The sequence below is a fragment of the Mustela nigripes genome, chromosome 5 (genome assembly GCF_022355385.1).
Source record: "Mustela nigripes isolate SB6536 chromosome 5, MUSNIG.SB6536, whole genome shotgun sequence".
NCBI classification, from domain to species: Eukaryota; Metazoa; Chordata; class Mammalia; order Carnivora; family Mustelidae; genus Mustela; species Mustela nigripes.
This window is the reverse complement of record NC_081561.1, coordinates 57,731,260-57,792,207: the sequence shown is the minus strand read 5'-3', so window position 1 is coordinate 57,792,207 and position 60,948 is coordinate 57,731,260. Positions and strand designations below refer to the sequence as shown.

The 60,948-nt window shown below is 41.8% G+C and overlaps 1 protein-coding gene across 3 annotated transcripts; it reads right to left on the bottom strand.

The window, feature by feature from the left end:
- Positions 1-1,569: 1,569 nt before the first annotated feature.
- Positions 1,570-44,581, bottom strand: LOC132017999 (chloride intracellular channel protein 5-like). 3 transcript variants are annotated; one of them, XR_009404436.1, is made up of 2 exons: positions 21,678-21,739; positions 1,570-1,784 (listed from the first exon to the last, which is right to left on the bottom strand). XR_009404436.1 is itself a non-coding variant. In XM_059400337.1 (2 exons), exons 1-2 carry the CDS (start codon positions 44,495-44,497, stop codon positions 1,737-1,739), a joined length of 561 nt encoding a protein of 186 aa, XP_059256320.1. In that variant the 5' UTR covers positions 44,498-44,581; the 3' UTR covers positions 1,570-1,736. The 3 variants fall into 3 exon arrangements, 1 of the variants encoding a protein (XP_059256320.1); XR_009404435.1 differs by lacking the exon at positions 21,678-21,739 and adding an exon at positions 9,253-9,431; XM_059400337.1 differs by lacking the exon at positions 21,678-21,739 and adding an exon at positions 43,985-44,581.
- Positions 44,582-60,948: the final 16,367 nt, after the last annotated feature.

Below are 60,948 nucleotides of genomic sequence, written 5' to 3'. Positions count from 1 at the left end.
TTACCCTCCAGAAAGACCAGAGCTGGGAAATAATCCTGACTCTGGTGCTTCTGGCTGAGACATATAACACATTGTCTAAGTATATAAGGGTGGTGGCAGCCCATGCTTTGGACATTCTGCATCACATCTTCAAAACCCACCCCTGTTTCCTGCTTTCACTAGACAGCACCCCGCGAGCTTGACACAAGCTAATATCCCACGCCAAGGAATGCACTCTCAAGTTTCTGTCTCAGTCCTTCTCAAAGCAAAAGCAGCCCCAAGATGATGGAGGACAGAACAGGCATTCAGGGCTCAACCTGACTTGTGGGCATTAAAGGAGAGAGTGGCTACTAAATTTGGGGGACCTGGATCACAACCTCTGTGTGGTATTGAGCAAACTACTAACTTCTTAATGTGAACTATTGTCTTCAACATCCAATGATATAATGGGAAATTACTTGATTCAAAATAGGTGCTCAACACATTGAACGTTTTTCCCCATGTCATCTTATTCCATCCCAAATAACCCTGTAAAGTAATTAAGGTAGATGATATGACCATCATCTCGTGGTGGGGGGAAAGTGCAGATCTAGAAAGTTTAAGTGACAAATCTTGAGTTTCTAACAGTATCAATGGCAAAAGCAGGCCCGGAACTCAGGTGTCTTGGCTCCAAATAGCCACTTCCTTTTCCCTATTTTATATTGTGCCGTGACCTTTGCCTCAAAAGACAGCAGGAATTTTCAAGTCTTTGACTAATATTAGAAGAAGAAGAAAGAGCTAATGAAGCAGAAAATGTTTCCCTTCACGCAAAAGGCACTCGGACTAAGGACAAGTATAGCTGTGTTTTTCAGAATGTATTGTTTACATAAATGTGTTATTTAATGGCTGCCCAACAATCGTCCCATGCTTCAGTTTGTTTTCAGTGACCTTACTGCCTCAGTTCCCCTGTCAATGCCTCCAAGTCCTTTGGATTTGTTTGCCTCTGGATATTGAGTCTCTTCAAATTGTGTTTGAAAGCTCTCGTACAGACTTGTACATGACACACCCACCCTACCCTCTCGCTTTGGCCTTCTGGACAGAAGTCACTGGTCATTCTGCATATGCAGTCAAGTTACTCTGAGAGTGGTTTGTTTGACTGGGGCACCAGCAGACCCGGTGGCCATGTCAGAGCCAGAGTCCGTGTGCAATAAAGCTTCCCCACTCATGGCCTCGCCCTTGTCCTCCTTGTGTGTTCCAATGCTCAAGTCCTTCCTACCTTGCCAGGGAGTCTCTTCTGACGCTTTTGGCCACCAGTGATGTATTCCTTCTGAAACTCCAGGTCACTTTTATTGTTTCATTTGGCACTTATCTATCTTTTGGCAATTTATTTATTTTTATCTTTGTTGTTTCATCTTAAGCTGTGTTCTATTATTAGCTTTCCTTTCCGTTTGTAAATCTTGTCTCCCCAACCGCACTGCCATGTCTTTGAGGTTAGGGACAATGTCTTATACTTTTTTTCATTTGTTTTCAGAGCACACGCAGTGCTAGAATCACGCTCAGGAAGTATTTGTTGGATAAATAAATGGGTGCTGAACAAATTCAGTGGCTTTGCAGAATATCAAGTATTTTATTAGTGGATTCCCAAGAGTCCAGGGTTTATAAAACTTATGTGTTTGGAGGTATAACAGTTGTGATAGCTTGTTTTGGAAATAACGTGGAAAGTCTTAGTCTTGGGAATGCTTGTCTTCCAAATTCTCTGCCATCTCCTTACTCCAAAATTACACATAAGACAATAATTGAGGTCTCCATAGTATATTCTGTAAAAGCTGAAAAAAAAAACTGATTTTAAGATTCATCCAGAACAAGCAGGGGAAAAAAATGTCAAAAAAATAAAAAAGAATTATTTTCCATCCTTAGTTTAATGACTCTTATTTAACCTCAGCTCTTAACATGCATAAAATTTTTTTATTGAAATATAATTGACATATAATATTATGTAGCTTTCAGGTATATTGTATAATGATGCTATATTGGTATATCTTGCAAAGTTCTTAATATTTTTTTCAGGTGCTACATTTTATCTCTTTTGCTTCCTTCATGAATAGTCAAGGAATTTCCTCCATATAAGAAGGTCATGACCACCATTCTGGTTGGCAACTATTAATTACTTCCTCCTCTACCCACAACAGTGTTAAGGAGTTCTTTTGCAAATGGATATCAAAAACTTGATTTGGTTCAAAGATCAAAAACACAATCTTTTGGTCACAGTTTATCCACTGAATGACATAGTCGGCAAGCTTAAAAGAACAAATTACTTCAGTTGAGTTATTGGGCAAAAAGCTGTGAGTGTGGACATGCAGACTGTATTCAGTAAGAAATAGACCAAAGCACGAATCAGCGAATGGATCATCTCTGGACATCAGAGGAAGTCCTTGCTTTGCTGAGCAATGTTGCCCATCCTGGGTGTGTACTAGGAACATGGTTATAGCGGCGTCACTGAAAGCACAGGGAACCTAAAACTGGAGAGTCACGGAAAGGACTGGTATTTGGTTGCAAATTCACCAAAACACAGATCGTGAGTGGGTAGAAGACAAATTGTACTGAGAAGATTATGCCAGTGATCGTGAGCCCCAGAGTTAGAGGCTGAGACCTGAGCCTTCAGACCAAGCCCAGGACATATTATACTGATAGGGTTCACTCATTAATATTAATTTTTTGTTTTGTTTTGTTTTGTTTTGTTTTCAAATTTGACAAAGCTCATTGACCCAGCCTCACAAGTACCTGTTCTATGATAGCAAACATGCTAATTCTGGAGCTAAGGGGACCTAGGAACAAACCTGACCAAATCTTTTCTTTCCCCCCTTTTACATTCATAGACTAAAGAAAAACTGGAGAAATGACATTTTATCTACAGTTAGTGGATTGCATGGCTCGATAATATTTGTTGAATAAATGAATGAATTTTGGACTCAACTGCTTCTGCTGTGTCTGCAAAATCTAATCTCCAGACTTAAGGACCCTACCTTTCAGAGAGATGCTGTAGATCCAGGGAGGTCTTCAAACCCCAGGTTCCCATTAGTACCTGGGGGCAGTGCTCTATCTCTGGGAGAAAGGAGGCAAACAAAGCCAGCATTGGGATGACTTCTCAGAGGACATTCTCTGGGATAATTTTTCCAGTTTACACCCCAGTCTTGACTTACTCTTTGCCAAAGTCAGCCCATAGGAACCCCAGACAATAAGAAAGGAGAGAAAAAGGAGAAAAGGAAGTTTAGTGGCATAAAAAATCACACTTCGTGTGATAGTTTTTTAGAAACGTAGCCATAGTAGACTAATCCAAATTTAGTTTACATTCATGGTATCCATGTGCGAAGGGACTCTCTCCTTCCAGATAGGCTCATCTGGGAGCCCTGCCTTTCTGAAACATTTTGACTCTGAAGAAACTGTCATTGATTTTACTAATTTGGATGTTGTTTTTCAAGTGACAGAGAAAATTATCATAATACTTGAACTATTTATCTTAAATTTTGCACTTAGAGCAAAAGCTGATGTGTTGGAAATGATAAATTCAATAAAATTATTTGTATCCTGATTCTTAGGTGATGAATTACTTCATAATGCAGTAAAATCTATGTATTCTTGTGATAAAAATACCATTAAGTGCTTAGATAATAATTTAGCTCTAAATAAGAAATAATTTTGAGAGGAAAAAAATAATACTGTGAATAATGGGAAATTAAATCTTATGGATGGAAAGCCAAATAATCTTAAAGTAACAAAATTCTTTGCTCATATGATAACAATTAAAGTCTCCACAGTTTATTTTATAAAATCTGAAACACTGATTTGAACATTTCTCCAGAAGAACAAGCAGGAAAATATACCAAAATAATTTTTTGAGCTTATCTTTGTGTTGGTGTAAGAGAATGGTCGAGTTTCATTCTTCTACATATAGTTTTCCCAGCACCATTTATTGAAGAGACTGTCTTTTTTCCACTGTATATTTTTTCCTGTTTTGTCAAAGATTATTTGACCATAGAATTGAGGGTCCATATCTGAGCTCTCTACTCTGTTCCACTGGTCTATGTGTTTTTATGTCAGTACCATGCTGTCTTGGTGATCACAGCTTTGTAGTAAAGCTTGAAATCAGGTAACGTGATGCCCCTGTTTTATTTTTGTTTTTCAACATTTCCTTAGCGATTTGGGGTCTCTTCTGATTTCATACAAATTTTAGGATTATTTGCTCCAGCTCTTTGAAGTATACCGGTGGAATTTTGATTGGAATAGCATTAAAAGTAGGTAGTATAGACATTTTAACAATGTTTATTCTTCAGATCCAAGAGCATGGAATGGTCTTCCATCTTTTTGTGTCTTCTTCAATTTCTTTCATGAGTGTTCTGTAGTTCCTCGAGTACAGATCCTTTACCTCTTTGGTTAGGTTTATTCCCAGGTATCTTATGGTTCTTGGTGCTATAGTAAAAGGAATCAATTCTCTAATTTCCCTTTCTGTATTTTCATTATTAGTGTATAAGAAAGCCACTGATTTCTGTACATTGACTTTGTATGCTGCCACATTGCTGAATTGTATGAGTTCTAGTAGTTTGGGGGTGGAGTCTTTTGGGTTTTCCATATAAAGAATCATGTCATCTGCAAAGAGAGAGAGTTTGACTTCTTCATTACCAATTTGGATACCTTTTATTTCTCTTTGTTGTCTGATTGCTGTTGCTAGGACTTCTAATACTATGTTGAACAAGAGTGGTGAGAGTGGGCATCCTTGTCATGTTCCTGATCTCAACAGGAAGGCTGAAAGCTTTTTCCCATTGAGGATGATATTTGCTGTGGGTCTTTCATAGATAGATTTGATAAACTCAAAATGGATAAAAGACCTCAATGTGAGACAGGAATCCATCAGAATCCTAGAGGAGAACATAGGCAGTAATCTCTTCGATATCAGCCACAGCAACTTCTTTCAAGATATGTCTCCAAAGGCAAAGGAAACAAAAGTGAAGATGAACTTTTGGGACTTCATCAAAATCAAAAGCTTCTGCACAGCAAAGGAAACAGTCAAGAAAACAAAGAGGCAACCCACGGAATGGGAGAAGATATTTGCAAGTGACAGTACTACAGACAAAAGGTTGATATCCAGGATCTATAATGAACTCCTCAAACTCAACACACACAAAACAGACAATCATATCAAAAAATGGGCAGAAAATATGGACAGACACTTCTCCAATGAAGACATACAAATGGCTATCAGACACATGAAAAAATGTTCATCATCACTAGCCATCAGGGAGATTCAAATTAAAACCACATTGAGATATGACCTTACACCAGTTAGAATGGCCAAAATTAGCAAGACAGGAAACAACATGTGTTGGAGGGGATGTGGAGAAAGGGGAACCCTCTTACACTGTTGGTGGGAATGCAAGTTGGTGCAGCCTCTTTGGAGAACAGTGTGGAGATTCCTCAAGAAATTAAAAATAGAACTTCCCTATGACCCTGCCATTGCACTACTGGGTATTTACCCCAAAGATACAGATGTAGTGAAAAGAAGGGCCATCTGTACCCCAATTTTTATAGCAGCAATGGCCATGGTCGCCAAACTGTGGAAAGAACCAAGATGCCCTTCAACAGATGAATGGATAAGGAAGATGTGGTCCATATACACTATGGAGTATTATGCCTACATCAGAAAGGACAAATACCCAACTTTTGTAGCAACATGGACGGGACTGGAAGAGATTATGCTGAATGAAATAAGTCAAGCAGAGAGAGTCAATTATCATATGGTTTCACTTGTCTGTGGAGCATAACAAATAGCATGAAGAACATGGGGAGATAGAGAGGAGAAGGGAGTTGGGGGAAATTGGAAGGGGAGGTGAATCATGAGAGACTATGGACTCTGAAAAACAATCTGAGGGTTTTGAAGGGGCAGGGGGTTGGAGGTCGGGGTACCAGGTGGTGGATATTATAGAGGACACGGATTACATGGAGCACTGGGTGTGGTGCAAAAATAATGAATACTGTTATGCTGAAAATAAAAAATAAATTAAAATTTTTTAATTTAATTAAAAAAAATTTTTTTCAAAGGATTAATGAGGATTTACTTTCTAAATTTTAGAACAAGTCACAATTACCAAAACTATATAATATTAAGTTAAAAGCAAGGAAGAAATGATGAGATAGAATATATATTTCAGAAGTAGATTGAAACTCTTTTAAGAACTTAGTACATGAAAAAAATAGAATATACAGGGGCACCTGGGTAACTCAGTTGGTTAAGTGTCCTAATCCCAATTTTGGCTCAGATTGTGATCAGGGTCCTAGGATTGAGCCCTGCGTCAACCTACACATTCAGCAGTCTGCTTGAACTTCTCTCTCTTCCTCTCCCTCTGCCCCTCCCCCTCTGCTTGTGCATGCTCTGTCTCTCTCTAAAATAAATCAATAAAATCTTTAAAAAATAGAATATATAAGAAATAATCATAATTGAATACATGAGCACAAAAAAATCACAGTACAGAGAATATAGTGGAGTATACACCGCATATCATATACTACAATAACTTTTGGTCAAAGCAAAATGATGAATGTGAAAAGGAAACTAGAAGAAAATTAGCATCTTCTTTCCAAGTAAAAAAGGAAGAAATATTTCTGATTTTCTCACATAAAATTAGACATAAAATAGATGTTAGAACATAAAAAAAAACCAAAGGGCTTAAAAGACAAAATGTAAGTAAGAAAAGTATATGTTATAAATATTAAAGGAAAAGTTTTACCGCGGGACATACAGAATTGATCTAATTATTGAAGGTCTGTGTTCAGCTGTCATTCAAATGAGGTCATAGGAAATAAATGGAGGATTCACACACAAGGAAATGTTGACAATGAATCGCCACAAAGAAAGATGTTCAGTCTTAGTAGCAACTGAAGAGATGTAGACAACAAAACTCTGAAAGGCCACAGTATATCCATTAACATAAGTGCAGGCATTAATGGTAAAGAGAATGGGCTTTGGAGTCAGATGTGGAGGTTGGCTTTGCCACATTTTAGCAGTGTCTTTGACCAAAGTTCCTAATTTCTCAACATCAGTTTCCTAGTCAGTAACAGGAGGCTATTACATATTGTAATATTGTGAAAACAAAACGATTCATGTAAGTAAATAGTACAGTATTTGGCACATACTGAATGTCTCCAATAGTGGTATGTGGCAGTAGTGACGGTGGAATATAGTGATGATGGGGCTGGTGGTGGTGATGGTGGTGAAGGTGATGATGGTAATGGTGGTGATCAAGATGGCAGTGACAATAGCTGATCGTGGTGAGAGTAGTGGTTATAAAAGTAGAAGTGGTGGTAGTGCTGGTGGTGTTGGTGGATTTGATGATGGTGATGGTAATGAATTAAAGAGATGGGGTAGTGGTTTGGTTGAAGAAGGTGACTGTGATGTTGGTGATCATGTTGGTGGTGGCATTTGGAAGGTGATAGTGACAGTGGGGGGAGATGATGATGGTGGTGGTCATATTGATGGTCAAGGTAGTCGATGATAGTAACGGTGTTGCTTTTGGTTGTCTTGGCAAAGGTGATGGTGCTGGGAGTGGTCATGATGTCAAGATAGGGGTGATGGTGGGATCAAAACATCTTAAAATGATAAATCACAACTTAAAATGGATAAATCAGAAAAACCAAATGCTAAAAATTCAATGCTATTGGACTTGTAATGTATTTTTTAGATGTCCTGGAAAGAAATCTAGCAATATATTGCAAGACTTAATATATTATACACTTTGACACAGAAATTTAACCCATGGGGATATATATCAGGAAAAAAAAATCCCCCAAATTAAAAGCAGTCTGGAAATGGTATAGCAATGCTATTTATAACTGGGAACAATCCAAAGCTTCAACAATAGGGAAATGACTAAGCAAATCATGGTACATAAAGGTAATGGAATAATATCATGTAGCTATTTAAAGTGAAACACGAGGGTAAATGCATACAAAAAACTTGTGTTAGAACAACACAAAACTATGGGTTTCGGTAGTCAATGTGCATTTGTGTGATTTTAGAAGAAAGAAATATAAGAAAATATAGACACATGTGCATAGAGTTCTGTAAAGGTTCAATATGAATTCAGCTTTTTTCCCTTATATGTATACTTGCTCAATGGAACCTTAGTTTGGGACAGTTTATGCTGGAACCTCAAGCTATACTTCACTCCAAAGAGCTGGCACCAAACTGACCAATTCCCAGGCAAGATGCCTCCCATCCCTTCCTTGGGACCCATTTACCACCCATCCTTGAGTGCTCTTCCCAGCTCTCTGTGACTCATTTTGTTCCCACTATGCTCAAGGAAGAGCTTTCAAAACCAGAATAATTTTTGTTCCAAAACTAAATGCAGAAGTCACAAAAAGCCTAGTGGCATCTATCTGAGTATGTATCTATGAATCTGAATGTGGGATAGATGTGAAAAGCCCACAAGTACTGATAAGATGTAAATTTTAGGGTAACCATCTGACTCATCCATGCCTCCAATTCTCAGTCTGTAAAATGGAAAAACAATGGTAATGAACTCCTTGAGCTATTCCAAGGGTTAAATGAGATTCTCCGTGTAAAACATGGCACAATGCTTGGTACATAGTGAGTTCATGTTTATTGTTATTTGAATATTAGCATTGCTCTTACTAGTCTATGTACTCTTTCAGAAAGTATCAAGAGCTCTGGATTAAACATAAAAGCATTGGCTTACTAGCTTCTTCATCTATATAATGGAGCACTAGATCAGGTGATTTGTGACATTCTGTGACTATTGTCTAGGAGACAAAAATGTTCCTTTTTATGGATTTGTGTCTCATTTTAGGAGAGATAATAATAAACTCAAAAAATATAAACTTAAATGGCCTTCCCCCTCAAAACTTCATTTTTACAAATTTTATATATTACGTTAATATAATACTAATGTTTTCCTTGCTGAAATATTCTGAACACTCTTAACTCCTTCAATGGAAACATCAAAAGGTTATATTTCTTCACTAAGTAATGTTTAACTTACATTTGAAATAAATAATGGCTGACCTCTCTGAGTTGGTCTTCTTTTTCCAATATTTCTTACTTAACTTGGGTTTCTGTACCTCCAAGTTTTCTCACGGGTTTTGTTTTTGTTTTTATTTTTGCCGGTTTTCTTCCCTTGGGGTTTTGTAATCTTTCAAAACAAATGTATTTCAACCCATCAAGATAGAAGCAACATTGTGAGGTTGGTTGGCTTAAGGGATGAGGCGGATAACTGTAGGACTTACGAAATTCAGAGCCCCCAGATCCTCACGCTGGTGTTTTTCCTGAGGCACGTCATCAAACCCAAGCTCGCCCCTGGAAAACCCTAGAGGGCGCTGTTTTCTTGCTTGTTATCACTTTTGCCTTGGCCTCTCAATGGGAAGATGGAAAGGAAAAAAAAAAGGAGAATGGAAGTAAATAAATAATAAATGAAACACAAACTGTCCAAGCCTGAGGGGAATGAGGCCATCAAGTCTAAACTCCTCATACCGGTGGGGTGAGGAGCTTATCCAAGGTCACTCCATCACCCCACCGGTATGAGGAATTTAGACTTGAGTAGAGACCTCAGACCCAGACCTTCTCTGCTCTACCACCTGCTCTTTCATCAGGGAGAACCTAGAGAAAGATATATTGAGAAGTGTATAATTCACAGGGATTTTCTAGCCTGTAACTCTCTCTACTAGCCCACCCAGAAACCACACCAGATTACTGCCTTCTTGGCACCAACAGAGTTGGCTGGTGTTCCTGGACCTGATGGTGATAGCATTATTGATCATGATGACGATGGCTCACATTTCTTAAGTACTTTCTCTACGCCAGGTACTGTGCAAGGCGCTTTATACACATTGGCTCCCTTACCCCCTACCATAGCCTTATAAGGCATGGACCATGAGAAAAGTGAGAATTAGGAGTGTGCAGTAGATAGCCCAGAATCACATGGAGGGCAGGCAGGGAATTGGGCCATAAAAATAGACCAGGGACTTCATTTGCTTATCTGCCATGTTCTCAAATATTTTTGACTATAGAAAATGAGATCAAGATGAATTAAAAGAGAGAGGGGTGCCTGGGTGGCTCAGTGGGTTAAGCCTCTGCCTTCGGCTCAGGTCATGATCTCAGGGTCCTGGGATCAAGCCCCACACAGGGCTCTCTGCTCTGCAGGGAGCCTGCATCCCCCCCCCCCCCCCCCCGCCTCTCTGCCTATTTGTGATCTCTCTCTCTGTGTCAAATAAATAAAATCTTAAAAAAAAAAAAAAAAAGGATGAATTAAAAGAAGAAAGACTTGAGGTAATGGCGGAACAGCAGCTAGACTAGTTTTCTATCTTCTGTGCAGCCAAATCAAATAAGGCAGACTCCTGATGTCTTCGGGTCATGTTCCAGTTAGGAAGAAAAGACGGGAGAGCTGCTTTAAAGTTGGAGGTAGCCCTTGGAAGAGGTTGAGGTTAGGATCCATAACAAGGAAAGGTCAGGATCCATAACAAGGAAAGGTCAGCAGAAAAAGGCCTGAGTCATGGAGGGAAGGGAAGAGAGAAGTGCCCTTTATCTGTGTTTCATTTGCCTCCTGAGGACACTTCCCTCTCCTGTGGGCACATGGCTGTCTGTACATAACTTGCATAGGGCATCATAATTGTCATTGCATGCTGGGAGTGAGTGGCTCACTCACGGGGGATGGCTCAGTTCCTATGTGTCATGTCCTCTGCTGGGTCCAATGGGGGTAGGCAATGCTAAAGAAGACACATTGCCAGGGTGCCTGGGTGGCTCAGTTGTTAACTGCCTGCCTTTGGCTCAGGTCATGATCCTGGGGTCCTGGGATCGAGCCCTTCATCAGGCTCCCTGGTCACGTGGAAGCCTGCGTCTCCCTCTCCCACTCCCTCTGCTTGTGTTCCCTCTCTTGCTGTCTCTCTCTCTCTGTCAAATAAATTAAAAAGTCTCCAAAAAATTAAAAACAAAAAGACAAAAAAGACGACGACTCACTGCCTGTTTTGGTCTAGCAGACCAAACATGCATTAGAGCTGAGAGAAATGGCAAGCCCGTCTAAAATACTGGGAGCAAAATAATGCTTGATGCCTTTATTAGTTGATGTCCAAATCCCAAAGCAGGCATAAGGACAGTAAATTGTCATCCCTGGAATGCCCCTTAGGGCTTCTTTCTTTGCAAAATGCCAAAGGAATTCCTTGCTATGGCTTAAGTTTTTTGACCAATTAAAAAAAAAAAAAGCAAATATCCTGATAAAAATAACCACAAGGAGCCATATTTATGCCTTGGCATAACTGTACTTGCCAGACCCTTTTTTTCTTTTGAAGATTTTATTTATTTATTTGACAGAGAGAGGAGAGAGCACACAAGCAGGGAGAGTGGCAGACAGAGGAGGAGAGAGAAGCAGACTCGCCAAGGAGCAGGGAGTCCCATGTAGGGCTCCATCCCAGGACCCTGGGATCATGACCAAGTCAAAGGCAGTCGCTTAACCAACTGAGCCACCCAGGCGCCCTCCGGATCCTTTTGCAAGAGGATCCAAGAATAGCACAAAGAGAAGGCAAGAGAGGAGAGATGAGAAGGTATAGGAGACTGTGGCTTCTAGAAGACAGTTTTTCCCTGCATTATCACTGTGTTCAAGAGGAAGCTTCCCCAGAAATTTACATAAATTTGGAAATTTTATGTTGTGGTTCTGAATTCTTTTGCTTTCGTTATCGTGATGAACTTTCATGGCACAGGTAGAACGTAAAGGGACCCTTCGTGATCCTGGGCATCACGCTCAGAGAACAGATCTATTCGTCAGTGTCTAGGGTCTAGATTTCTTTAGGTGAGCCTGGATGAGAACGTTTTGGGGAACCTGATTCTTTCATTAAACAGTTAACAATTTCTCTCACACAGTTTGTCTTTGGGGGGCCATGAAGTTATTAAAGGTATAAAAACGCATATCCGGTGATTCCTAGGATTATGGCGTAATTAATAAAAGCTACCACCTGAATTTTATCCTCTTGAAGACAAAGAAGTGGGAGATCAGCAACTTGAAATCAAAACATAACTTGAAGGGTGCATGGGTGGCTCAGTCAGTTGAGCGTCTGCCTTCAGCTCCAGTCATGATCTCAGGGTCCTGGGATCAAGTCCCAAATTGGGCTCCCTGCTCAGGGGGAGCCTGCTCCTCCTTCTCCCTCATGCTCTCTGCTTCTCCTCTTGCTTGTGTGCTCTCTCTCTCACTCTACCTCAAATAAACAAATAATAACTTGAAAAATCACTGACAATGAAAACCAAATTCAAAAACTCTCTCATAAATTATCAGGGTTGGGCAGATTCATTTGCTGGGTTTCCGCACTTCATTCTTGGACACGCTGCTTCCCTGGAAACCTGCTGACACCTAGTCCACTTTCCATAAATAAATAATTCTTCATTTGCTGACCTGGAGCAGTGAGGACGCAGCCCCCTCCACCCCCGCTCTATGCTGAGAGTAAAATGCCCTCTTGCATTTTTAATGCAACTCCCAAGACTCTGTGTCAAGTTTCCACAAAGTTTGCCAGAGGAATTAGCTGCCCCTTTTTAATAGGCACTTTCAAGAGGTCAGAGAATAAACTTTTTTTTTTCAAAAATGACAGTTTTTTAAAAATTAAGTAAACAAAATACTTGATCCAACATACTGCATTTTACATTTTCACAAAGATTAGTTTCTATAATTTTGCATCTGGCCCAACACACTGAAATTTACTTTATTTAATACAATAACAACCAAGTTATTATTATTTTTCTTGCTTCCTTTCCTTCCTTCCGCTGCAGATGCAGGAAGCATGACTCACCATGGACTGACTCACAGCAAGTATGACTTAATGAAACACTCACAGAGTCAGGGACTCAGGGGGCTCAGCCGCCATGACACTGGACATCAAGAAAACACTGGCCTTCTGGGCAGCAAGATGGTCCACTTCTCAATTTTGCAATCTCTTGTGGGAATTTACTTTCTACCCTTGAGTCTCTGGTTCCCTGTTTCTAAAACCAAATACATGAATCAAAGCCCTAAGCTAGATAAACATGTATTTAATTTTTATTCAAAGTCAAGGTAATTTTATTTTATTCAAAAAATACTAGATCTATTTTTTAATTTAATAAGTATCTATGAATTGAAATTAGTATAAAAATGGATTTACAGAAGAAAAAAATGAAACACACTGGTTAGATGACTACACAGATGTGACCCCTGTTAACAATTTGGTATATTTCCTTACTATCTGTGTTCTAAAACAGGTTATTTTATTTTTCATGTATTCCAAAATTAAAATTATAGTCTGTTACTGATTGGTATTTATCAAGGTACTATTATCTTCCACATCTTATTCTCTTCTAATAAACAGTATCCACAAAATTTCCAATATACCCTAGTCCTTAGAAACCCTGCATAAGGATTCCCTAGTGAATATAAACATTTGGTATTATTAACTTACAAATACAAATTTCAACAATCACTTGAACTATGTTGAGGCAGGTATAGACATTTTGGGATAGGTGGGCAGGAGGGGCAGGAGGAAAAGTTGCCAGAATGATTCCTTGGTTTCTTGAATTATCTTCTCCACTAGGATTTCAAGAAAACCACCGTTTGCTTTGAAGGTAAACAAAGTAGACTTGACTTCCATAAATGAATCTTGGCTCCCTTGCCAGAGTATACCAATTTCCTTAACTCTGATATGTCGGTTTGACTGAGGGACTTTAGTTCCCTCCCCTGTGCAGTGATGTCTGAGGCACCTTTCTCCTCTAATACCCTCCAATGTTCTCTTGTCTAGCTCACCTGAAGATCTTCCTAGTCAAGGTAAAATTATTGGCAAGACAAGCTCATAAAGTCTATCTCAACAGAAACAAAAGAAACACGGTGAAGGACTAGCAGTTTCCCGCAAACAACCTGACTGCTGACTAAGAGCATGAAGAACACAGAGAAGGTCAAAAGCCTCTCTAACATCGGATCACCTGGTATTCCTGTTCTGGAAGCAGGTACTTTACGTATGGTCCCCAGTGTGATCCCCAGAGACCTCACCTCTCACCTGAAAACTGATTTTTCACTTCCAGTTGGGTGTATCCCCCGTGATGACAAGGGCCATTTGAAACCGAGTCTATGTAAGTTGTTACAGTGACTGTCTGTTAACAGTGGTTTCCTTAAATGGAAGCATGTGGCAGTGAAGTCTGACACACAGGAGGGGTTTGTTCCTGAGAGATAACTCAGAGCCTGGCGCTATTCCTTACCACCTGCCTGGAGGAAGTGTGGAGCCCGGGATGCCTCAGCCTTCATGTGTAAGATTGTTGAAAGATCCATACCCATCTGTGTCTAAATACCCAGTTGGATAAGGAAGATGCTTTGAATCCTCAGACCGAACCCAAGCAGGATGGTTTCTGATATTAATAAAACTCAAAATCCTTGATCTCTTCCCTTGCACTGGTTCCTTCCAAGGCTCAGAAACGAACCTATGATAGCGTTCACATAATCATCTGTTTTGGTAAAATTTGCAAGTGCAAGATACTCAAAGGGCAGTTGGTTGAGACCAGTGTGTCTTTCCACTGCAACTTGGCCTCTGTTACATTTTCTTTAGCATTATATTGGAGTGGCCATGAGCATTTTGGGGATGTCACAAAGTGGGAAGTTAAATGGAAGCATCTGTTTAGTTTGAGTTTGATGGAATATATTTGTGTAGTTCTGGTAATAGTTATGGTGATGGTTATGTTACTTTAGAAGTCCTCCTGAAGGACTGGCTTCTGGTAATACTCTTGCCATCCATGGTGCTGACTCACTCAGGTCGTGACCTAAAGGTACAAGGTCAGAGGTCATAGTGCAATATAAATACAGGCACCAGATGTACATACATAAGGACAGAAGGTCAAGGTTTGAAATATACAGAGCCAGGAACTAGTCCACAGAGAGTTCTCCCAGTTATCAGATATGGAAAATGGCAAGTGGTAGGTTTAGTTCTTACAAAGCTTAGTCAAAGCAGAAGTTCTCCACCGGCAGGAATATACTCAGTAACACAGCGTATATAATAATGAACACACCGTACATTTTGAAGGGCAAGTATCCCAAATCGACCTCGTGTATTCATGGTATTTCAATCCATAGTAGTTCTAGAAATAATTGCATTTTTGTACCCTAACTATCAACTCTAAAAATCAAATGTGGATCAGCTGTCTTAGTGGGAGAATTACCTTTCTCCTCACCTGTAAAAAGGGACATTACAAAATTGTTATAAAATGGAGACGCAATCAAAGTGTACAGAGTAAAAAAAAAAAAATGCAGGGGAAAAACTATTGGATATGTGTGGTAGGTACTTAGTATATAAAACAGTAAGTTACTCTCCTGAATTTTTGATGTTTGTGGTATTTGACAGCTTTTTTTTAAGTTGGTGATTTAATTCATTTTCTCATTGCAAATGAATATTCACTTTCATATGAATTTATATTCATAATTTGATAACCGATTGTTGAGGAGGGCTCCTTGATTGCACAGGCTGCCGGCCCCCAGAAACCTAGAGCTCCTTTGCTCCTGCCTAACCCTTGCAATGAGAATACTTTCATACTCTGCCTATTGTCCATCCTCCCAAGTTCAAATGGCCCCTCTGCAGGCTCTTTGCCCCGCTACCTAGCTTGCATCTCCTTCCCAGACTCTCTGCCTCATTATTCCGAATCCCACCTTCTCTGCCGCCTGCTGTGTTGCACCCAATATCACCTCAACCCTGTTCTCATCCCCCGCTGTTTTTCCCCACCCACCTCCCAGAACTCAAGCGCAGGTCAAGGGCCCTGGCCTTCCTCCTTTGCTTGGGAGAGAGTTCAGGCTGGCAGTAGGGACAGCTCGGGAGAGTTTAGCCACTTCCTTCATCAGGTGTTCTTTGCCGCGTGGGCGAAGAGTGGGCAGAGAGCCTGAAATGCTCAGTCAGTCCCACTCCGGCGGCCTAGCCATCGGAATCCGTGCCAGAATGTGGCAACAGCAGGGAAAAGGAGCTCTTCTCAATTGGCAAAGGGCATATATAATCTGAGAATTCAAATTTGAGAATTTAAAAACCCAAGTGGTCAGAGGCAAGGGAGGAGAACAAAGGAGCTTGCTGTTCAAAATCACCTTCCCTAAGGCCTCCTGTATTAATAAGCTTGCAACCCCTAGGGTAAGGTAGATTCGGGAAAGATAAGCCCGCTACACTCATGCTAGTTTGCTTTGCAAATGCGGATGGCGAAGAGCAGCTTAGAGGCTGCTCCACAGGGAGATCTTTGGAGGCGAACCCTGGACCACCTTGTTCACGGTCCTCTTGTTCTCCTCTCCCCAGCCCAAGAAGATACATTTTTCTCATCTTTGAATTAATGATGTCCCAAACCTCTGTTCAAGCATAACATCTCCTGGGGAGTTGTGACAGTGATAAGGAAACAAATATTACAGATGCTCAAAACTATTCCTGTGGCTACATCTCGCTTACGCTTCTATAAGAACTAACTCCTCGCTCCTTCCCTTCCTTCCTCCTCTGGGGTAAGGTAGGAGACAGTGAGAGCCCCCAACTATTGAATTATCTTCAGAGAGGAGTGTTGTTAATTAATTTATTTTTTAATATTTTATTTTATTTATTAGAGAGAGAGCAGAAGTATGAGCACAGGAGGTGCAGTGGGGCCAGCAGAGGGAGAGGGAGAAGCAGGCACCCCACTGTGCAGGGAACCCCCCTCCCCCAATGCGGCGCTGGATGCTGGGATCATGACCTGAGCCAAAGGCAGGTGCTTAATCTACTAAGCCACCCAGGTGCCCCCAAAGAGGAGTTTAAAAGCACTTACATGTCAGGCAGAATAACACACAGTTAATGATCTGGGCTTTGGAGGCCAACAGGCATGGGTATGAGCCCCTCAGTTCCAGGCAAGAGCCATCAAATCGGTTATAGAAATAGGCAGACCTAACTTCAACAAGTAGCCAACATGGGGTTGGCTAAGTCATCTCAGGGCCCAAAACTGTAGATTTCACATAGACTAAAACTCTCTCTTCTTTGTCATCAAATTACTTTTTAATGTGTTGTGTTAATAGCCTCAGTCAGGAAGCTTAGGATCCATCCGTTCCACTGAATGGGAGGTTATTGTTACTATTTCCAAAACGTTGGGAAATGCTAGTTTGAACAAGTTTAAGTGTTTTTTTGTTTTTTGTTTTTTTTTTAAGATTTTATTATTTATTTGACACAGAGAGAGGTAACAAGCAGGCAGAGAGGCAGGCAGAGAGAAAGGGGAAGCAGGCTCCCTGCTGAGCAGAGAGCCCAATGCAGGGCTCGATCCCAGGACCCTGAGATCATGACCTGAGCTGAAGGCAGAGGCTTTAATCCACTGAGCCACCCAGGTGCCCCAAGTTCAAGTTTTCTTGACTGATTTTTCTGCTCCTTTCAGACGCCAATGTCCACTGCAATTTTGTAAGAGGAGGAAGCAGTAGGTAACGTTTCTCAAATTTCCTTAGCCATACGATCCAGTTTTTGTGGAGTGTGTCAAGGGACCGGTATTCTGTGGGGTATAGCTTTGCAAATAATCACCAGTCATAGGAGATCACACCATGGCTAGTGCCTCTGCATATCCTCAACAGCAAACTATCTTTGAGCCACATGATGTCAGCAGGCTAGTCACTTTTTGCCTTTTGATCCCTCTCTGTGTTCCTCCAGATCCCCTCTGAGTCCCTGGGCTCACAGCCCTATGCAGAGCCACCAAAGTTAATCTGCTCAACTGAAAATAACTGTCCTCACTGCGGACAGAGTCCTACAGTGAGGTCCACCCAATCTTCACACCATCAAATGTCCCATTGTCTGGTTCTGGTTAAATTGACTTTTCCAACAGAAGTTTTAAAAGGGGGAGACTTTTTAAAGTCTGAAGGCAGAGGCTTTGGGTGGGCGTCTGGGTGGCTCTGTTGGTTGAGCGTCTGACTCTTGATTCCTGTTCAGATCATGATCTCAGGGTCCTGGGATGCAGCTCAACACTGGGCTCTGCACTGGACATGGAACCTGCTTAAGATTCTCTCTATTCCTCTGCCCCTCCAATACCCCGTCCTTCTCTAAAAAAACAAACAACAAAACAAAACCAAAAACAAAAAACAAAACCGACCTTCTAAGAAATAGAAACCAAGACAAAATGTCATTTGCCCAAACACAAAATAAACTTGGCATCCTGAGCTATTCAACCACATTATTTTGCTACTCCTGCTAATGGGAGACCGTGCCCACTAATTGCCAAGATTGAATCATTCCATCTGAGGGCAGAATTACTAATAGTCACCAAACAAACTTCCTGCTCTATAAACTTTAGAAATTAAAATACTAATAATGCACCAACATTTCAAACACAGTGATAATATTTCAATAGTAAATAAACATTGTTGCCAGGAAAATGGGTGTTTTCTACTCCCTTGCCTTGAAAGGAACATGGGCTCTGAGACACTCTGGCTTTGGTGGCAGCAAATATATATATATTTCAGACAGAAAGCACTCCTTTAGTAGGTTTCCTTTGTTCTTGTAGTTTTTAAGGTCAAGAAACTGCCCTTGACATGGACAACAGATTCTCCCACCTGCATCTTACATAGGTTAAAGTATTCCAAAGATACCCAAAGAGAAGAAATAAGAAAAAAGTAACAACCTCCCCAAATCATACATATTCTATATGTATACAGAAATAAAAAGTATATATGTTTATATATGTATATAAAATAAAAGTATGTGTATTATATATATAGTAAGAGTATATTATATATATATATGTGTGTGTGTGTGTGTTATATCTATAATCTCACTAAGGAATCTTTGAAGTAAAGGGGTAGAATTTCTGACAATACCAACTACCAAAAACGTTTCTATCTCAGCATCAACAATGGCTCTTCTCTGAACTCCTAGAACACTTACCTGAACACCATTATTCTGTAATTATCAACTCTCCACTCATTAGTGTTTGCTGTTACTCTCCCCTCGGAGTACTTGTGACCTTCTTCAGGGACAGTGGTAAACCCGAGCTAGAGGCTCAGTAATGTTCGTTGGGTTGAGTTGGGTTGACCTCGGATACCTGCTTGCTAGCTCAGTGTCTATCATTATATCAATATGATTGGGGGCGAATTATTTAACGTCTCTGGGTCATAGTTTCTATGTATCTAAAACAAGCAAGTTAGATCAAGTGATGTCCATGATCCTCTGCAGACCTGAAACCCCTGAGTCTCTGTTTCTCTACCTCAGAGCCTTTGCTCACAAAGTAAAGATAAAGCCTTGATTTAGTTCTAGGTACAAGCCATTTAAGGGGTTAGGGTGTCTCTCCTTTTTTTCCAAGTGCCGCCCCTGTGACCTGTGGCTGGGGCCATCTGTAAATGTAGGATGATGAGGATGACAGCCATACAATATGTTTAGAGAATGTTCAGTCATCTTTCCCTTTCACACTCTAACTCCTGTGACATGGTAACTGAATTTCGCTGCAGTAATTCCTTGTATTTGCTTAGTGTATTACATTTTATATGATATTGTCTCATAGATTTTCTTTGGATGCTCACAACTGCCTAACCAAGTAGGAAGAGCAGATATTATTACTTCGTCATCAATCCAGATACTGGGACTCGGATACGTGAATTTGCCTACCAGCACCCAGGGGCTATGAATTCAGCCGGCGTGCTCCCTCCACTGTACTCACTGTCTGAACCGAGGCATCAGGACTACAAAGTAAGCCTGCTCCTTGAGTGGGTCGGGGTAGAACTGAGGACTCACACACTCAGCAATTGTTGCTAATGTCTCACACATTTAGGTCCCAGGACTAGCATGATATCCATAAATTAGTCCAATATTTTCCACAATATATTTCATGAAACACTAGCATAATGAAATTTCCCTGAGAAAAAGAAAATCTTGCAGTCAAATCCATTATATTGCATTTCTATTTAGAACCCTTTGTGCAATGAAGTATTATTGATAGTTTTCTGCCCACAGATCCTTGCGAGATCCTGCTGAAAAGCAATATAGGAGTATGAAAAAGACTAATCTCCCAAGAGTAAGAAAATGAGACAGAGTCACCAACAGAGAAGGGATTTAGACAAACTTCTGGAGGAGAAAAGGCAGCTAGGAGCGTACCCACGGATTAGAGAGGATGGAGAAAGCTACAGCCCAGAATAAATCCAAGGCGGCTGCAGAGGAGGTGGGGGCCATGTTCCCTTCCAGGACCCTGGAGAAGCTGAGGGTTTGGTCTTGGCTAGTGGGTGGGAGGCACAATGTGGGGTTCAAATGGAGTGACTCACTTGGAACAGCTGCACTAGACGACAGCCAGCTGCCTCCCCCAGGTGGAGGTGGCATTTACCTCCAGACTCTCGATGGAAGGTTCTTCTCCTCAGGAAGCCATCTGAGGAGCTGGGGGAGAGCTCATGCTTCCAGCGGGGGTGTGACAGCATCAGGGTAAAGCCCAGCTCACCCTGGCTTTTGGAGATCAACTCCGTTCTGGCTTACCTGGAGGGGAGGATGGTTGATTTGACCTCCTCTGTCTCTGCCTCCATCTGGTAGTGTGGGAAGCTTTGGAAAAGGATCAGTTAGAAAATAAGACCAGAGTTAACAGGGATTAAAGAGTGTATATGCCCAGGGGCGCCTGGGCAGCTCAGTGGGTTAAAGCCTCTGCCTTCAGCTCAGGTCATGATCTCAGGGTCCTGGGATCGAGCCCCACATCAGGCTCTCTGCTCAGTGGGGAGCTTGCTTCCTCCTCTCTCTGTGCCTGCCTCTCTGCCTGCTTGTGATCTCTGTCTGTCAAATAAATAAATAATTTTTTTTTTTAAATGTATATGCCCCAAGATGAAAAACCTAATTGAAGAGCTGGAAAATAAAGAGTGTTATTTCCGAACACAGAGAAAAACAAAGGGAGATGAGTAACAGGAGAGAAATAACAAGAGGAAGAGGCCAAACCCAGAAGGGACACTATCCAGCGAATCAAGGTTCCAGAAAGAAAGGTCAGAGGATTCAGAGAGCGGGGCCACCCCTGACACACGGGTCACTCAGGATCACACTCGGTGGGCCAGTCCCCAGGCAGGCAGGGCCCCCCACCTGGGAGCTGGCCTCCATGCTAATGACAGAGCGATGAACAGTCAAGTGCAAGGCAGGGAGTCCAGAGAAAACAGGAGAATGAGGGAACGGAGCAACAGGAGGCACCACTGTCTTGGATGGGGAGGAGGGGACAGCTGGCACGGAATCAAGTGAGGAACTGAGCCGTGATCCTTCCGTGCGTGTGAACAAATCAAAGGAGGAGAGCGTGCAGATGGAAGCGTGACGGGCTGCTGCGGGAGGGACGACCTCACTGCTCTCGCTCATCCCCTGAGGAGTTCCTCTAGGTCAGCTCCACGCCTGGCATCATTAGAAAAGGGCCTTGGATCGAACCCAGCCGGTCCACTTTAATTGCCGAGGTGGGCATTGGTGGTTTCCGAGCACACCTCCCGTCTGACGCTGGGCTGGCAAACACCCGCTTCACTTGCGCGCCCTCTCTGCCTCTCTTCTCCGAGAACCGCTTCCTCCCGCGCTCCCGGGACTGGCGCTTTATACTGGGGCTATTTTTAGCAGCTGGTGCGCAGTGGCTGCTGGGACCTATTGCCTCAAGAGGCTGACGAGAACTTTCCCCCGGGGGAGAGAGGCATTCCATTCTGTAATCTTGCCCCAAGAGCTGTCTAATTGAGATTTGCCCATGGGCAACTCCCAGAACCAGTTACCTCCTTCGTGAAAGGCGAGATCAGGTAGCCGTGCTGTGTACTTAGCAGTCAGCAAGAACCGGGCCAAGTTATTTCGGTCAGGAGAACCAGAGCGGCCATTCAAAACCTGTCGTTGAGATAAAGGGGACTGTTTGGCTTTGGGGCGGAGGGATGCTGGGAAAGTCTTGGGTGGGGGAGGTCTGGGGAGGATCACCCTCATGCTGATTTTTCCCTAGGGTCACGCAGGGTCTGTGCCCCAAACCACATACTCCCTCCTTTCCAGTCAAACAGGACACGGACTGGCCTTCAGGAAAGCCGCTTGAAAGGCCTGCCTGGGAGTCTCTGAGCTAGGTATTTAATCTGCCAGGGCTGACACTTCCTTCCCTGCTCCCAGATAATAGGGGCAGGAGTGGCCCTAAAAGGCCCCACTGCCAAAATCATCTTCCTGAAGCACAGTTCTGACCTTGCCACTTCCTAGTTCAAAACCCTCGGAAACTCCCTGCTGCAAACAAAATACACCTCACAAACCCTAGCTGCTGTTGCAGGCCTTCTGCATTCCAACACAATCCCCAGGTGTCATTTTTTTCTCCACGCTTCTACCCCCAGCTCCCTGACACTCCATCCAAACTATGTCACTGACTGTTCCTATAAAGCTAGTTTTCCACCTCCATGCCTGTTAGGGACTGAATGTTTGTGTTCTCTCAAAATTCCTATATTGAAGCCCCGAGTCCCGGTGTGCTGCTATTAAGAGATGGGGTCTAGGGGCGCCTGAGTGGCTCAGTGGGTTAAGCCTCTGCCTTCGGCTGGGGTCATGATCTCAGGGTCCTGGGATCGAGCCCCAGATTGGGATCTCTGCTCAGCAGGGAGCCTGCTTCCCTTTCTCTCTGCCTGCCTCTCTGCCTACTTGTGATCTCTGTCTGCCAAATATATAAATAAAATTAAAAAAAAAAAAAAGAGAGATGGGGTCTATAAGGGAATAATGAAGGTTAAAGGACGTCATAAAGGTGGGCGCTGAGCCAATAAGACTAGTGTGCCTTATAAGAAAAGACACCAGAGAGCTCACTCCCCTGCCTGTGAGGACCCAGAGAAAAGGCTGCCATCCACACAAAGAAAGCTGTCACCAGACCTTCCGTGCCGGCACCCAGACCTTAGATTTCTAGGCTCCAAAACTGTGAGAACATAAATGCTGTTGTAAAATCTCCCAGTCTGTGGTATTTTTGTTACACAGTCTGGGCTGACTGATACAATACCCTTGCACATGCAGTCCCTCTTCACAGAGTGTCCCTTTCACTATTTCCACTGGACCAAATCCTTCAAAGAAAGTCTTCTTTTTCTGTAGAAGGACCTTTTTTTCACTTTCTGACTGAGTAATAGTTACTTACAAATATGAAACCTTTCCTACGGAGCTGAAAGTCCTTGAAGTTACTCATCCGTGTGTCACCCATAACTCTCCAACCAGCGTCTTTAACATGTGAAAATGATAGCCGTCCTCTATGGAGTGCCTTCTCTGGGCATATGTGAAACGATTTCAGTGTTTAGTTGGAATCTTCACAATCACCTCACAAGGAAGATATTATTATTCTCGTTTTAAAAATGGTGAAACTTACTGTATAATTCTACCTACCCGAGGTCTCTGGGATAGACAAGAGACAGAATTGGGGGGGAAGGGGAATGGAGGGTTAGTATTGAATAGATACAGAGTTTCTGTTTTGCAAGATGATAAGAATTCTGTGGGCGTACAGTGGGGCTACAGCATGACAGTGTGAATGTATTTAATGAACAATATACTTAAAAGATGGTTAAGGTGTTACTTTCTTTTTAAAAGATTTTATTTATTTGGCAGAGAGATAGAGAGCACAAGTAGACAGAGAGGCAGGCAGAGGGAGAGAGAGAAGGAGGCTTCCGTTGAGCAGAGAGCCCAATGCAGGACTTGATCCCAGGACCCTGGGATCATCTCCTGAGCCAAAGGCAGCTGTTTAACTGACTGAGCCACCTAGGCATCCCTGTTAAGATGTTAAATTTTATGTTAGGTGTATATTCCCACAATTTTTTAAAAACTGGTGAAACTGAGGCTAAAGTAATTTGCCCAAGGCCATCCAGCTAGAAAATGGAAAAGCTTGGATTTAAGCCTTCTCTGCCCAGTGTTCTTGTTTTGTTTCATTTGGGTGCATCTTCTCTCCCCTTTGCATAAATGCTAATGTTCCTCAATGCTCTGTCCTTCACTTTCTTGGATTCTGAGTTCAGGGTTAGAAAAAGATGGTCTCTCTAGGCAAACAAAGTAGAGTGATGTGCCCTCTTCCTGCAGAAGCAGCCCTACAGACACCTGGTTTCCTGGGTAGACTTGGTTGGATGCCAGCCCCACTTGCCTTTGCCAACCACCCTTGTGTGAGGTACAACCTCACAGTCAGTGGTGTGTGGAATGGGTTGTCCCAACTTATGAGAGCCAACCATAAATCTCCTCCCAACTTGCTGTTCCGTGATGTCACACTGGCAGCTTGAAATTGGCTTTGGTGGGAATATGTGTGCTATGGAAACCAGCAAATACTAAAAATTAAGACTTTTCTCCCCAGAGAAACTGTCGCTAATCGTTTACTGTGCACAATGTGCATACTGACTTTATTGGGGTCTTTGCGCTCTTGGTATGAACTTCTTTACACCAATTACTACTGCTGTAATTGAGATCTCTACAGCTAATTTTGTCCCTCTTTCTACATTTACACCTATATGTCTGCCTGTCTATTGGGCACATAAACTTGTATAGGCCAGGGCACATAAAAATGCTGAAAACACTCTATCCTCCTTAATCTATAATGTCACTTTCCATATGGTCTTCCACATCCAAGGAGGCACTCAGTCGCAGACGTTCCATCCTCGAAATAATTTTCACTGACTGCATGCTTTCCATTGTTCTTTGTAGTAGTGCAGACTCTCATCACCTCTCACCTGTGATATAATGTTCACCGCTCATCTCTGCCAGCTAACTGGTCTACCAGCTTCCACCCTTTTTATCAGATCAGAATTTCATAGTTGTTCAGATATAATTAATCATTATTCTGCTTCATTTTTCATGTCTCCCCCATTAACCACGAAGTAAAATCCAGCTTCCTTAGTTCAGCACACAAAACCTCCCACAGTAGGGTCCTAAACTTCATTTTCAGCATCATTTACTCACTGCATCCCATAACACAGTCTGTGAACCACTAGTTGATTCCAAATAACCTCAGCCTATTACCGCTGCTACCAGCTGGTCTTCCTTTCCCCTGCTCAACCTGGGCTCCTGCAGGACCTTTAGATTCCAGTTCATGTGTTGAATTGTGAAATTTTCCTGGGCCTCTTCCCTCCTCCTGAAAGAGCAACCACTCCTTTGCCACACATTATCACCTTGCATGGGTCAAGGACTCTGTGTGTGTGTGTGTGTGTGTGTGTGTGTGTGTGTGTGTGTGTGTTCCTTTTCCCACCTATGTTGAGTATTTGTGAGATTCTTGTTCATTTTTATCATTTTAGTACCGAGTAGAATTCCTGGCCTATAGCAGATGCTAAATATAAATGACCTGGAGAAAATTAAAGTAAATTTAAATTAAAGTAAAATGATTGAGCTCATGTCACATATCCATGATTCAGTTAAGCACTTCATTCTCCATAACAAGCCTCTGTGGTGCATATCATACCACTCTCCAAATAGAGACATTGGCCATCAGGGATGTCAATCATTCCTTCAAGGTTAAAGAGTTAGTAAATAAAACAGCTGATATTTTAACTCCATTCTGACTTCAAATTCCATGCTTTTCCCACTACTCCGGGATTTGTTTTAACAAGGAAAACCTTGGTGGGAGCAAGCAGTGATGACCGAATGTCATAAGGGCCATATCTGGTGTATGTGCAAAAGGTCACAGCACGGTCTGGAGAGAGGTCACAGGTGAGAAGGTCTGAGATGGAGGGGACCAGGGAAGTCTTTTTACTGTGGAGATGAACTTGGGCCCTGTGATAGATATTACAAAGGGGCTCAACTCAACCTTTCTAAACCCTCCTGGCATGGCTTCCTGTACTATAGAGACCCACCCCCTGGAAATTACATTTCTTAGACCCCCTTGCAGCTAGAGTATAGACATGTTCATTTCCACTAAACAGATGCATTATGTGTGAGGACAGATCAGCAAAAGAGAGCACCGTATAGCCATAGTATGCATGGAATGTGAGATCTTAGAGCAAGCACAGTGGCAGAGGCACTGAGTTCTCTGGCCTGCAGGCCTGGTAGAAGGTTTAGTGCCTCGCCCTAGTGTCCTAGATGCCAGCAACAGAAAATAGCAGTGGTGGGGTTGCCTCTAGAACAATCCCAACATCTGGTTTAGGATTTCTCCAGGTTGCTTTGTCCCTAGAGGTATAGCACTTAAGCCTGGCCCTGGCCCGCCCAGAAAAAATCTGTGAATTTCCTAACACTCTGTAATGAATCCCTCTCTGCTTAAACTACTAGAGTGGATTCTTTTGTCTGCAACTAAGACCACTTACCAATAGAAGCACGGTCGGGGACAATAATAGGCTTGTTACCCCATTTTCCTGGAGAGGTTATGACAGAAGTGTGTAGCCTGTCTCAGCTATTTCAAGAACAAGGCCACACTGTACATCACTTAGCAATTTGAGCTCGGTGGGTGTTAGGGTTTAAAACAGAGACACATTTGTGTTGTCTGTATCATTTTGGCTTTGTTTCGTGCTTAAATTAATTCAGAAGGTATGATATCGTCCCTATAGACAGAGCCAGTTCAGGCAAGAGGATATCTTGCCTCCTTCTTAATGTGAAATTAGCCTGAGGACCTGAGAGCAGCAATGTTGCTCCTTCTCAGAGAAGCGGATAGTAAGCCCAACTTGCCCAGATACTTGAGTGAGCTCCTGCCACATGGTAGGAATTGAGTCGGATAACCACAGTTTAATCTTCCAAGCAAGTCTGTGACATGGGCAGGAATGGAAAACAAGGCTCCAAGAGGTGAAGAGATTTGCCCTAGTTCAACAGGTTTATAAATGGCCTCACTGGGATGAGAACCGGGGTTGACTCAGAAGTTCACGGACCTCCCATGCTGCCAGTCTGCCCACAGTGGGAGCGAGGAAGAGAAGCAAGATCATCATCCCTCTTGCCCTAAGACAAGACGCTCATTGGAAAGAAAAGTCCCAGCAACACGAGGGAGAAGGTAATTGAAGGGATGTGGCAGGCACGGTTTACTGCCTATGCAAGAACATTACCCTTCAACCTTCCTTAATATCCCTGCTTATTCCAGGTGCTGAGGGAACTGCTTTACTCTGTGGAGGGTGGACCCAACCCCTGTTCTACGATGTGCCCCCCACTCCCCCACACCTTGTGACTAAGAGGAGAGGGTTGTTATAGACCTCACCATGGACTTGGCTGACCTCACCCCAACAGTCGACCTCCTGGGCTCTCACCACACATGAAAAATAAACCCTACCCTTAAAGCCATGGTCATGGTTCCTGTAACAAGCAGACAGATGCTCTTCTATCTCATATGGGGGTTTGCAATTCATAAGAAATCTTACAAGTGTTATGATGGGGTCACAGTAAGACATGAACAGGAGCTCTCCCAGAAGGCGAGGTTTGGGTGTTCTATTCCTTCCTCACCTCAAGTCATGAAACCACTGAGGGCCTGGGGAAACCAGAATCAACCCCATCAGCACATCCTAGTGAGCACGCTTTCAAAAATCATTACAAGGCACAGCCCCTTTACATCTGGAAGTGGGGACTCTTCCTGCCAATCATAATTCAGATGGAGTTCAAGGTTGTTTTTGCCAGAGGAGTTGTGTCCTAAGATTGTAAAGGCAGGGCAAGTCTCCACAAGGTTCCTCTGCATTTCCTAAGGTCTTGGTCTCTTAGGAGAACCAAAGAAATGATAGACTGCTCTTTCTAAATCTACAGCAGCAGGGACTATGCCCCTGGTGTTCACCGCTGGATCCCCAACATCTGGCACTCAGCCAGGCACAGAGGAGACACTGATTCCTACCTTTTACCCCAGTGCCCACATTTCCTTCAAAGTTTAAGACCTGCCTCCTCCATGTAGCCTTCCCAGGTAAATCCGATCCATGTTCATCTCTGAATGCCCTCTGTGCTTATCTGGAATGGTGCATCGCATATTCTAGAAACTGTTTCTCTTGTATTAATTTCTAAATGCTTCACAGTGTTCATCCTTCTCCCTGAGCCAGCTTGTCACAGTCTCACAGAAAGAAACACACTTTAAATTGCTTTTCTATCTCTCCAGTATCAGCATGAGGTCCAGAGTACAGGCTCTATAAAGATTAATTGAACTTTGATTTGAAAGGGATGAAAGGGATGCCTAAAAAAGTGTAGACAATTGACTTGAGCCCATGCACACAGCTATTAAATGTTTTATTGTAGAATAAGAACTTACCACACTCACAAGAGAATTGTTCAACCTTCACCCTCACATTTGCTCAGTAAATAATGCCTTCCTTCACCCCAGGTAACCTTCCCTGCTTTCCTTTGAGGAAGAAGGACCCTTATCTGTGTGTCTGGGTTTCAGGATTAATGCTCCATTGGCCCTAGTGACTGAAGTGGCAGCTTCTTTGATCCTCAAAGTTACTGTAGCTTTGATGGTTAGCAACTTGCCCCAGAGAGACTCTCAGTGAGCCTGGGTTTGGCCCATGGATATGGACAGCTTTACTGAGATTCACAAGAGCTGATTATTCGTTCAAGAGCTTTGCCTGAAGAGTTGCCAGTTTAAACCAACTGATTCCTACAAACTTGTAGCACAGGTACTATTTATTAATAGGAATAATTTTCATGGGTGATTTCTTTATTTTGTAGGCATGACCACTCTTCTGTCTCACTAAAGCCAGTCACCCACCTTCTTATTTCCAGACAAAGGAATAAAGAGGAGGGGTCTGTGACCACACAGCGGGTTGATATTCTGCTAGATCTGAACCCAGCTCACCCTGGGATAGCATCATAGCATCGTCCTACAGAATTTTGTGCAACAGTAGCAATATTCTACATCTGCTCTTTCCAATACAGTAGGTAGTTTCAAATAGCATTGTTCTAGGATAACCACGCCAGTTTATAGAGGGTTGCTACTGCCAAAGAAGAAGATGATCTAGGCAGTGTCCTCCATTCCCACCACCACAGTAGCACAGGACTAAGGTATTTCTGGAGAAGGAAAACACACCCAGCTTTGACGCAGTCAACACGAGGCCCTTATGTCAGTTATTCAACACCATCCCATATATTTGTTTTGCAATTGTTATCATCGAAACCTCAGGACATTAGTGGTTTCCTAAACAATGCATTCTCTTATATTTTGGCTGTTGCCATGTTACTGCTGTGCACCAAGCCTTGGCAGTAATGGGAGGCTGATGGCTTGTGACAGGCCTGGCACTGCTGTTGACCCACAGACTCATGAAGGAATGTGGAAGGCTCTGCTCCAGAGCATAAAGATGAGGCATGGCTTAAAGCCCAGATTTCTAATCTTTGTCTTCACAAAATGTTTGTCATGCACAAAACACTTGGTCTCAGGCCTCATTCACGTGGGAGGTCATCTCATATTTTTGAGGGACTGTTGTCTGAAGGCAGAGCTGCCAGTTAGCCCATTTTCCCATGGACACAATACGGTTCACACACAAATTCATTCTGGATGCTTAGGGCCTGGGTACTGGAAGGTAGCTTGAAAATAGGATTCCCTCTTGGGAGGGAATATCCGAGGATATTCCTGAAGATCTCATGGAATCATTAGAGTTTGAATGGGAAGAGGCTAAAAGATGGCATTTCCTTCCAGCTTGAGCTGATGAAGGATTAGCTGGGACATTTGTTTTCTGTCTCTTCAAAGGTACAAAATAAAGACTTTGCAAGTGACAACATACTCTCTTAGAAGAGAATGGAAAGAAGGAAGGTCAGCAAACAACCTTTGTCTGAAGGCCAAAATATTTGCTGTGTTTGTCTCCCACAAATTCATTTTGGTGTCATTATCATTAGATGTTAGTCCGGTTGGGCTTTATGACTACATTCCAAACTGTGATTCAAACTTGAACTCAAGGGGCCAATGATTGGAAAGAAAGGAGAAGCAATTCAAAAGAAGTGGGAATCTTAAAGTCGATTAGGACAACCTCCACTTCCGGCCAGAAGGGAACCCAGATTTACACTTAACAATTAGAACATTACTTTAAATAACTGGTAAAGCATACCAACTCCACAAAGTGATTGTTTTTGGACATTGCGAATAGGCAACACAGAATCCAAATATAGCAGGACGGTCTGTCAGTTGAGAAGACAACACAGTCTGGGGCATGGAAACATCAGGGCAGCTAGAGTTCACAGATCTAAATACTGGAGGGGATGGAGATGTAGAGAGAAAGAGAGAGAGGCGGAGGGAGAAACTACCAAGTGTGGGGAAAGAACTGGAAATGAGTAGGAGAAACAGTACCAGCATCTCACATAGGACTGGTTGTAGTTTGTTTTCCAGCAGTCAGAGTGGAAGGACACTGTACGCATTAGATGGAGTCCTTAGAAGCATATTGCTTTAGTAGTGGAGCTAAACCATTTTTTAGGAAGGGATTTTCTAGACTCACCCTTAGAAAGATTACGAGTAAGCATCAAAAGGATCAAATTCATTCCAAGCCACTTAACTGCCCAACACTTTAAAGAAACATAACATAATCCAGTATCAAACAACATAAACTTCACTATGTCTGGCAATCAAAATCTATTACTAGACATGCAAATAACTAGAAAAATAAAACTCATAATTAAAGAAAAGACCAATCAATAAAAATAAACTTCATGCCAATATATATGGATATATTGATATATATGGATAAGGTGATAAAATTAGTGTACAAGGACATTAAAATTGTCATTAAGAATAGACTCCATATGTTTAAGAAGGTAGGGGAAAGCATGAATATGATAAGAAGAGAATTGGCAATAAATGCAACACTGAGATTAAATCAACAAATAACTTGAGGGGTGAAAATTACCAAATTCACCCACAAAGAAAGATATCCCTGGATATCCCTATATCTATTAAACACACTGAATTTTAAGGGAGGGAGGAACCTTCCCACCAGGAAATCTCTAGTGAAAATGCCTCCCCTGGCAAACTCTATGAAACTATTAAAGAAAAAAATTCCACAAAAGCTCTTCCAGTAAACAGAAGAGGAGGAAACACATTCTCAACTCACGCTGTAAGGCCTGCATTAACTTCATAATAAAACCAGACAAAGAAATGAAAAGAAAACTACAGACTAATATTCCTCATGAATACCAAGGCAAGGACTTTAACAAAATTGTAGTAAATCAAACCTGGCAATCTATGACAATAATGATAAATCATGACTAAGTCAGACTGATCCCCAAAATCTAAGGTTGGTTTAACACAGGAAAATAAATGAATTTATTTCACATTAACAGAAAAATTAGATGAGGGGTGCCTGAGTGGCTTAGTAGGTTAGGTGACCCACTCTTGATTTTGGCTTGGGTCTTGAGATCTAACCCTGCCACAGGAAGGCTCTGGGCTCAGCAGGGAGTCTGCTTGTGTTTTTCCTTTTCCCTCTGCCCCTCCTCCTACTCACATGTTCTCACTGGCATGTGCCCACTCACACTCTTTCTCTAAATAAATAAAATCTTTTAAAAAAGAAAAATCACATGATAAAACACATTTGGCAAAATTCAATACACATTCACGCTTTAAAAAACTCTCAAAAAAAAAAAAAAACTAGGAATAGAAAAGAACTTATGACATCTGTGAGGGGTGCCTGGGTGGCTCGGTTGGTTAAGAGTCTGCCTTTGGCTCAGGTCATGATTTCAGGGTCCTGGGATTGAACCCCATGTCCGGGTTCTTGCTCAGCAGGGGCGTCTGCTTTTCCCTCTGCCTCGGCCCCTCCCCCCTCCCGTTCTCTCTTTAAAATAAATAAATAAAATCTTCAAAATAAATTAAAAAGATCTTAAAAATAAAGACATCTGTGAAAGACATACAGTTAATGTCATCTTTAATGATGAAAGATTGAATATTTTCCTTGTAAAAATGAGAACAAAGCAAGAAAGGAAGGAGTAAAGGAAAGAATACAGATTGGGAAGGAAGAAGTAAAGATGTCCTTTTTAAAAGATGATGTGAGAATATAGAAGAAAACCTTTGTGACCTTGGGTTAGACAACCATATCTTAGGACTACAAAAGCACAAATCATAGAAGAAAAAAATTGAAGGTGGTGATGGAAATGTTTTACATCATGATCGTGGTACTTGTTTCTAATTGTATACATTTGCCAAAACTTTATTGAAGTATACAGTCAAAACTGCTAGATGTATGCAAATTATATCCCCGTAAAATTGCCCCGAAGAAGCAAAGAATATAATAGGATATATGGTAATGTCATAAGTATTAAATAAAAGGGGAAAAAAGGAGAGAATTTCAAATATTGAACACACATATCTATTCTAGAATGTGCACCAAATATCTCTGGAAACACATATGTGAAATTTTTAGAATGAATTGCTTCAGAAATGCAAATGGGGTATCTGAGGGGATCCAATGGAGGAGAGACTCTATCTTTTGTACCTTTGAAATTTTGAGCCATGCAAATAATAAACCTACTTAAAGGAGCAAAAAAGTCGGCAAAGTTCCAAAACCTGCTGTTATTCAGTATGATTTGAGTCAAAATCCTGTTACTCTCTGTGAACATCTCTTCTTTACTCATCGTTTCCTCCTTGCTCCATTTTAGAAATCACAGGACTCCCTAAGAGTATGTTCAATACATACTTCAGAGCATGGCAATAGTATAAACTTATGTGAAAGAGAGAAGGTCCCTGTGGGATGGAGACAATTTTACTGCAGGGTAGAATGAAGTTCCATGCCCTGCAGGTTAGAATCTGTGGAGGTTCTCGGGTTCGTCTCCTACAACTGTCTTTTTTACAAGTGAGAAGTCTAAGGCCCAGAGAGTGCCTGTGACTTCCCCAGAGTTGCACAGCTAGTCGGTGTCAGAATCCAGATGGGGACCTAGCTCCTAAGTCTTACTGCAGAAATAATACCAGGAGAGCAGGTGGCCCAGCACAGAGCGTGGTTCAAAGTAAACATTCAGTAAGTATGAATTTCCTCTTTGTTTTTCCCCCCTCTAGCAGCTGGCTTCTTATCAGGACTCACCACCCACCCACCCACCCCCCTCCAAGTCAAATATCAATGGATGCAGGGACGTAAGGGCATTTGCTTAAAGCTGACCACATTTCCCAAAATACACGAGTAAGTTTACTCTTAAAAAAAAAAATGGAAGGGGGGTGGCGCCTGCGTGGCTCAGCGGGTTAAAGCCTCTACCTTTGGAAATGCTATAGAAAGAGGAGTCAGCCTGGGCAAAGCCAGTCTGGTGGGAGCTCAGCGTTCCGGGGGCATAACAAGTGAGACACGATGTGGAAGGAGATGGGGCCAGAGAGGCCGTTAGCTTGTTGGGGGCAGGGCTGGGATCTTGGTTATGCTCAGGGGTGGACTTGATCACATTGGCAAGGGACAGGGCTTAAAGCAGAGAATTTAAGTGTTCAAATATGCACATTTGCTCCAAGGGATGGTCTTTACTCCATTAGGTGGGTGAAGAATACCTGGGAGTTCATTTTACTCTGAGCAACATCTACAGAGCCCCTATGACAAGTCCAGCAGCCCACGAGACACTGTGCTGCAGAGATAAGTAAAATAGGGTCCCTTCCTCAAGGATCTAACAGTCTGGTGAACTGCTCTTTAGAAAATGGGAGCTCAGGAGTAGCTGGGAGGCTCAGTCAGCTACGTGTCTGTCTTAGGCTCAGGGTCCTGGGATGGAGCCTCAAGTCAGACTCTGCCCAGTGTGGGGTCTGCTTCTCCCTCTCCTTCTCCCTCTCCCTCTGCTTCCTCCCCACTACTCATGCTCTGTCTCTCTCAAAGAAATAAATAAAACCTTAAAAAGAGAGAGAGAGGCACCTGGTTGGCTCAATGGGTTAAAGCCTCTGCCTTCATTCAGATCATGATCTCAGGGTCCTGGGACGCAGCCCTGCATCAGGCTCTCTGCTTGAGGGGAGCCTGCCCCCCCCCCCCGCCTGCCTCTCTGCTTATTTGTGATCTCTCTATCTGTCAAATAAATAAATAAAATCTTCTAAAAATTTATAAAAAGGGGGGGGGGAGGAGAGGGAGAAAGAAAATGGGAACCCAGGAAGGAATCTATCATCCACTAGTCCAACACCAAGCCTCTCCCCCAATCTTGTGATTGGCAGCCCCCTCCTGGTCAGTTGGTGTTCTCGCCCGCCCCCGGTGTTGACACTACTCACCTTCTCCTGGTTAATGTGTTTGGTTTGGCTTCTGTGTCTATTGACAGACAGTGTTAGGTCAATTATAGGGATGCAGAAACACAAAGGCAGGCGCAGGAGGAAGGACACATTGCATTAGCTATGGTGACACTGTTAACACAGGCTGTCCCTTGTACTGTTGAACACTGACAGCTGTGAGAATCCTCAAGTCCTCTGATTGTAATGTTCCTTCAGAGCTCAACAAATCAAATTAAGCACTCAGAATACTGGCTTTCTGCCCAGCGTCAGAATGATGTGAAGAACGTGCCAGGCATTCTCATCAATGTCTGGGATCTAAGGAGATGAAGGTGCAAACAGTCCACTGGCCTCTCACAAAACCCCTTGCATTTGGTGGAAATATGGACCCCAGGACTGGCTGTCGCATGTCCATGCTTCATCTCGACTAATTCCTACCTGCAGAGGCTGCAGTGAGTCCAAGAGTGCCTCCCTCCCCAAAGCTGGGCCCGGCCAGAACCTTGTGGCTTTAATTAAATTAAAGATCCTGAGATGAGATCGCCTTGGATTAGGAAGGGTCTTAAATCCACTGACAAGTGTTTATAGGAGAAGAGAGGAAAGGGGCGCCTGAGTGGCTCAGTTAGTTAAGCCTCTGCTTTTGACTCAGGTTGTGGTCTCAGGGTCCTGCGATCTAGCACCCCCCTACACACACACACATATTCTTCCCTCTGCCCCTCCCCACGCTCAGACTTTCTCTCTTACGCTCTCTCTCTCTCATGTGCTCTCTCTCTCTCTCAAATAAATAGAATCTTCAGAGGAGAAAACAGAGACAGACACAGGAGAGAAGGCCATGTGATACGGAGCAGAGGCTGGGGTGATGCAGGTGCAAGTTAGCGGATGCCAGGAGCCACCAGAGGCTGGGACAAGCAAGAAAGGACTTTCCCCTAGAGCTGGCAGAAGGAGTGTGGCTCTGCCAACACCTGGACTGAAGACTTCTGGCCTCTATGTTGTGAGAAAATAAATTCCTATTGTTTGAAGCCTCCAGTTTATGGTCATTTGTCACAGTGACTCTAAGAAACTAGTATGGGGACTTGGAGCACCACTGTTGCAGTCTCCCCGGGGCCAGCCTTCCTCCTGCTGCATTGTCCTGAGCATCCTTGGGGGTAGCTCATTGCCCCCTCGGTCCCTCTCTTCCTTCATTCAGTCATCATTTAAATAGCCATGGATTGAGTATATGAGAATGGAAAAAAGGCAAGAGTTCACAGCTAGAGAGTGAGATAGAGATATAAAGAGGTAATTGTAGCATTCAGTGTTATGGGCTGAATCGTGTTCTCCCAAAATGTGTATGCTTAATCCTAATCCCTAGTAGCTAAGAATGCGACTGTATTTGGAGATAGGGTCTCTAATGATTTAATGAAGTTAAAATGAGATCATTAGGTGGGCCCTGGTCCCATGGGACTGGTTGTCCTTATAAGAAGAGGAAATTAGGACATGGACACACACAGAGAAAAGACCATGTGAAGACACTGGAGGAAAATGACCATCTGTAAGACAGGGAGAGAGGCCTTGGAAAAAACCAACTCTGCTGACACCTTGGTGGAGAAAATAAATTTTTGTTGTTTAGGCCATGCAGTCTGAAGCACTTTGCTATGGGAATCCTAGAAAACAGATACATTGGAGTAATGGAGGAGATTCCAACCAGCCCTGATTGATGCATCCACAAGAGATGACTTCTAGGACAGTGGGTTGTCTCCAGAAGGGATAGCATTGAAAAGGACAATGTGAGCAAAAGCCCACTCTTTAAAAGGCATGAAGGATGCAGTAAAATAAAGTCAACACTTTTTGAGGCAAAGAGTGAGTGGGGAGTATCAGCTAATGCTGTAGGTCTTGTCTGAAAGGCTGATGGAGCATGTAGACCTTCATATGTATTCCCTTCTTTCTGGCCTTTTCCCTGGGAACTGTGGGGAGTGCTGCATGGCTGGAAACAGCATGGTCAGATGTGCTCTTTATCTGGATCATTCTGGTGACTAGGTGGGGGCTTCTTGGCGAGGAGCTGAGCCCAGAGGCCGAGAAACCAGTTGAGTCACTGGGGCCAAGATGACAGTGGCCAGTGGTGGTCAAGACGGAGAGAAGAGAACATTCAGGGAATGAAATTGACTAGACTATGGGGAAGTGAAAAGGTAGAAATCTATGTTACTCAAAAGTTTAGTTTGTATAAGTGACAATATTGCCCACCAAGGTAGTTGTGCGTACATGGACATAGAGCTTGCAGTCCTTGCAGGAGAATGTCCAAAATTTCCCCTAGAAAACAGGTGGATCCTAGTATGGGTATTTATGTCAGAATATCACCTTGCCTTCATTTTCAGAGCTGACATAATCCCCATGACGATTCAGGCCGTGCTCCTTCATTACCCTTTTGGGAGGATTTCTCCGCAAGCTTTCGTCAGATACTAAAAGGCTTAGAGCAAGCAGCTGGCCCCAAAGGAAAGAAAAGGAATGACTTGGGCCATTCATCACACATTCTACTCCCTCCCACATGGACATACAAGGCATGTATACCTAGGTAGGGGAAATGGAAAGCATCATAATGATAAATAACCTTGAGGCGTCATGAGATTATCCTCCACTAAATAAATAAATAAATAAATAGACTTTTAGAATGTTCCAAAACCTCCCAAAGCATATCCATGAACATCTGCATCCCAGGTTAGGAATGCCAATATAAAGGAAAGTGCCCTGGATTTAGAAGCCCAAGTCCCAGACTGCTACTAATTTGCAGACAGCCCTGGGCAAGTTTATGGACTTTTCTGGTTTTTAATTTTCTTATCATAGCACTAGAATTCTGTGACCTCTTTGATCAATGGCATTGGTTCACAAAGATATGGGGACCCAGGAAATGATTTTGAATAAATTGGGGTTTGACTGTGTTCCCAGCACCCTAATGAAGAAGAAATTATGAGAAGAATAGAAATCTTTGTTCAAACCTGCTCATTGCTCTATTTAATATAAGCTTCATTTGTTCCATGACAGCATGATTAGGCTCATGCAACAGGGTCAGACTTGTCTCTTCTCACAATGCTTCCAAGGACACATTTGGCATGCCTTTTTAGTGACACCAGGGATCATGGAATAGGAAGACCCTTGCAGGGCTCCAGACATTTCTAGACATCTACGTGATAGCTACAACTTCTAACTAGCCCAGCAAAGCTAAGACAGACCATAGAAACACATTTTTTTTTTAACTAGAAACTATCCTAAAATGATATCAATAAAAACTTGGTGCCAAATCTGTACATTCTCCAACCCAAATATAACAAAACTAGATATACATATAGCTAAAATATAAATCAGCATCACACTGGCTAGTGTTTTCCAGAAATTTGCCTGTATGTAGCCAAGTATCTAAATAGTTGGACATATCCAGATAGTTGAATGAATAAATTACCAAAAAAAATTATAGGTGGTCATTTCACACAATGGATTTATATCTAAGTGTTTGAACTAATTTTAGAAATGAAGCTTACAAAAACAAACAAACAAACAAAAAAAATAAACAAAAAGAAATGAAGCTTGCTACATGTCTATTGGGTCCTGATCCACGCAGTATGCGGAAATGCTATCTAATTTGCTTCTCCATCATCCTAAACATGGCTTTGCTCCCGATACCACTCTTGGTTGCCTTTAGGATAATATCCAAGCCCTCCAGTTTGCCAGGCAAACTGCATTGCTAGGTCATCAACCTCGTCATCTGCTCTGAAACTGTGCATGCCTTCTCTCCACTCCAGCCAATCAGGTGGAGTCATACACACATTCATATCTGCTGTGCCTTTGCTTATGCTGAACCCAGTGCCTGCAATGTCCTCCTTGACTCCTCAACTGAGCCGCATATGAACATCCCAATCCAGCTGCATTTCCCTCTTTTCTCAGTGGGATTTTATAGTTTCTCACCTGCAATGATGAATTTTTATTTCCCTCCAAACAAACCTCTGCTTTAGAAAACTTCCAGGAAGGATATGGAAGGTGAGGGGACTTGTTCGCACCAGAGCTTGGCCAAGTAAAGATTCCCAGGCCCTCAGATGCTGGCAGAAAAGAAAGGGATGCTTTATATGCCCCTAAGATTTTTAAAACTGAACATCGCTATTAATGCAAAATTTCAACATTCATCCACAACTTAGGTTTATTCATTCATTTACAAATTATACTGATGTACAACTGGAAGAACTCACTGTGCACATTATTAAATAGCTAAAAATTAACATGTAAAAGGACTAGGCAAAATTAAATAGAAATATTGCTTACTATTCTATATATGAATTCTAATATTCTAATATCTTATGAATTATGTTGAATCCCCTACTTTGGATACCACGACACCTGAGACAGCACCAGCTTCCTGTGCTATAACAATAACAATAACAACAATTACTAATAATTCTGTGACACTTTCTGCTATGCTGAACCAAATTGTAGGGAGTCGCTCCTTTAGAACCAAGTTTCCAGGCTACAAGTCTAAGAAACATTAACAAGGGCTATTGTGTTGCCTGACTTCAGAGGGTACCATTTACATAGCTAACAGTGCCTCCTAAATGTGTTCAGTACACAACGTGTGCAACCCTGGATGGGGATCCTATGAGTTCCTCATTAGAGACAGACTCTGCAGGTGCTTTCCAAGGAACGTGCTGCACATGAACTGAAGGGCAAAGCATGCTGGTCTCATGTTGGTCCTTCCAACCATACCCAAACCTGGAGATAATAATCATTGTCACGTGGTATCCCAGAGTGGGTAATATGTGGTAGCATATGTGTGCACCCTTGTGAAGAGCTGGGGCCATATACCCTGAAATCAATGAGGGAATGTGGATCCAGGAATGTTTGATAGCAAATTATTGACAAAGTTGTATTTGAATATCCTGACCAGTGCTTTTTCCACAATATTTCACTGTCTGTGTTAGGATCAGCTAATGGTACATTCATGAAATGTCTACTAACTCTAAGGCACAGTGCTTAAAATAAATATTATTATTTTGTGTATGGTTCCGGTTCATCACAATAAATAATAGCTTAAGCTCACAAATATTGAGCACTTACTGTATGTCAGATATTATACCAAGCAATTATATGGACTATCTTATTTAATCCACATAGCAATCCTATGAAGAGCTTACTATTATAAAACCCATATTACCAAAGAGAAAACTGAGGCTCAGAGAAGCTTAACAATTTAACAGAAATTAATTGGGTCAACCACATTTCAAACCATGCAGATTTCCAAAACCTGCTCTATGACATATACCTCCTGCTATAATCAGTGGCATCAATTACATGCAGGATGGTGGTGTTCATTTGTACCATTTTTCTTTATAATAACCATCATCAGAATACTTTTTCTTTGCATTAAACAAAATGCCAGGAATCTCTCTCTCTTTTCCTCCCTTTCTCTTTCTCCTACTTTGTCTCTGTCTCTTTCCGCTTTCTCCCTCTCTCTCTCTCACACACACATACAAACACAGTTATGTCTGCAGGTCCCTCCGTTTTAGCAGAACGCATAAAGACAATTTGCACACTCCTGTGTGGCAAATTCTGAACCAACCACCCCTCTTGGCTGTCTATAATATGGACTACAACTCTCCCTAGGTACCTTTTTTACACTGGATCTCTGAAATGACCAAGAAGCAGTTATTTCTTCCCTTTTACTATCTTCAAGAATTGTGTTTCTCTGTCTTCCCCTACAGGACAGTTGGCATTAAGGTATGGCGTGTTCGTCTCTTATCCAGTACCTGGCATGTAGTTAGTATGTTGTAAATGACGGACGGACGGATGGACGGATGGATGGACGGATGGATGGATGGGCAGATGGCAAGAAGGACGGAGGAAAGGTGAGAGGGAGGGAGGGGGGAGGGAGGCGAGACCGCGTATGAGTGACTGTATGAGCACATTTTCTTGCGCATACATTCCTGGAGAAGACGTCGTAGGTGAAATGGGAATGACATCTCCGTTCGCTCAGTAGCTCTGGTCAAAACCCCTAGAGACAGCCCTGGCTCTTCTCTTTCTTTATACATCACACCAGCAGAAGCTTTGGGCTCACTCTTCAAAGCCCTTGCAGTCCTGCTCCGCTCTACTTCCACTGTGGTCACCATTGGCCAATCTACCATCGTCTCTGGCCTAGTTTTTCAACTGCCTCCAAACTGTCCTCTCTGCTTCTACTCTTTCTCTCTTGTAGTCTGCCATCATAAAGGCAGCCAGGGGACGCCTGGGTGGCTCAGCCAGCTGAGTGGCTTAGTCTTGATTTCAGCCCTGGTCATGGTCTCAGGGTCGTGGGTTCGAGCCCTGCACTCAATGCAGGGTCTGCTTGAGATCCTCTCTTGCTCTCCCCGCCATGCTCTATCTCTCTCTCCTTCTAAAATAAATAAAGGAATCTTAAAAAGCAAACAAACAAAAAACAAAAAATCTCTGATGTCTCTCATGTCAGTCCAAGTAAAAAGGAAAGGGCTTCCTCCACATGCTCTGTGCCTACCTCCACCCCTCTGGCTTTACCTGCTGCCACCTTACTGCCCTTGCTCCCCCCACTCAAGCCATACACCCCCTCGACCCCCTCCTCACTGTCACTCTGTCCCACTGTGGGAAGCTGAAGAATGGCTCCCAAGCATGTCCATGTCCTAATTGCAAGAACCCATGAGTGTTGCTTTTGGTGGCAATAGGGAAGGATGTGATTGAATTAAGGATATTCAAATGGAGATTATCCTGTATTATCCTGGAGGACCCAAACTAATCACAAATCTTTTTATAAGAGGGACATAAGAGGAGTCAGATCCGAAGAAGGCACGGTGAGGAGAGAAGCAGAGAGTGCCACGGTGATAGGACGTGGGCCAGGAGCCAGGAATGAAGACAGCTTCTAGAAACCAGAAGAGGGAAGGAAACAGATTGCCTCCTGAGCCTCCAGAAAGAACACAGCCCTGCGCATACCTTGATTTTAGCTCCATAAGACTTAGTTCAGATTCTGATGCCCAGCAGTACAAGAGCACAAATTTGTGTTGTTTCAAGCCACTGAGTTTGTGGTCATCTGTTACGGCAGCAGTAAGAAACGTCCACACCTGTTACTCTGCTTCATGTTTCTTTAAAGCTCATCACCACCAGGCATATGTTGTATCTGCCTATTGTCCACCAGTTTTTCCCACTACAGTGCAAAGTGCGGGGAACCCAGGACTTTGTTATAAACCCAGGGCCTGACACAATAACAATACATTGAATGAATAAATAAATGCTATATTTTAATTATGCGATTGCCCAACACCCTGAAATGGCTGAGCCTCAGTAAAATGTCAGTTGAACACACAGCGACAAACCCGCATGACATTTTTCCTGGCTTGTCTAGAACAGCTGAAAATGCATGCAAGTGAGTACGTTCTGACACAGCCCAAGTGGTCCGCACCGCAAGGCTCAGGGGAAGAATGACCCCAGGAGACCTTCCAGCATTCTGCTGTTCCCACACCCTAGAGCTGGGGGGAAGGAGGAGCCTGAGCAGGTGACACTTAGACCCTCCACTCCCAAGTAAAGAGAGAAGCCCCCTGAAGGCTCTGCCTTTGTGTTTATTTTCCATCCAACACTGAATAAAGCACGGTGGTGGGGTTGGTGCCGGATGGGGAAGCAGGGATGGTGAGCATCGCTCTTCTCACTGAGCGCTGCTAAAGATCTTTAAAAAGAGTGCCCACATAGGAGCTGAGGCATCTTACTTAACAATTACATTAAAAAGATTACCCCAAAGATACAGATGTAGTGAAAAAAAGAGCCATCCGTACCCCAATGTTTATAGCAGCAATGGCCATGGTCGCCAAACTGTGGAAAGAACCAAGATGCCCTTCAACGGACGAATGGATAAGGAAGATGTGGTCCATATACACTATGGAGTATTATGCGTCTATCAGAAAGGATGAATACCCAACTTTTGTAGCAACATGGACGGGACTGGAAGAGATTATGCTGAGTGAAATAAGTCAAGCAGAGAGAGTCAATTACCATATGGTTTCACTTATTTGTGGAGCATAACAAATAGCATGGAAGACATGGAGAGATGGAGAGAAGGGAGTTGAGGGAAATTGGAAAGGGGAGGTGAACCATGAGAGATTATGGACTCTGAAAAACAACCTGAGGGTTTTGAAGGGGCGGGGGGTGGGAGATTGGGGGTCAAGGTGGTGGGTATTAGGGAGGGCATGTACTGCATGGAGCACTGGGAGTGGCACAAAAACAATGAATACTGTTACGCTGAAAAGAAATTTTTTTTAGAAAAGGTAAAAAAAAAAAAAAAAGAATGTAAACCTAAAGAGTTCGTTAAAGTCAATATTTGCTTTCGGGAACTACAGATCTTAATTAACGCGGGACCACACATTCCCTTCAAACAGTTTTCCTGTTGCTGATACCAGAGGAAGATGCCAATAGTTCTGTTTTCTCCTACTTCTGTTGCTTCAGCACCGGCGCCAGCCTAACTTCTGGGGAAATCAACACTCGTCAAATTTACAAATGTCTTAATGGGTGTCGCCAATGAACATGACCTACCTTGTTGGCTGCATAAAGCTGCATGGATGATTCTGTCCCGAGAAAAATACACCACTAGTCCTCACTAAGTGCGGGGTTTTGTGGGGGTTTTTTGTTTGTTTGTTTGTTTGTTTGTTTAACTAACAGTGATGTGGATTTGGAAGCTGGAAGCCTGCTTTGAACATCAGTCACCTCCTCAGCGGAGCCTCTCCTGATTCCTTCCCACACACTTGATTGGTCCTTCCTGAGAATCCCCGCTGTGCTCAGCCGAGCCTCTCGTTCACCTAAATTAACCACGTGCAAATCTGTCTCCTGCACCACACTGCTGATTTCTTGATAGTAAGTTCCCTCCTCATCTCTCACACCTCTCCCACCCCCCCCAATAACATGATACCAGACAAGTTTTGAGGGGTCCCTAAGTATGAGCCAGACACTCCTGCTACTTGCTCTTTAAAAACCTTGTGTTAAAATAAAGGAGATGCAATTTACACACAAAACAACTAGGGAAAAATACAAAGTCAAAAAATAATAATATCTTCAATGAGCAAATAAAGTCTATTTTACTGGAGTTATTAGAAACCACAAAGGGGACAAATAAGTGTGAACTGAGGGTTTTGTAGGTTGAAACAACAGTATTATTACGTGGTCTTCATACTAAGAAAAGTGTAAATATGAATATTGTTAGGGAGTGCATGTTGGGGAAAAATGTTCTTCCCTCGTGATTCATAAAGATGAATCATCTTTGATTTATAAATCGTGATTTATGGATCATAAAGATGATTCATAAAGATAGCCCTGGAATGCTTTTTTTACATTTTGATAACATTGTAATAAATGGTCTTTACCACAGTATCAGTCTAAAACAAAGATTACCAAGGTTCTGAGTTTCTACATCATAAGCATTAAAGTTCTGAGTATCTAAGTTCTGAGAATCTATCTAAGCATTAAACATTAACACTGGCTATTAGCATCTTAATACTCTTACCACTGAAATCATCTCACGATTCATCAGATATTTTAGTTATATTGATGCCGAAAGGGCAGGCTCAGTGACAGAGGTAACGTTTATTGACCATATATCTGAAGTATCTGTGACCTTAGAAATACTAAGAAGGAAACCATGGTGCCTGGCTGACTGGATTCGATTTCCTCTCGCAAGACTTGGTTTCATTTTTGCAAACTGAGTTGACAAAAGAAATCTAACCAGTCGGGAAAATATACTCAATGTCTGTCACATAGGTAAGGATTTGAGCTCCATTTTCTGCTCACTTGGAAGTGAACTCTAAAAAACATGTTTTGCCTGTGGTCTATAAAGTTAGTGATTGAGACACACAATTTAAATGCACTTTCCAATTCTTATACTTTGGAGCATTCTTGAGGGAATCTGGAATTGACTCAATTAACCAGCCCTACTCTTGAATATGTCTTGAGATCCAAAGACCATGACATCCTGCATCTCTTCCTGGACACTTGGAGCAAAAGAAAACCCCAATTAGTTCATCCACCCATGCAAGGGGACCTATCAGAGACAGCCCTTACCTTCACAAACAGGCTGATCTCAGGGTGTGTGGAAGCTGGGTTGTTTTCTTCCAAGCCATCAGCAGCAGAATTGCTGGTGAAGAAGGCCCTGCTCCGCTGGATGGTGAAGTTTTGGGGGGAAAGCAGGGCTCCCGTCTTCCTGTTTCCATTCTCCTGGGGAGTCTCCGGGCCAGGCTCCTGGTCTTGGGTGGGTGAGTATAACTCTTCCATTGAGATGCCCTGGTCTTCCTGCTGCTCCTTTGGGTGAAGATCCTGGGCAAGATCCTCATCAGGCAGGAGGTATCCTGATGCTTCTGGCTGGGAAGAGTTCAAGCCCTTCTCCTCACCTCCAGCCACATAAACAGAGTCATATTCGTGGGTTTCCAGATCAGTGGCATAGACATTGCTTTCTGGCAGGCCTCCGTGGATGTTATCATAAAGAGGAACTTCATCCTCTTCTGGCTGATCTGGAAGCTCATGCAGCCCTTCCTTTTGGACTGTGTCATAGACGGTGTTATTTTCTTCATCATTCATGTTCGTGGATCTGGTAGATCTTTTGCAGGAGGACCTGAATGAATCAGGAATGAAGAAAGGGATAGAGGGTGCTGTACCACCTTGCACAGGAATCAACAGGCTTTTGAAACACAATGACTAGCAACAGCTACCCATGAGACGTCTCTAACAATCATTTACCAGAGACTTTCACCAGCAAACCACAAGTCCATTGGACGCAAGATAAAGCTGCCACCCTCAGTTAACTCCTTCACTCCTAAGGATACTTTCAAGCAGGCTCTGGAGGTTTCCTCACTGCCAGGTACTCTGAGATTCCTCGGTTTAGCAAGGGGGTTTGAGTTATCTTCCCAGTCCACCTGGAAATTCTGAATATTTAGCCATTTGTCACTCAAGAGGGCTCCCTTTTCCAGTTGCCTCCAAATATTGAAAACATTCAAGAAGTCTCTGCAGCTGAGGGGAGAGCAGTTCTCCACAATGGTAACTCATCCATTAGCAGCTGAATTCATGACATGAAACAATTCTGCAAGCATCGATACCCTAGGATACGTGAGTTATACACGGTCCAGTTAGGTAATAAATTCCATTTGCATTTCTTATCTGGAAACAACACTAGGTGATTAAATGGCAGAAGGAAAAGGAGATAAACGCACTAGTCTATAGTCACATCAATACAGACCACCCAAAATAAAGAACTCAAAGATTTATGGCTTTGAGTTTTATTTTCCTGCTTAAATCCAGGTGATCATTACAGTCAAAAGACCTTTGCCAACATTCTATTAGGGACAGCACATCACTCAGCACTAATCATATGTGATAGAAGATACAGTCTCTGCTGTCAAGAGACTTCTAAACATATTTGGAAGGCTGGGAAGAAAAACTAAACCCTAAAGGGCACAGAATAAACTATTCAAGATTTTCTTAGTACAATTGGCCCACGTCTGGCATAAGCAGGAAGGAGCTACTGCCTATTTGATGTCACCTACAGATGCCACAAATAGACAGACTCTTTGGGATTTGTTTGTTTGGTTTTTTTTAAAGATTTTATTTATTTATTCGACAGCCAGAGATCACAAGTAGACAGAGAGGCAGGGGGAAGCAGGCTCCCTGCTGAGCAGAGAGCCTGATGCGGGGCTCGATCCCAGGACCCTGAGATCATGACCTGAGCTGAAGGCAGAGGCTTAACCCACTGAGCCACCTAGGTGCCCCAGGCTCTTTGTTTTTAATGGGGTACTCTAATCTGCTAGTTCCTGTTTCCCTTCTTCACACCATGCACATGGTTCTTTTAAAGTGACAACCCAGGGCGCCTGGGTGGCTCAGTGGGTTAAGCTGCTGCCTTTGGCTCGGGTCATGATCTCAGGGTCCTGGGATCGAGTCCCGCATCAGGCTCTCTGCTCAGCAGGGAGCCTGCTTCCTCCTCTCTCTCTGCCTTCCTCTCTGCCTACTTGTGATCTCTCTCTGTTGAATAAATAAATAAAATCTAAAAAAAAAAAAAAAAAAAGTGACAACCCAGATAGATTATGAAGGCACTTTAATGTCTAGCCACCATGTGAAAATCTAAGAAGCAATGCAACTCTGGACAAAACATTAGATGAACATTTTATTAACAACACTCCCTTGTACCCTTAGCTCCAGCATTGTATCCAGGAATCGCCTGGAGCAAACTAGAGCAGAATTTCTAGAATTCTAGCTTTGGGGAGGGTTCAAAGAATAGATAAGGGCAAAGATGCTAGAGACTCGCTTTAAAGGATCTTGATATTAACCCTTTATCTTTTATTGAAAAGTGAGGTCTGACAGGTCCAAATCCCTGGTATAAGACCATAGGCTTATACAATTGAGTGGCGCCCCAGCTCAAAGCCCCTTCATAATTTTAGTGCCAGAGAAAACCTAGAACACCATTTAGTCTAACGTTCATCTTACATTGGGGAAAAAGCTTGAGACCTAGAACAGGGAAATGAAGGTGCAAGTTCACACAGAGAGTTAGTCATAGAGCTGATTTCAGAGATGGTTTCCTAACCTCCGGCTCTGTGATCTCGCTCCCTCCTGAAGTCAGTGTTTTCCAACCTATATTCTTGATCACGCAAGCCTCCTCTCTCACCCCATCCCCAAAGAATCCTTTCTAGATATTTTCTCCCAAAAATGAAAATATTGCTGATATACTACATATCTGTTTGTGTACTGTATGTAGATCTGTGCTTTATATACAGGAAAAGAATAAGCTGTTGGCTCCCTAAGGACCAATGTCTACACCTTTGGGGGGTGGTCTTGTTCCTTTTGAGAATGCATGCTTTTGCTGCTGAAGTATTTCTGGAGTGTAACTCATAATCTGGGACTGGATTCCACACCATTCTGCATTATTACCAAGGAATAATATTCTATAATGTGGGTGTATGTACGCAGCATGCTACTGGGCCCTCAACACGATGACCCAGCTAGCCATGGAAGCTGGTTAAGCTTAGGTTAATATCACACAGATATTTTATAAATCTGATCCTCCTATTTCCCACCTCCGGGCACACCTGTCACGTTTTTGGCCACATCCTGTTAAAATGTCATCCTGTTAAAATGTCAGTCAGCTCTGCTCAAACTCCTATAATGGGTCTCCATTTCTCTCCATTAAGTCAAAATCCTTGCAATGACCCACAAGATCCTGCAAAATTGGCACCACCTTTCTGATACTTGCTTTCCACCCTACCCCACTCCACCCCCAACCCCCGCCTTGGCTTACTGTGTTTCAGATGATCTGGCTTCATTGCTATGCCAGGAACATTCCAGAATGCTCTCTGTGTTAGGATCTTTACATTGGCTGTTTTCTTCGCCAGAAATACATTTCCCCTGGTTGTCTACACTGTCAATTTCCCAAACTCTTCTAAGTCCTTGCTTATACATTCTCTTGCCAACGAGGCCACTCTGTCCTGTTTCAAATGTCAACCTCTTCCAAACTCTTACCTGCAACCCCCCTCCATTACTAAAAATCTTTACCTGACTTTTAATTTTTTTTTCCATAACACCTGTCATCTAATAGGATGTGATACCTTACCTATTTTTGTTTAGAGCTTGTTTTCTGTCTTCTCCCACTAGAATGTAAACCCTCTGTGGTCACAGATCTCTGTCTGCTTCTTCATCATTACCTCAAGCACCTAGAACAGCATCTGGTATATATTAGATACTCAATATATATTTGTTGAATAAACTTTGGTGATTGTTTGATATCTTTATCTTCCACTGAACACAGAAGTTCCATGAGAACAAAGCCCATGACTATTTAGCTGATCAGCATATATCTAAAATTCAGCAGATATCTGACACATCATTGATGCTTACTGAATATTTGGGTTTTTAAAAGATTGTATTTATTTATTTGACAGAGAGAGAGCATAAGCAGGGGGAGCAGGAGAGGGAGAGAGAGAAGCAGGCTCCCCACTGAGCAGTGCGCCCAATGTGGGGCTTGATCCCAGGACCCCGGGATTAGGACCTGAGCGGAAGGCAGACGCTTAACCAACAGAGCCACCCAAGCATCCCTACTATGTGTTTTATAAACAACTAAAATGGAGGAGATGGATCTAGAATTCACGTTCTTTTATTCCTGGTCCATCTTTCTTTCTGTTTTATGTGTATAAATATTATCTCCTCACTGTATTTAAACTCTTACAGGAAGAGAACTAACACCTTGGTCTTCCACAGCACTTTGTATAAGCAAGTTGGCGAGTTAACTCATAAAAGAGAGTCTATTGATCAATTAATCAGTCAAAAATATTTCAAGGACTTCATATATATGTTACTTACAACCTAGGAAAGAGAATATAACACATAACATTCATTTGTTTGAGAAGCTCTAAGAATGAGCTTGCATGCTTTCTGAAATACAAGTTTGCTTCTGTCACTCCCATGTTTGGAAATCTTTGGTGAGTCCCAAACATTTACAGGAAGATATCTCTTTCAAGATCTTTCACAACCAGAACCAAGTCCATCTATCCTGCCAGCTTTTCCCCTCAGAATTCCCCCAAATGTTTTTTCTTTTTTTAAGATTTTTATATATTTACTTGAGAGAGAGCATGAGCACAAGCAGCAAGCAGAGGGCAGAGGGAGAGGGAGAACCAGACTTCCGGTGTTCCTCCTCCAAATCTTTTATTTTGAAGCCAGATAAGCAGCTCTTTACTGAACACACCATACTATTTCCTGCTCCCATACTCGTCCTCCTATGTTGCCTCTACTGGGCACAATTCTACTCAGTCTGCTACGTGCTAGATATAAATATACATAAGACATGATCTTATGTGCACATACAACTGAGAAAATTTACACATTAAAATTCAAGAGAAAGGATCCAACTGGGCCAATGATAAGCCTGCCCATCGTCTGGAACAATTTGGGGCCAATGTCTGGTCCTCTGCTTTACTTATCCAAAGACCCAACTGGATTGGTTTGCAAAGGGTTTTTCAAGCATTGTAGAATTGGGTCACTCTAAACTGAAAAAACATTAGATCAGCAAGTAAAATACCAATGTATTATTTTACTACAAAAAAACTGCCAAATTGACTTGAATACCTCTTTAAGCAGATAAGCATAATCAGGCGCCTGGGTGGCTCAGTCAGTTAAGCATCTACATTCGGCTCAGGTCATGATCCCAGAATCCTGGGATCCAGCCACATGTTGGGCTCCCTGCTCCTCAAGAAGCTTCCTTCTCCCTTTCTCACTCCCCTCTGCTTGTGTCCCTCTTCCGCTGTCTCTCCCTCTGTCAAATAAATAAATGAAATCTTTAAAAAAAAAAAAAGAAAGAAAGAAAAGAAGCGTAATCTCTTCAACTAGCAAAGTCTACGCAAGGAATCAATTGAGATAAGGTCCTCATATTATGTTCATGTGATATTTACATGATGTAAGACAATACCTGTCCTGCTAAGCGCAATATCAGTGAATTGTGCCTTTTCTTGTTATATTGATCAGTCTCATTAAGAACTTACTGACATTATTTTTTAAGAAAACATTTGATTCTATTAATAGTCTCTATTGTGCATTTCTTTGCACTTTCATTAATTTCTGCTCTTGTCTTATTATTTTCTTTCTTTTCCTCTCTTTGGTTTTACTTAGCTGTTTCTACCCTAAGATAATTGTGATGGATAAATTGGTATTCAGCTTTTCTTCTTTCCTAGGACACACATTTAAGCCCATTAATTTTCCTGTAAATACAGCTTTTTCTGCATCCCACAAAATTTTACATGTTTTATTTTTATGATCATCAAAGTCAAAAGGATTTAACTCGTATTTTATTGTATTGTATCATATTTATTTGTATTGTTGTATCATCTTGGTCATGGACTGTTTCTTCAATAATAAAAAATGCCACTCTTTATTTCTAGTAATATTTTTTGCCTTTTATTGATATCAGTTTTCTTTTGGTTAGTGTTTATAGATTTATTTTCTCAGGTTTTTACTTTCAATGTTTGTGTGTCCTTATATATAAGTATGAGATAGTAACATTTTTATTCAGTCTGACAATCTTTGTCTTTAGTTTGAGTAGTTGTTCTAGAAATATTTAATGCTATTGCTGTGCATTTAGACTAAATAGATTATATTATGATTTCTATCTTTAAAAATGATCAAAAACTTGAATAGAAATTTCACAAGAAAATAACATATGAATGTCACATAAAGTCATTAGAGATCAACTTTATTAGCTCTGAAAGAAATGCACTTCAGTGAGATCATTTCATACCACTAGAACTGTTAAAATTAAAAAGACCAACAATACCAAGTGTCAGTGAGGATATGGAACAACCAGAATTCCCATACACTGATGGTGAGAGTATAAAATAGTACAACCACTTTGTGAAATTGTTTGGGAGTTTATTATAAAAATTAAATATACATGTACACACATACTCTATGGCTCAGAAATTCTAGCAAATCTTAGAAATGTATCCAAGAAAAAAATTAATGTGGTACTTATCATAACAGGCTTGTATGAGAATGCTTAGAGAAAATGGATTCTTAAGCCAAAACACTGGAAACTTCTAGAAAGAGAAGAATGGATAAACTGTGGTGTATTTATATAATGAATATTACTCAGCAATACCAAAAGCATGAATCACTGATACAGACAACAAAATGGATGAATCTCAAAGACCCTATGTTCAGAGAAAAGGGCCAGACATCAGAGTATACTAAATATTTCCATATAATTATGTTAACTTAAAAAAATATCAAGGGTTACAGGATTTCTAATCATTTTTTAATGGGGCACTTGAGCAAAAGATTGTAAGGCTCACTTCCATAGTTGATGGATAAGAAATACCCCATGCTAACAACTGTCTTAGATTTCCTCCTCTGGGAGTGGAATTTCTCGGGTTACTGTTATTAAATAATGGGACTTAAAACCACTCCCCTCCCTGGAATACAACCGTCAGACTGAACGAGCCAAGCAAAGGAATTTGCGTGAAGCTCAGGGTGCCAACAACATCCTGACCGCCAGTGTTGCTAGAAAACCAAGAGCAGTGTCATTACAAAACTTTCAGGGTATGTTAAACCCGCTTATACAACCCAGACATCAGCAAAGAATGCCCCAATCCTAACACACTTGAGGAAATGGGTCTTACAATTCCCAGTTTCATAGTTTTCTTCCTCACCCTTTTCTCTGAATCTAGGTCCATCTATGTATTGCTCAGATGCAAAATGCCACCTTTTTTATCAGTTCCTATTAAAAAAAAAAAAAAAATCTACTCACGCCCAAAACTTCCCTGGAGATTCTGGGGTCACAGGAAGTAGGCACGTCAGGTGGCTCTATTTCACTGGCCTCCTCATCCCCTCTTCTGTCCCTTCCTTTCTCCCTTCTTCTACTCTCAGAGGAATCTTCAGTTCTTCCAGTTTCACCCACAGATTATTTTTCAGACTAACTCCACTCACATTAGGTTCAGGGATGGGTCTCTTCTTCAGCTTCCTTCTCAAACAGGCTTTTAAAGAATCTCTTCAGACCCTCATGTCTTCAGTACCCTCTCTGAAGAGAATCCTCATGGATATGATACTCTCCTTATTCCATTTACATTCATACGTGACAATTTCCTGATGAGGTATTTGGGGACACTGGAGATCCAATAGCCATGCTTTTCCAAACAGAAGCAGTATCTCTGAATTGTTTGATCTTTAAAGCATGGAAATGGATCAGCTCCCAGAGAAAGTGGGCATGGCCAGGGCATGTCAGGCGAAGGGAGCGAACCTTAAGTGCTGTCCTGCCTTGATCTCCCTGTTCACGGTTGTTCTTATCAGTGGTTTGCAGATGATGGGGAAGGGGAAATGAGGCTATGTCAGAAATGGCTGTTTGAAAAGGGCTTGGAGTCTGTTCAGCGTTTCTAGGTGAAGGGGGTGAGGACAGTTTATAGGCTTAAATTTCCTGCAGAGCTCAAATATTTGACTTTCACTAGTGGCACTCATTTGAGTTTAGTATCACTTTGTTCTAGCCAATTATGAAAACTCTCAAACCATAGACTTCCTAAAATAGGAAGAGATACTGAGGTCAGATCCTACAGCAGGTCCTGGAATGATTGATTGGGCCCCATTACGCGTGGTAAACCTATAACTTAAAACATGATCCCCTAGTCCAAGGTAGCTGAGTGAGCAGGTGGGTTTCAGAAAGGTCAGCACAAATGGTTGGCCTCAGATGAGCAGGGAAAAGAAAGAGAGGGAAAGACAAATGAATTATTTTAGGAAGGGCAAGTTTATCCCCAATGCGAGTACCTCCACTTCCTTTTCTGCCTTCTTCCTTTCACTGTACCCATCCCCTCACCACTGCTTTTGCTCTCCCAGGAGCCACATACTCTCAACAAGCCACTGGTTTACCCTCTCAGTAATTTTTTTCATGTCAAAAAAAAAAAAAAAAAAAAAAAGAAGAAGAAGAAAGAAAGAAAGAAAGCCCAGTCCAAGCCAAAGGAATGAATGGCTAATGGTAAATATTCAACTCTCTCTCTTTAGGGAAAAATCTATTTCTCATTTCTTGTCTTCTCTACTAATTCTCAGTAGTCTCATATATAAAATGAGAGGAAAAGTATGTGTTACTGAAGGATTAACTTAAATAATGTCAGTAAGAAGCTTATTGCAGTGCCTGAGTGGCTCTTAATTAGGCCCTCTTACTACTGTTACTGTTACTGCTGCTAAGCTTTATTCCTGAGATAACAATATGGATTCTGTTGTCTTTATTAGAGGAATAAGCAAACACTGGGGCTCCATCTAAAGATAGGAAATCTGAGACTAAAAAGGGCTGCAAAATACAGTCTATGACTTTAAGAGTTTAAAATCTAATTGAGTGTAGGATATAATGCACCAGCGAAAGAGTTAACTGGCAACAGGAGGTATTTTGTGCAGTGACAAGTAAGTGAGACTGATCTTTGGGACTGTAGGATTTCAGAAGTGGGTGAGGTCACCCTAGGCTGGGAGGGTTCCAGGAAAGTGAGTATCTTGGGTGGTAGTTGAGACTTGGATAAGTGGAGTAGAGAAGGGAGGGAAAGGTACGAGGCATTGCTGCAGTGTGTAGAATTCACAATGATAAAGAGTAAATCAGACTGGATGGAGCATGCAGACTATCAAAAAACTAGAGCTGATGGGCAGCACTGGATTAGACTGTGGGCACCCTGGAGTGACAGGCTCAGAAATCTGAATTTTACGCCATAGGGTAATATTGAGGATGAGCAGACACCTAACACAGAAAGAAGCTCAATTTCAGAATCATTTAAACTCCAGCTAGGTTCAAGATGCACACAGGTACTCGGTGAAAACTATTTTCAGTAGCTGGCGTAGTTTATTGGAGCAACTCAGTCTACTGGCACATCACAGCATGGCATCCACATTGCAATATGGGCACAGGGAGGAAATCGTGGGTAAGCCACCTGGGAACTTCCAGTGGTTCTGCTGAATCATTCCCATCACCGTAATATGCCTCTCTCCTGCCACCCTCTCTTCCCTGGTGTTCCACCAAACACTGTTCCCAGCCAGTCAATGCATGGCCTTCATCTAGTGGTTGCAACCTGCTGAATTCCATGCCTCACGGTTCTGACTCTGGCATAGACTGCACCCGAGATTCCTCTTCACAAATGCCTTCTTGCCTATGAACCCCCAACTTTCTTACTTTCCAACTGTAAACAGTCATCCAGACCTTGACTCATCACTACATTTTGGTCCACCTCAGTGCTGTCTATCATAGAGCATACAATCTGCAAGAGCTCAGTAGAATCATTTATGATGTTTCATTACTTAAAGGATTTGAGTAAAGAAAATGGGAAAATGAGGACTATTAAATACTGGGGGAATGAGACAGATGGGATCCTCTTCGCTCAAATAACATAGCATGAATGGGAAGGGACAGGAAGTGATTTAAATAATTTAATAAAGAAATTGAGTACCAAAAATATCATTTTTAAAAACTGGATGACCTACATGCCCTCAAACTATATGCCTCAGTCAGGGCAATCCTTGCTTCATGCTCTCCCTACTCCTGGCACTGCCATCTTACCCAAGCTGGGACTGACACCAAGCCCAGAACCCCACTCTCAGGGTCCTCCAGCCATTCCTTAGTCCTTCTTCCTTATTCAGAGTATGTCTAGTTTCCTCCCTCTGCTATTTCCAACATGACCAAAGCCTCCTTGCCTGACCCTTTAGTAGCTCTCTGTCATTTCTCCAACACCACCAATATAGGGGAAATGCAACTCATCGCAGGTAAACTCATTGATGCCCAAAGACAGAGATGCCTAGTGAGCTGACTTCAAAGAGGGGAAAGAGGTGGGCATCCTCTTAGCCAGGCTTCTGCAGACAAGGATAAAATCATACTGCATGAGTGTTCAAGCAGCTTGCAGAAATACTAAGTTTACTTAGTAGCTTAATGGAGTGTTCCTGGACTGACTATTTTTCATCTTCACCATCCTGCCCAAAGGGAATGTGCTTTCCTTCTGTAACGGACAACGTGACCCCATTGAACACTCTCACCACATTCCTTATTCCAATATGTATTTCCATCTCCAAGGATTTTATTTTGTGATCTGAAACTTTTCAGGGTATTAGTGTTTAGTTTTTTGTCTTTTTTTTCTCCAAAGATATCTGGGAAGTTTGGTTCTGTATTATAAAACCAAAAGCAATCTATCTCAGGAATCTTCCGAGCAAGAACTCTGCATATTACTACATACTTCCCTGTATAACAAACATAAAGTAAATTGTTACCTGAACCATCCAGGAAAGATGGAGAAAAGGCTGTGGGTTTTGAAAATGCAACTTGACTCCTGTAATTCCACTGGGTGGGGGACACACCCCCCAAGTAAACTGTCCATTCATATTTGAGTTTTACATTTTCTAAATAGTATTGCCCAAGGTCATTGCCCTCAAGTTATTCCACAAGCAACACACTAACCTTGAAATATGTACACAGCTGTGATTTTGAGCTCCTTGAGACTCTGCTATGACATCAAATATATATGTATTTTCATATTAAGAAGATTTCTTTTGGAGGGGAGAGGCACCTGGGTGGCCGAGTCAGTTAAGCGTCTGCCTTGAGCTCAGGTCATGATCTCAGGGTCCTGGGATCAGGCCCCACATTGGGCTCGCTTCTTAGTGGGGAGTCTGCGTCTCCTTCTCCTTCTCTCCCTCCCCCCAGTCATGCCTCTCTCTTTGTCAAATAACTAAGTAAAATCTTTATTTAAAAAAAAAAGACTTCTTTCAGATTATAAATGTAGTTCATGTTCATTATCAAAAAACGTTATAAAAATCATCTGTAATTGCACTACCCAAAGATAATCACATTAACATTCCCTCACTCCTTTTCTATCCATATGTACATAGTTTTGATTGGAATCATGTCTATCTTTGTATTCTGTTTTTTTAAAATTTGACATTGTATAGTGTATATACACAAAGTGTAGGCATATTTATATATGACCAGCAAAGTATTTTTCAAATAGTAAACTCAGATATTAGCTGATAAAGTTTGTGAATTCAGAAGATTCAAAGATATCATTGAGCCAAATGACTTTTTAAAAGGCAAAGGGAAGGGTTTTGTTTAAATAAGTGATTGGCCCAACCAACCAAACAATAAAATGGAAAATTCCCCTGTTATCTGTGTACTTCTCAGGCTGTGACTCTATGTCCCTATAGCCAATAGTAGGTAATGCCCACAGCAGGCCAGGTCTCCCTGAATGTTCTACAAGGGTTTTTTGCTTTTTTTTTTTTTTATTGACATATAATATATTATTTGTTTCAGGGGTACAGGTCTGTGAATCATTAGTCTTACACAATTCACAGCACTCACCATAGCACATAGCTCCCCAACGTCCATCACACAGCCGCCCCATCCCTTCCCTTACTGACCCCCCAGCAACCCTCAGTTTGTTTCCTAAGATTAAGAGTCTCTTATGATTTGTCTTCCTCCCCAGTCCCATCTTGTTTCATTTCCCCCTCCCTTCTACCCACGAACCCCCACCCTGCCTCTCACATTCCTCATATCAGAGAGATCATATGATAATTGTCTTTCTCTGATTGACTTATTTCGCTTAGCATAACACCCTCTAGTTACATCCACATAGTTGCAAATGGCAAGATTTCTGGGTTTTTTTATGGCTGCATAGTATTCCATTATATGTATGCATACATACATATAATGTATGTATGTATACATTATATGTATGTATGCATACATACATATAATGGGATTCTGTGTGTGTGTGTGTGTGTGTGTGTGTGTGTGTGTATCACATCTTCTTTGTGTGTATCACATCTTCTTTATCCAGTCTTCTGTTGATAGGCATTAGGGCTCTTTCCATAGTTTGGCTATTGTGGACATTGCTGCTATAAACATTCAGGTGCCCATGCCCCTTTGGATCACTACCTTTGTATCTTCAGGGTAAATACCCAGTAGTGTGATTGCAGGGTCATAGGGTAGCCCTATTTTCAACTTTTTGAGGATCTTCCAAACTGTTTTCCAGAGTGGCTGCACCAGCTTGCATTCCCACCAACAGTATAGGAGGGTTCCCCCTTCTCTGCATCCTTGCTAACATCTGTTATTTCCTGACTGTTGATTTTAGCCATTCTGACTGGTGTGAGGTGGTATCTCACTGTGATTTTGTTTTGTATTTCCCTGACGCCAAGTGATGTTGAACACTTTTTCATGTGTCTGTTGGCCACTTGGATGTCTTCTTTGCAGAAATGTCTATTCATGTCTTCTGTCCATTTCTTGATTGGATTATTTGTTCTTTGGGTGTTGAGTTAGAGAAGTTCTTTATAGACTTTGGATACTAGTTCTTTATCTGATATGTCATTTGCAAATATCTTTTCCCATTCTGTCAGTTGTCTTTTGGTTTTGTTGACTGTTTCCTTTGCTGCGCAAAAGGTTTTTATCTTGATGAAGTCCCAATAGTTCATTTTTGCCCTTGCTTTCCTTGCTTTTGGTGATGTTTCTAGGAAGAAGTTGCTGCACCTGATGTCAAGGAGGTTTCTGCCTGTGTTCTCCTCAAGGATTTTGCTGGATTCCTTTCTCACAATGGCCTTTCATCCATTTTGAGTCTGTTTTTGTGTGTGGTATAAGGAAATGGTCCAGTTTCATTCTTCTGCACATGGCTGTCCAATTTTCCCAACACCATTTGTTGAAGATACTGTCTTTTTACCATGGGACATTCTTTCCTGCTTTGTTGAAGATTAGTTGGCCATAGAGTTGAGGATCCATTTCTGGGCTCTCTATTCTGTTCCATTGATCCATGTGTCTGTTTTTGTGCCAGTACCATACTGTCTTGATGATGACAGCTTTGTAATAGAGCTTGAAGTCTGGAATTGTGATACCGCCAACCTTGGTTTTCTTTTTCAACATGCCTCTGGCTATTTGGGGTCTCTCCTGGTTCAATATAAATTTTAGGATTATTTATTCCATTTCTTTGAAAAAACTTGATGGTATTTTGATAGGGATTGCATTAAACATGTAGATTGCATTAAAAATGTCTATGTAACATAGACATTTTCACAATACTTGTTCTTCCAATCCATAAGCATGGAAGATTTTTCCATTTCTTTGTGTCTTCTTCAATGTCTTTCATGAGTACTTTATAGTTTTCTTTCTTTTATTTATTTTTTTAAAGATTTTATTTATTTATTTGACAGACAGATCACAAGGAGGCAGAGAGGCAGGCAGAGAGAGAGGGGGGGAAGCAGGCTCCCTGCTGAGTAGAGAGCCCAATGTGGGGCTTGATCCCAGGACCATGGGATCATGACCTGAGCCAAAGGCAAAGGCTTTAACCCATTGAGCCACCCAGGCACCCCACTTTAGAGTTTTCTGAGTACAGATTCTTTGCCTCTTTGGTTAGGCTTATTCCTAAGTATCTTATGGTTTGGGGTACAACTGTAAATGGGTTCTACTCCTTAATTTCTTTCCTCTGTCTTCTTGTTGATATATAGAAATGCAACTGATTTCTGTGCATTTATTTTATATCCTAACACTTCACTGAATTCCTGTATGAGTTCTAACAGTATAGGAGTGGAGTCTTTTGGGTTTTCCACACAAAGTATCATATCATCTGCAAAGAGTGAGTGTTTGAGTTGTTCTTTGCCAGCTCGGATGCCTTTTCTTTCTTTTTGTTGTCTGATTGCTGAGACTAGGACCTCCAGTACTATGTGGAATAGCAGTGGTGATAGGGGACAACCCTGCCATGTTCCTGGCCTTAGGGGAAAGCTCTCACATTTTCCCCATTCAGAATGACATTCACTGTGGGTTTTCATACATGGCTTTTACGGTATTGAGGTATGTGCCCTCTATCCCTGCACTGTGAAGAGTTTTGATCAAGAAAGGATGCTGTACTTTGTCAAATGCTTTTTCAGCATCTATTGAGAGTACCATATGGTTCTTGTTCTTTCTTTTATTAATGTATTGTTTCACATTGATTGATTTGCAGATGTTGAACCAACCTTGAAGCCCAAGAATAAATCCCACTTAGTCCTGGTGGTTAATCCTTTCTATGTACTGTGGGATCCTATTGGCTAGTATTTTGGTGAAAAATTTTCCATCCATGTTTATCAAGGATCTTGGTCTATAATTCTCCTTTTTGATGGGGTCTTTGTCTAGTTTTGGGATCAAGTCAATGCTGACCTCATAACATGAGTTTGGAAATTTTCTTTCCATTTCTATTTTTTGAAACAGTTTCAAGAAAATAGGTATTAATTCTTCTTTAAACGTTTGGTAGAATTCCCCCCTGGAAAGCTGTCTGGCCCTGGGCTCTTGTTTTGGGGAGATTTTTGATGACTGCTTCAACCCCCTTACTGGTTATGGTCCTGCTAAGGTTTTCTGTTTCTTCCTGGTTCAGTTTTGGTAGTTTACACGTCTCTAAGAATGCATCCATTTCTTCCAGATTGTCAAATTCCCTGGTATATAGCTGCTCGTAATATGTTTTTGTAATTATTTGTATTTCTTTGGTGTTAGTTGTGATCCCCCCTCTTCCATTCATGATTTTATTAATTTGGGTCCTTTCTCTTTTCTTTTTGATAAATCTGGCCACGGTTTTATCAATCTTATTAATTCTTTCAAAGAAACAGGTCTTAGTTTTGTTGACTTGTTCTACTATTCTTTGGTTTCTATTTCATTGATTTCTGCTCTGATCTTTATTATTTCTTTTCCCTTGCTGGGTTTAGGCTTTATTTACTGTTCTTTATCCAGTTCCTTTAGGTATAGGTTAGGTTTTGTACTTGAGATCTTTCTTGTTTCTTGAGAAATGCTTATATTGCTATATATTTCATCTCAGGACTGCCTTTGCTGTATCCCAAAAATTTTGAACAGTTTTGTTTTCATTTTCATTTGTTTCCATGAATTTTTTTCAATTCTTCTTTAATTTCCTGGTTGACTCATTTATTCTTTAGTAGGATGTTCTTTAGCCCCCATGTATTTGAGTTCTTTCCAACTTTCCTCTTGTTGATGAATTCTAGTTTCAAAACACTGTGGTCTGAAAATATGCAGGGAATGATCCCAATTTTTTGATACTGGTTGAGACGTGATTTGCGACCCCAGGATGTGATCTATTCTGGAGAATGTTCCATGCGCTAGAGAAGAATGACTATTCTGTTGCTTTGGGATGGAATGTCCTGAATATATCTATGATGTCCATTTGGTACAGTGTGTCTTTAAAGCCTTTATCTCCTTGTTGATCTTTTGTTTAGATGATCTGTCCATTTCAGTGAGGGGAGTGTTAAAGTACCCTGCTATTATTGTATTATTGTCTATATGTTTCTTTGATTTTGTTATTAATTGGTTTATATAATTGGCTACTCCCATATTAGGGGCTTAGATATTTTAAATTGTTAGATCTTCTTATTGGACAGACCCTTTAAGTATGAGATAGTGTCCTTCCTCATCTCTTATTATAGTCTTTGGCTTAAAATCTAATTTATCTGATCTAAGGATTGCCACCCCAGCTTCCTTTGATGTCCATTAGCATGGTAAATGGTTTTCCACCCCTTCACTTTAAATCTGGAGGTGTCTTTGGGTCTAAAATGAGTCTTTTGTAGACAGCAAAACAAGATGGGCCTTGTTTTTTTATCCATTCTGATATCCTGTGTCTTTTGATTGGGGCATTTAGCCCATTTATATTCAGGGTAACTATTGAAAGATATTAATTTAGTGCTATTTTATTGCCTGTAAGGTGACTGTTACTGTATATTTTCTCTGTTCCTTTCTGGTATGTTACTTTTAGGCTGTCTTTTTGCTTAGAGGACACCTTTCAATATTTCCTGTAGGGCTGGTTTGGTGTTAGCAAATTCTTTTCGTTTTTGTTTGTCCTGGAATCTTTTTATCTCTCCATCTATTTTCAGTGATCATCTGAGCTGAATATAGTATTCTTGGCTACATATTTTTCTCATTTAGTGCTCTGAATGTATCATGCTAGTCCTTTGTAGCCTGCCAGGTCTCTGTGGATAGGTCTGCTGCCAGTCTAATATTTCTATCATTGTACATTACAGACCTCTTGCCCACAATCACTTTCAGGATTTTCTCTTTGTGACTGAGCCTTGTAAGTTTTACTCTTAGATGACAGGGTGTGGACCTTTTTTTACTAATTTTGAGTTGGGTTCTCTGTGCCTCCTGGATTTTGAGGCTTGTTTCCTTTGCCAAATTAGGAAAATTCTCTGCTATAAATTGTTCAATATACCTTCTGCCCCTCTCTCTCTTGCTTCTTTTTCTGGGATCCCAATAATTCTAATATTGTTTTGTCTTATGGTATCACTTATCTCTTAAAATTTCCCCCATGGTCCAATAGTTGTTTATCTCTCTTTTTCTCAGCTTCATTCTCCATCCTTTGGTCTTTTATATCACTAATTTCTCTTCTGCCTTATTTATCCTAGCAGTAAGATCCTCCATTTTTTTTTTATTGCACCTCATTAATTCTTTTTTTATTTCAACGTGGTTAGATTTTAATTCTTTTATTTCTCCAGAAAGGGTTTCCTTAATATCTTCCATGCGATTTTTGAGCCCAGCTAGC

What these genes read in the sequence shown, in the direction of transcription:
- LOC132017999 (XM_059400337.1), bottom strand. Translation starts at nt 44,497, where the DNA reads ATGAATGATGAAGAAAATAACACCGTCTATGACACAGTCCAAAAGGAA. An exon ending in AGATCAGCCTGTTTGTGAAG is followed by an intron (nt 1,785 to 43,984) that starts GTAAGGGCTGTC and finishes TTTTTTTTTCAG; the next exon opens with CTTTTACAGAATATACTATG.